Below are 72,089 nucleotides of genomic sequence, written 5' to 3' on the forward strand. Positions count from 1 at the left end.
TGCGGGGATTTGCAGTATTGCTAAAATCTTACATTGGAAAAATCGCCAGAGTCATATGTAGGAATGTTAACATTCACTTAATGAAAGCAACTATCAGGGGGGGTTTCCAGGTTTGCTATACTCTAGTTTGGATGAAGTGCGACAGTCATATATAGGAAGGCTTACATTCACTCAGAGAAAGCAATTATGGATGGGTGCATCGTAGGCATGCTAAACTCTAGTTTGGAAAAATTTTGAGAGCCATGTAGAGGAAAGCTTACAGTCACATAGAGAAAGCAACTACGGGGGTGGTGTGTAGGCTTTTTAAACTCTAGTTTGGAAGAAGTGCCATAGTCATATATAGAAACGCTTAAATTCATTCGGTGAAAGTAGCTGTTGGGGATTGTTTTCTAGGCTTACTCAACTGTAGTTTGGAAGCAGTATGAGAGTCATATACAGGAAGGTTTGCATTCACTCAGAGAAAGCAATTCTGGGGGTGCTTTGTAAGCATACGAAACTAGCTTGTAATGCTTGCAACAGTCATACATAGGAATGCTTAAATTCACTCAGAAAAAGCAACTATGGGAAGGGTGTTTGTAGGCATGCTAATCTCTAATTTGGAAGAAGTTCGAGAGTCACATATACGAAGGCTTATATTCACTCAGAGAAAGCAACTATGGGGGGTGTTATTTTGGCATGCTAAACTCTTGTTTGGAAGAAGTATGAGAGTCATATATAGGAACGCTTACATTCACACAGAGAAAGCAACTACAGGGTGATGTTAGGTAAGCATGCTAAACTCTAGATTGGGAGATGGACCAGATTCCTATTTAGAAAAAGTAACAGCCACTTAAAAAAAGGAACTGTCGGTGGGTGGTTTGTAGGCCTGAGAAACTCTACTTTGGAAGAAGTGTGAGAGTCATATATGGGAACACTTACATTCACTCAGAGAAAGCAACGACGGGGTGGTGGTTTGTAAGCACACTAAACTATAGTTTGGAAGAAGTACTAGTCATATATAGTAACGCTTACATTAACGCAGAGAAAGCAACTACGGAGTAGTGTTTGTATGCATGCTAAACTTTAGTTTGGAGAATTTCGAGAGTCATATCTAGGGAAGCCTATGGTGACAGAGAAAGCAACACTCGGGGGGTGGTTTGTAGGCCTGGTAACTCTATTTTCAATGAAGTGTAAGTGTCATATATGGGAACGCTTGTATTCACTCAGAGAATGTAACAATGGGGTGGTGGTTTGTAGGCATAATGAACAGTAGTTTGGAAGAAGTACGAGAGTCATATATATGAATGCTTACATTCACACAAAGAAAGCAACTACGGGGTGGTGTTAGGTAAACATGCTAAACTCCACTTTGGGAGAAGATTCAGAGTCCTATTTAGGAAAGGTAACAGCCACTTAGAAAAAACCAAGTGTCGGTGGGTGGTTTGTAGACCTGCAAAACTCTATGTTGGTTGAAGCATGAGTCATATATGGGATCGTGTCCATTCACTCACACAAAGCAACGATGGGATAGTGGTTTGTGTGCATAGTAAACTCTAGTTTGGAAGATGTACAAGTCATATACAGGAATGCTTACATTCACGCAGAGAAAGCAACTGTGGAGTGTTTTTTTTAAGTATGCTAATTGTTATTTTGGAAGAAGCTCAAGAGTAATATATAGGAAAGGTTACAGTCACTTAGAGAATGTAACTCTCAGCGGGTGGTTTGTAGGCCTGCTAAACTCTAGTTTGGAAGAAGTACAAAAGTCATATATGGGAACGCTTACATTCACTCAGAGAAAGCAATGATGGGGTGGTGATTTGTAGGCACATTAACCTGTAGTTTGGAAGAAGTACCAGAGTCATATATAGGAATGCTTACATTCACGCAGAGAAAGCAACTATGGGGTAGTAACCATAACCCTTAACTCTAACCCTAATGCTAACCGCAACGCTTAACCCTAACCCTAAAACTTAACCCTAACCGGTAACCCTAACCCTGACCGTTAACCCTCACCATAACCATTATCCCTAACCTAATCCTAACCTTTAACCCTAACCCTACCACTTAATCGTAACCCTAACCCTGACGCCTAAACTAACCTTAACACTCACCCTTCACCCTAAACCTAACCTTAACAGTTAACCCTAACACTAACCTTTAAACCTAACCCGAACCGTAACACTTAACCCTAATCCTAACCCTTAACTCTAACGTTAACCTTAACCCCTAACCCTAACCCTAACATTAACCACTAACCCTAAACCTAACCCTAACCCTAACCCGTAAACCTAACCCTAACCCCAAACCCTAACCCTTACCCTAACCCTAACCACTACCCTAAAACTAACCCTACCTCCTAACCCTAACCATAAACCTAGCCCAAAGTTCACACCTAGCTCTAACCCTAGCCTTAGCCCTAACCCTAGCCCTAGCCCTATCCCTAACCTTAGCCCAAAGCAGAAGCCTAACACTATCCCTAACACTGACCCTAAGCCTAAGAGCCCTAACCTCTAACCATAACCCCAAACCTTAACTCTATCACTAAAACTAACAGTAACCTCTAATCCTAACCCGAACGCTAATCCTAACCCTAATCCCTAACCCTAACCATAACCCTAACTCTAACCGCTAACCCTAACCCTAACACTAGTTCTAACACTAACCCTAAACCTAAACCTAACACTAACCCCTAACCCTAACACCTAATCCTAAACCTAACCTTAACATCAACCCTAAACCTAAAACCTAACCTATTGCTAACCCTAACCCTAATGCCTAACTATAACCCTAACCATAACCCTAAACCCTAACCCTACTCCTAACCCCTAACAGTAACCCTAACGCCTAACCCAAACCCTAACCCTAAACCTAGCCCAAACCCTAACCCTAAAACTAACCCAAACCCTAACAACCCTAACCCCTAATCATTAATCCTAACCATAACACGAACACTAACCCCTAACACTAACCCTAAACCTAACACCTATCCCTAACCCTTCTTCTAACCCTATCCCTAAACATAAACCTAACCTTTACCCTTAACCTTAACCGTAACCCATAACCCTAACCCTAACCCATAACCCTAACCCAAAACCTAACCCTAACATTAACCCCTAACCCTAAATTTAACCCTATGCGTTACCCCTAAATGTAAAACTAAACTCTCAACCCTAACACTAACCACAAACCCTAACCCTTAACACGTCATGTTAACACTATCCACAACCCCGAACCCCAAACCATTAATCCTAAAACTAACAGATAATGATAAGACTAACCGCTAAACCTTACCCTAACCCTTAACCCTAAACGCTACCCTAACCATTAACCCTAAACCTAACACTTAACACTAACACTAAGCCTAACCATAACTCTAAAGCAAACCCTAACTCCTAAACCTAACCCTAAACCTAACCCTATCCCTTACCATAACGCTAAACAGAACACTAACCCTATCCCTAACCCGGAACCCTAACCCTAACCCTAACCCCCTAAAACTAACCATACCCTTAATCCCTAACCCTAATCCTAACACAAGCCTTACACTAACCCTAAGGCTAACCCTAACCTAAATGTACCATAACCCAATACCCTAACACTAACCCTAAACCTAACCCCTAACCCTAATCCTAATTCTAATCCTAACACTAAATATAAACCTAATCCTAAACCCTAACGCTAAACCCTAAGTCTAACCCTAACACTAACCCTAGCCCTAACACTAAACCCTAAACCTAACCCTAACCCTAAAACTAACCCATAATCCTAACCGTAAACCTAACCCTAACCTCTAACCCTAACCCCTAATCCCTAACACTAACATAAGCCTATCCATAAGCCCTAACCATAACGCTTAACCCAACCCTAACCCCTAACCCTAACCCTAAACCTAACCCTGAATCCTAACCTTATTCCTAACCATAACACCTAACCGTAAAGCTAACCCCAGCCCTAACACTAACCCAGCTCTAACTCTAGTCCTGGACCTAACCCTAGTCCTAGCCATAGCCCTAACCCTAGCCCTAATCATAGCCCTAGCCCTAGCCCTGACCCTAACCTTACCCCTAACCGTAAACCTGACCTTGCCTTAGCCCTAGCCCTAGACCTAGTCATAACACTAGCCCTAACACTAACCCTAACACTATCCATAAACCTAACCATAACCCTAAATACCCTAAACTCTAACATTAAACCTAAACCTAACCCTAACCCTAACAGCCCTAAACCCTAACAATAAACCTAACCACAAACCCTAACCCTAACACTAACTGTTAACCATAACCTTAACGCTAACCCTAGTGCTAACCCTAACCCTAACCTTAACCCTAACTTCTAACACTAACCCTAACACTAACACCTAACCCTAACCATAATTCTGACCCTAACCCTAAACATAAACCTAACCTTAACCTCTAAACCAAACCCTAATCCCTAATCCTAAACCTCACCCTAAACCATAAACCTAAACCTAATCCCTAAACTTAACAATAACCTTAACCCCTAACCACTAACCCTAACCATAAACCCTGACACTAACACTAAACCCTAATCCTAACCCTAACCTTAAAGCTAAGAATAACCCTGACCCTAACTCTAACACCTAACGCCTATCCGTAACCCTAACACTAACTCTAACTCTAACCCTAACCCCTAACCATAACCCTAACCCTAAACCCTATCCCTAACCCTAATACTAACTCTAAGCCTAAACCTAAACCAAACCCTAACCCTTAACCCTAACCCTAAAATCTGTTCCTAACCCTAACCCAAACCCTAACCCTAACCACTAATCCTAACCCTAACACTAACTTTAGCCCCTAACCCTAACCCAAACCCTAAACCTAACCCTTAATCCTAATCTTAACCTTAAACCTAACCCTAACCACTAACCCTAACACTAACCCTTAAACCTAAACCTAACCGTATACCTTAACCTAAAACTAACACAAACCCCTAACCCTAACAGTAGCACCAAACCCTAACCCCTAACCTTAACACTAACCCTAGCTTCTAAACCCAAACCTCACATCCTAACCCTAACATTTGACCCTAAGACTAACTGTTAAACCTTAACCTAACTGTAACCCTAGCCCTAACACCTAACGGTAACCTTAATTCTAACCTTCAGCCTAAACCTAAACCTAACACTTTACCCTAACCCTAACTCTAACACCTAATCTTAACCCTAATCTTAACGCTCATGCTAACCATAAACCTTAACCGTAATCCTAACCCCTAACTGTAACCTTAACGCAAACTCTAAACCTAACTCTAACCTCTAACCATAACCCTAACCCTAATCACTATCCGTAACCGTAATCCTAACCCTAAGCCTAAACCTAAACCAAACCCTAACCTGTAACACTAACCCTAACACTAACTCTAGCCCCTAACCCTACCCCGAACCCTAACCCTAACCCTTAACCCTAATCTTAACCATAAATGTAACCCTAACCCATAATCCTAACACTAACCCCTAACTCTAAACCTAACCCTATCCCTTACCCCAAAACCTAATACTAAACACCTAATTCTAACAGTAACACCGAACCTTTACCTCTAACCTTAACACTAACCCTATACCCTGAAACCAAACCTCACTTATTAACCATAACAGTTAACCCTAAGACTAACCGTTAAACCTTACCCTAACCATAACTCTAGCCCTAATACCTAACCCTAACTTTAATTCTAACCTTCAGCCTAAACTTAAACCTAACCCTATTCTCTAACTCTAACCTTAACCCCTAATGCTAACCTTAACCCTAACGCTCACTTAACCAAAAACCCTAACACTAACCCTAACCCCTAACCCTAACCCTAACCCCTACCCTAAACCTAACCCCTAACCCTATACCTAAACCTAACCCCAAAGCCTAACACTTACCCTAAACCTAACACCTAACCCTAACCTTAATATTAACCCTAACTCTTAACCCTAACCCTAAACCTAGCCCTAAGTCTAACCCTAGCTCTATCACTAGCCCTAGCCCTAGACCTAGACCTAACCCTAGACCTAGCCCTGACCCTCAAATTAACTCTAGCCCTAGCCCTAGCCTTAGCCCTAGCCCGAACCCTAGCCCTAGCCCTAACACTAACACTAACCCTAACCCTAACCCTGACACTAACCCTAAAGCCCTACCCTCTAAACATAACCCCAAATCTTAACTCTATCAAGAAAACTAACCCTAATCACTAACCCTAACCTTAATGATAACCCGAGCCCTAACCCTAACCCCTAACGCTAACCATAACCCTAACTCTAACCGCTAACCCTAACACTAATTCTAACACTAACCCTAAACATAAACCTAACCCTAACCCCTAACCGTAACCCCTAATCCTAACCCTAACCCTAATGCTAACCCTAAACCTAAAACCTAACCGTATCACTAACCCTAACACTAACGCCTAATGCTAACACTAACCATAACCCTAAACCCTAACCCTAACCGTAACCCCTAACTGTAACCCTAAAGCCTAACCCAAACCATAACCCTAACTCTAACCACTAACCCTAACCCTAAACCTAACCCCAAACCCTAACCCTAAACCTAACCCAAACTGTAATAACTTTAACGCCTAACCCCTAATCCTAACCATAACACCAACACTAACCCCTAACCCTAACCCTAACCATAACACCTATCCTTAACCCTACTTCTAACCCTAACCCTAAACATAAACCCAACACTTCCCCTTAACCTTAACCCTAACCCATAACCCTAACCTAAACCCTAACCCTAACATTAACCCCTAACACTAAATATAACCCTATCTCTTAGCCTTAAACCTAAAACAAAAGCCCCAACCCTAACACTAACCAAAATCCCTAACCCTTTACCCCTAACCTTAACACTATCCCCAACCCCAGACCCAAAACTGCAAACCCTAACCCTATCCCTAACCTTAAACCTAACAAAGCACTTACACTAACCCTAACCCTAACCCTAACATAATGCACCATAACCCTAAACCATAATCCTAACGCAAACACTAAACCTAACCCCTAACCCTAATCTTAATTATAACCCTAAACCTAAACATAAACCTAACCCTAAATACAAAAGCTAACCCCTAATCGTACACCTAACACTAACCCTAGCCCTAAAATCTAAACCTAACCCTACACCCTAACACTAAACTAACCCTATCCATAACCCCTAACCCTAACCATTAACCTAACCCTAACCTCTAACCCTAACCCTAACACTAACCCCAAACCCTAGCCCTAACCCTAATGCTTAACCTTAAACCTAACCCCAGGCCTAACCCTAACCCTAGCTCTAATCCTAGACCAAGACCTAACCCTAGCCCTAGCCATAGCCCTAGCCCTAGCCCTAATCATAACCCTAGCCCTAGGCTTACCCTTAACACTCACCCTAACTGTATACCTAACCCTAGCGCTAGCCCTAGCCCTATCCCTAACCTTAGCACTAACCCTAACCCTAACACTATCCCTAACCCTAACCATATCCCTATCAACCATAACCGCTAACACTAAACCTAACCATAACCCTAACAATAACCCTAACCCTAACAGCTCTAACCCCTAACCCTAACCGTAAACCTAACCCCAAACACTAACCCTAACCCTAACCCTAACTGCTAACCCTAACCCTAACACTAACCCTAACCCTAACCCTAAACCCTAACTGTAACCCTAACACTACCCCAAACTTTAACCCCTAACCCATAACCTTACAGTATCCCTAACCCTGAACCCCAAACCGCTAACCCTAACCCTAACAGTTAACCCTAAGACTAAATGTTAAACCTTAAGCTAACCCTTAACCCTAAAAGCTACCCTAACCATTAATGCTAAACCTAACACTTAACTCTAACCCTAACCCTAAACCTAATCCTAACACCTAACCCCAACCCTAAACCTAACCCAATCCCTAACCATAACACTAACCCTAACCTTATCCCCTAACTAACCCTAACACTAACCCCCTAACAATAAACATACCCCTAATCCCTAACCCTAATGCTAACCCTAAACCTAACAAAACTCTTACACTAACCCTAACCCTAACCCTAACCTAAGCCTACCAAAACCCTAAACCCCAAGGCTAACACACACCTGAACACTAACCCCTAAACATAATCCTAATTCTAACGCTAACCCTGAACATAAACCTAACCCTAAACACTAACCCTAACCCCTAATCCTAACCCTAACACTAACCTTAGCATTAACACTAAACCCTAACGTAACCCTAACACTAACCCCTAACCCCAACCCTAAAACTAACCCTAAACTCTAACCCTAATCCTAATCCCTAACACTACCTAACCCTATCCATTAGCCCTAACCCTAACCCTTAACCTAACCCTAACCCCTTACCCTAAACATAACACTAAACCCAACACTAACCATAACCCTAATGCCTAACCCTAGCCCTAACCCCAGGCCTAACCCAAACCCTAGATCTAACCATAGACCTAGACGTAAAATTTGCCCTAGCCCTAGCTCTTATCATAGCCCTAGCCCTAGCCCTAACCCTAACCCTAAATATAACCCTAACACCTAACCCTAACCCTAAACCTAACCCAATCCCTAACCATAACACTAACCAAAACACTAACCTTACCCTAACCCCTCACCCTAACCATAACCCTAAACCCCTAACACTAAAACTACACCTAATTCTTAACCCTAACCCTAACACTAAACCTAGGACAACTCTTACACTAACCCTAACCCTAACCCTAACCCAAAACTAAACTTATCATAACCCCTAACACTAACCCTAACTCAAATTGTAACCTGAACCCCTAAAACTAATCATAATTCTAACCCTAACCATAAATATAAACCTAACACTAAACCCTACCACTAACCCCTATTCCTAACCCTAACACTAACCCTAGCCCTAATGTTAAATGATAACTTTAACACTACCACTAACCCCTAACCCTAACCTAACCTCTAACCATAACCTTAACACTAATCCCTAACACTAACCCTAACCCCAGTCCTAACCATAAACCTAGCCCTAACCCGAAACCTAGACCTAACTCTAGCCCTAGCCCTAATCATACCCCTAGACCTAGCCCTAACTCTAACCTTAACCCTAACCCTAAACCTAACCCTAGCCCTAGCCCTAGCCCTAGCCCTAACACTAACCCTAACACTATCCCTTACCTGAACCATAACCCTAACCCTAACAGCCATAACCCCTAACGCTAAAAGTAAACCTAACTCCAAACCCTAACAATAACTCTAACTCTAACCGCTAACCCTAACCTTAACGCAAACCCTAACCCTAACTTCTAACCCTAACCTTAACACTAACCACTAACCCTAACCCTAATTCTAACCCTAACCCTAAATGTAAAGCTAACCCTAACCCCTAATCCAAACCCTAAACCCTAATCTTAATCCTAACTCTAATGCTAACCCTAACGCTAACCCCTAACCTTAACCCTAACCCTAACCCCTAACCCCTAACACTAACACTAAAACAACCCCCTAAACCTAACCATATCCCTAATGCTAAGACTAACCCTAACACTAACTCTAACCACTAACCCCTAACCCCTAACCATAACCCTAACACTAACTCTAAGCTTAACCCTACCCCCTAACCATAACCCTAAACCTAACCATTATCCTTAAAACTAATTCTAACCTTAATCCTAAACATAAACAAAACCTTAGCCCTTAACCATAACTCAAACCCCTATTTCTACCCTAACTCTAACCCAAACCCTTATCCTTCACCCTAACACGAACTTTAGCTCCTAACCCTAACCAAAAACCTAACCCTAACCCTTAACCCTAATCTTAACCAAAAAACCTAACCGTAACACCTAAACCTAACACTAACCCCTAACCCTAACTTAACCCTATCCCTTATCACTGAACCTAACACTAAAGCCTAACAGAAACACCAAATCCTAACCCCTAGCCTTAGCACTAACCCTAACCCCTCACTCCAAACCTCACATCCTAACCTAACAGTTAACCCTAAAACTAACTGTTAAGCCTTACCCTAACACTGACCCTAGCCATAACACCTAACCCAAACCTTAATTCTAACCCTAAGCCTAAACCTAAACCCAACCCTATCCCTAAACCTAACCATAAACCCTAAACCTATCCCTTACCCTACCGCTCACCCTAACCCTAAACCCTTAACCTAACCCCTAACACTAAACCTAACCCCTAATGCTAACCCTAACCCTATCACAAAACCCTAACACTATCTTAACTCTAAAACCTAATCCTAACGGTAAACCTAACCATAACACCTAACCATGACCATAACCCTACCCCTAACTCTAACCCTAGCTATAACCCTACCCTTGCTGTAGCCCTAAACCTAGACATAACCCTAGCCCTAGCCCTAGCCCTAGACCTAACCGTAGCCCTAGCACTAGCCCTAACACTAACCTTAACCCTAAACCTAACCTTAGCCCTGGCCGTATTGCTTGCCCTAGCACTAACCCTAACACTAAACCTAACCCTAACCCATAACACTAACCCTAACCCTAACCCCAACCATAAACCATAAACCTAACCCTAACCCTAACCCTAACCCGAACCTCTAACACTAACCCTAACCATAACCCTACACCAGGCCCTAGCCCTAACCCTAAACCAACCCTAGCCCTAACGCTCACCCCTACACTACCCATAGCCCTAGCACAATTCCTAGCCCTAACACTAACCCTAAACCTAACCCTAGCCCTAAACCTAACCCTAACCCTAACACTAGCACTAACACTAACCCTAACCCTAAACCTAGCCTTAACCCTAGCCCTAGCCCAAACCCTAGGCCTAGCCCTAGCCTTAGATCTAACCCTAACCCTAGCCCTAGCCCTAGCCCTAGCCCGAAAATAACCCTAGCCCTAACCCTAGCCCAAGCCCTAGCCCTAGCTCTAGCCCTAACTCTAACTCTAACCCTACCTTTAACCCTAATCCTAACCCTAACATTTAAACCTATCCTTAACCCTTAACCGTAATCTTAACCATAAACCTAACCCTAACCCCTAACCCTAACACTAACCCCTGACCCTAAACCTAACACTAACTCTAACCCCTAAACCTAACACTTAACCCCTAACCCTAAAACTAACCAGAAACTCTAACCCCTAACCCCTAACACTAACCCTGTCCCCTATCACCAAACTCCTAACCCTAACCTTAAAAATTAACACTAAGACTAACTGTTAAACCTCATCCTAACCCTTAAACCTAACACTAACCCTAAACTTAACCCTAACCATTAATCCTAACTGTAAAATTAACCCTAAACCTTAACCCTGAACCCTACCCTAACCGTTAAACCTAACCCTAACACTTAACCCTAAATCTAACCCTAAACTTTAACCCTAATACTAACCCTTAACCCTAACCCTAACCCTTAACCCTAATCCTCACCCTTAACCCTAACCACAAACCCTAACCCTACCACTTAACCATAAACCTATCCCTAACCATTAAGCCTACCCCTAACACAAATACGTAACGGTAATACAAACACTTAACCCTACCCCTAACCTTACCTTTAACCCTAATCCTAAACTTTAACTGAACACCTAACCCTAACCGTAAACCTTACGCCTAACCCTAACAGTCAACATTCACACTAGCCATTAACATTCACCCTAAACCTAACACTTAACCCTACCCCTAACACTTAACCATAACCCTAACCTTACCCTTAACACTAATCCTAACCCTTACCCCTAACAATAACACTAACTCCTAGTCCTAACCCTAACACTGACACCTAGCCCTAAACCTAACCCTAAATGCTAACCCTAACCCTAACAGCTAAGCCCTAACTCTCACACTAACCTTAACCCCTAACCGCAAGCTCCTAATCCTAAACCCAACACTTAACCCTAAGACTAACCATTAACTCTCACAATAACCCTTAACCCTAAACCTAGTCCTAACTCTAACACTTTACCCTACCCCTAAACCAAACCCCTAACATCAATCCTAAACCTCACCCTTAACCCTAAACCTAACAGTAAATGGTAACACTAACATTTAAACCTAACGTTAACCGTACACCTTAAATCTAATCTTAACCCTTAATCCTAACCCTAACCACTAACACTAACACTAAACCCTAAACGTAATCCTAACCCTAACCCTATGACATAAACCTAACAGTTAACCCCTAACCCTAACAATAACCCAATCCCTCTTCCCCAACCCCTAACCCTAACCCTAACCGTTAACATTCACCCTTACACTTAAACCTAACCCTAACCCTAACACTTAAACCTAAGTCTTAAGCTTTAACCCTAACCCTAACCCTTAAGCCTAACCCTGACCCTTAACCCTAAACTTAACCTTAACCGTTAACCCTAATCCTAACCCTAACACTTAATGCTAAACCTAACCCTAACCATTAACGCTAACCCTAAACCTTAACCCTAACACTAACCCTAAAACTTAACCCTAATACTATCCCTTAACTCTAACCCTACTCTTTCACTCTAATCCAACCCTTAACACTAACAACTAACTCTAACCCCAACACTTAACCCTAACCCTAATCGTTAACACTCACCCTAAACCTTAACCCTAATAGTAAACCTATCACTGAACACTAATCCTTAACCCTAACCCTAACACCTACCGCCTAAAACTAACACTAACCCTAACCCTTAACCTCTAACTCTTAACCCTAACACTGACCCTAACCGCAAACCCCTAATCCTAACCATAACCATAATTATCACACTTCTTCCATTCTCAGGGTTAAGCACACCTGCAATCATCCCATGCCATGCATGAAGGGAGGCTCTACCGCTGTCTCCTGCATGAAGCCCACTGGCCCATACGCAGTGTATGATAGACGGGGTTCCCAGAGACAATCCCAGCCCCATAACCCACCACCCTAGTGCAGGCAGGACCCATGTCCTAAGATTGAACACTACCCCTAACCCATAACCCTACCCCTAAACATAACAACTAACCCTAAATCTATTGCTCACCGTAACACACAAACCTAACCCTAAATTTAATCCCGTAAATTTACCTTAATGCATGACTTACCCTGACAGCCCCTATCCCATAATTGTAACCCTAACTCCTACCCATAAACATAACACCTAACCCTAACCCTTACCCTAAAGCTTAGACCTAAACCTAAACCTAAACCTAACGCATAATCCTAACCATAACTCCTTACCTTAACACTAACCTGGAACCCTCATCTTAACCCTAACCCCTAACACTAACCATAACCCTTAGCTCTAACACTAACCTAACCTGAATTATTAACCCTAACCCTAAAGCTAAACCACAAACCCTAACCCTATCCCTTAACCCTAAACCTAACCCTAACCGTTAACCCTAACCCTATCACTAACCCTTAAACCTAATCCTAACCCTTAACCCTAACGCTAACCGTTAACCCTCACCCTAACACTTAACCCTGACCCTAACTCTAACACTAACCCTTAGCCATAATCCTAACCCCAACTTCTAACCCTAATCCTAACCCTTAACCCTAACACTAACATTAACCCCTAACCCTAAACCCAACCCTAACACCTAACACCTAACCCTCACACTAACCCAAACTCCTAACAACAAACACCGACCCCTAACCCTAACCCTAATTCTCACTCTTCTTCCATTCTCAGAGTTAAGCAAGCGTACACTGCAGCCATGCCATGTGTGAGATGAGGCTCCGCCTGAGTCCTGCGTGACAGGCAGGGGCACATGCCCATGGTACGATGGAGTGGGGTCCGTGGGTTTGTAGGCTTGCTAAACTCGTTTGGAGGTATTGCGATAGTCATATATAGGGTTGCTTATATTTACTTATAGGAAGCAACTATTGTGGTGTGTTTTGTAGGCTTGCCTTACTCTAGTTTGGATGAAGTGGGTGAGTCCTATGCCTAGGAACGTTAGCTTTGAGTTAGAAGGAGCATCTATGGGGGGTGTTTTTAGGCTTGCTAAACACTAGTTTGGAAGAAGTTCGAGAGTCATACATAGGAACGATTTCATTCATTCAGAGAAAGAAATTATAAGGAGTTTATTTGTAGGCTTGCTAAGCTCTACTTTGGAGGAAGTTGAGAGTCATATATAGGAATGCTTACATTCACAGAAAGTAACTATGTGGGGGTGGTTTCTAGGCTTCCTAAACTCTAGTTTGGAAAAAGGGGAAAGTCATGTATAGGAACGCTTACATTCACGTACAGGAAGGAACTATCTGCGGGGAAATGCAGTATTGCTAAAATCTTAGATTGGAAAAATCGCGGGAGTCATATATAGGAATGTTAACATTCACTTAATGAAAGCAACTATCAGGGGGTGGTTTCCAGGTATGCCATACTCTAGTTTGGAAGAAGTGCTACAGTCATATATAGGAAGGCTTACATTCACTGAGAGAAAGCAATTATGGATGGGTGCATTGTAGGCATGCTAAACTCTAGTTTGAAATATTTCGAGAATCTAAGGGCCCTAGTCATACATAGAAACTCTTAAATTCATTCAGAGAAAGCAGCTGTTTGGGATTGGTTTGTAGGCTTACTCAACTCTAGTGTGGAAGAACTGGGAGAGTCATACATAGGAAGGTTTCAATTCACTCAGAGAAAGCAACAATGGGGGTGATTTGTAAGCACGCAAAACTCTATCTTGTAAAGCGTGTGTCAGTCATACATAGGAATGCTTAAATTCACTCAGAAAAAGCAACTATGGGAGGGATGTTTGTAGGCATGCTAATCCCTACTTTGGTAGAATTTCGAGAGACATAGAGGAAAGCTTATATTCACTCACAGACAGTAACTATCAGGGGGGTGTAATTTTGGCATGCTAAAGTCTAGTTTGGAAGGAGTACGAGAGTCATATATAAGAACGCTTACATTATTCACGCAGAGAAAGCAACTACAGTGTGGTGTTAGGCAGGCATGCTAAAGTCTAGTTTGGGAGGTAACAGCAATGCAGAAAAAGCAAATGTCGGGGGGTGGTTTGTAGGCTTGCGAAACTCTGTTTTAAATGAAGTGTATGTGTCACATACGGGAAAGTTTACATTCACTCAGAGAACACAACGTTGGGGTAGTGGTTTGTAGGCATACTAAACTCTAGTTTGGAAAAAGTACGAGTCGTATATAGAAACGCCTACATTCACGCAGAGAAAGCAACTATTGGGTGGTGTTTTTACACATGTTAAACAATAGTTTGGAGGAATTTCGGGAGTCGTATCTAGGGAAGCTTACAGTGACAGAGAAACCAACTCTCGTGGTGGTTTGTAGGACTGCTAAACTCTATCTTCAATGAAGTGTAAGAGTTATATATGGGAAGGCTTACATTCACTCAGACAAAGCAATGATGGGGTGGTGGTGTGTAGGCATACTAAACTGTAGCTTGGAACAACAAGGAGAATCATATATAGGAACGCTTACTGTCAGGCAGAGAATTCAACTATGGGGTGGTGTTTTGTAGGCATGTTAAGGTGTAGTTTGGAAGAAGTTCGAGAGTCTTATATAGGAAAGATTACGGTCTCCTAGGAGAAAGCAACTCTCTGGAGGTGGTTGGTAGGCCTGTTAAACTCTAATTTGGATGAAGTGTGAGAGTCATACATGGGACCGCTTGTATTCAATCAGAGAAAGCACCGACGTGGTGGTGGTTTGTATGCATACAAAAGTCTAGTTTGGATGAATTGTGGCTGCCATACATGGGAAGGCTTATATAAAGTCACAGAAAGCAAATATGGGGTGGTGTTTCCTAGGCATGCAAATCTCTATTTTGAAAGAAATTCAAGAGTAATATATAGGAAAGCTTGAGTCACTTAGAGAAAGCAACTCTCGGGGGGTGCTTGGTAGGTCTTCTCAATTCTATCTTTGGAAGAAGTGTGAAAGTCATATATGGGAATGCTTACATTCACGCACAGAAAGCAACTGTGGGGTGGTGTTTTCTAGGTATTCTAAACTCTAGTTTGGATGAAGTGTGAGAGTCATACATGAGAAAGCTTGGTGTGCTGGTTTGAAGGCATACTGAATTGTTGTTTGGAGGAAGTATGAGAGTCATATATAGGAACACTTACTTTCACGCAAAGCAATTATGGGGTGGTGTATGGTAGGCATGCTAATTCCTAGTTTGAAAGAATTTCAAGAGTAATATAGAAGAAAGATTACAGTCACTTAGAGAAAGCAACTCTCAGGTGGTTCTTTGCAGGCCCGCTAAGCTCTATATTCAATGAAGTGTAGGAGTCATATATGACTAGGCTTATATTCACTCACAGAAAGTTGCTTTTTCTGCAGGAATGTGAGCATTCCTATATACGACTCATACTTCTTCCAAACTAGAGTTTAGGATGCCTACAAACCACCACTCCCATCGCTTTCTCCAAGAAAGTTCCTTTCTCTAACTCTGTAAAATTCCCTATATATGAGTCTCGAGTTTCTCCAAACGATAGTTTAGCATGTGTACAAACAATACCACATAGTTGCTTTCTCTGCATCAATGTAAGCATTCCTATACAGGACTCTCGTACTTCTTCCAAACTACAGTTCAGTATGCCTAAAACCACCACCCCATCATTGCTTTCTCTAAGTGAATGAAAGCCTTCCAATATATGACTCCCACTTCTACCAAAATAGAGTTTGCAGGCCTACAAACCTCCCGCCGAAACTTCCTTTTTCTAAGTCGCTGTTATCTTTCCTGAATACCACCACCCCATCATTGCTTTCTCTACGTGAATGTAAGCGTTCCCATATATGACTCTCACACTTAAACCAAAATTGAGTTTAGCAGGCCTGCATTCCACACCCCGAGTGTTGCTTTCTCTAAGTAACTCTAAGCTTTCTTATATGTGACTCTCATCCATACTGAAGTTTACATGCCTAGAAAACACCACCCCACTATTGCTTTCACTAGTGAATGTAAGCATTCCTATATATGACTCTCGTACTTCTTCCAAACTACAGTTTAGGGTGCCTACAAACCACCAACCCATCATTGCCTTCTCTGAGTTAATGTAAGCGTTCCCAGATATGATTCCCACACTTCCTGCAAAGTAGAGTTTAGCAGGCCTACAGACAACCCCCCGAGCATTGCTTTCTCTAAGAGACGGTAAGCTTTCCTATATATTACTCTTGAACTTCTTCCAAACTGGAGATTAGCATTCTTACAAAAAAGCCACCCCATAGATGCTTTCTGTGCGTGAATATAAGCGTTTGTTTCACTTCTACTTCTTCCCAACTACAGTTTAGTCTGCCTACCAACCACGACTCCAACGTTGCTTCCCATATACGACATATACTATTCATTGAAAATAGAGTTTAGCAGGCCTGCAAACCGGCTGCCGACATTTGCTTTTTCTAAGTGGCTGTTAACTTTCCTAGGTAGGACTCTGGAACTTCTCCCAAACTAGAGTTTAGCTTGCCTACTTAAACACCACACCGTAGTTGCTTTCTCTGCGTTCCTATATATGATTCTCCTTGTTGTTCCAAGCTACAGTTTAGTATGCCTACACACCACCACCCCATCATTGCTTTGTCTGAGTGAATGTAAGCCTTCCCATATATAACTCTTACACTTCATTGAAGATAGAGTTTAGCAGTCCTACAAACCACCACGAGAGTTGGTTTCTCTGTCACTGTAAGCTTCCCTAGATACGACTCCCGAAATTCCTCCAAACTATTGTTTAACATGTGTAAAAACACCACCCAATAGTTGCTTTCTCTGCGTGAATGTAGGCGTTTCTATATACGACTCGTACTTTTTCCAAACTAGAGTTTAGTATGCCTACAAACCACTACCCCAACGTTGTGTTCTCTGAGTGAATGTAAACTTTCCCGTATGTGACACATACACTTCATTTAAAACAGAGTTTCGCAAGCCTACAAACCACCCCCCGACATTTGCTTTTTCTGCATTGCTGTTACCTCCCAAACTAGACTTTAGCATGCCTGCCACCCCCCGACAGTTGCTTTTCTCTAAGTGACTGTAAGCTTCTCTATATATTAGTCTTGAACTTCTTCCAAACTAGAGATTAGCATTCTTACAAAAAAGCCACCTCATAGATGCTTTCTCTGCACGAATGTAAGCATTTCTATGTATCACTCTCGTACTTTTACCCAACTACAATTTAGTCTGCCTACAAACCACGACTCCAACATTGTTTTCTCTGAGTGAATATAAGAGTTCCCATCTATGACACATACACTTCATTGAAAATACAGTTCAGCAGGCCTACAAACCACCTGCCCACACGGGCTTTTTCTGAGTGGCCTTTTCCTTTCCTACATAGGACACTGGAATTTCTCCGAAAGTTGAATTTAGCCTACAAACCATGATCGGAGTGTTGCTTTCTTTTAGTGACCATGAGCTTTCCTATATATTACTATGAAACTTCTTCCAAACTAGAGATTATCATGCTTCCAAAACACCACCCCATAGTTCCTTTCTCTGCATGAATGTAAGCCTTCCTATATATGATTTGAACGTCTTCCAAACTAGAGTTTAGTATGCCTACAAACCAGCACCCCATCGTTGATTGCTCTGAGTGAATGTAAGCATTTCCATATATGACTCTCACACTTCATCGTAATTAGAATTTAGCTAGCCTACAAACCACCTCCACAGAGTTGCTTTCTTCACGTGACTGTAATCTTTCCTATATGAGATTCTCGAATTCTTCCAAACTACACTTTAGCATGGCTACAAAACATCACCCCTTAGTCGAATTCTTTGTGTGACTGTAAGAGTTCCTATATATGATTCTCCTACTTTTTCCAAAATACAGGTCAATATGCCTAAAAACCACCACTCCAACATTACTTTATCTGAGAGAATGTAAGCGTTCCCATATATGACTCTTACATTTCATTGAAAATAGTGTTTAGCAGGCCTAGAAACCACTCTCCGAGGATATCTTTCTCCAAGTCACTGTAAGCATCCCTAGCTATGACTCTCGAAATTTCTCAAAAGTATAGTTTAGCATGCGTACAAACACTGCCACAAAGTTGCTTTCTCTACGTGAATGTAAGCATTCCAATATATGAGTTTCACACTTAAACCAAAATAGAGTTCAGTAGGCCTGCATCCAAATCCGAGAGTTGCTTTCTCTAAGTAACTCTAAGCTTTCTTACATATGACTCTCACACTTCATCCAAACTGGAGTTTAGAATCTCTAGAAAACACCACCGCACAGCTGCTTTCTCTGCGTGAATGTAAGTGTTCCTATATATGACTCTCGTGCTTCCGAACTACAGTTTAGTGTGCCTACCAACAACCATTCCATAATTGTTTTCTCTAAGTGAATGTAATCGTTCCCATGTATGACTCTCGCACTTCTTGCAAGTAGATTTTAGTAGGCCTACAAATCACACGCCGAGAGCTGCTTTCTCTAAGCGACTGTAATCTTTCCTATATAAGACTCTCGAACTTCTTCCATACTACACTTTAGGATGCCTGCAACACACCACCACATAGTTGAATTCTCTGCCTGAATGTGTTCCTGTAAATGACTCGTACCTCTTCCAAACCAGAGTTTAGTATGCCTACAAACCACCACTCCATCTTTGCTTTCTCTGAGTGAATGTAAGCGTTTCCATATATGGCTCCCAGTTCAACCAAAGTAGAGTTTTGCAGGCCTACAAACGACCTGCCGACACTTCCTTTTCCTAAGTGGCTGTTACCTTTTCTAAACAACACCACACTCTATTGCTTTCTCTAAGTGAATGTAAGCGTTCCCATACATGGGTCTCACACAAACCAAAATAGAGTTTAGCAGGCCTGCATTCCACACCCGGAGAGTTGCTTTCTCTAAGTAACTCTAAGCTTTCTCAAATATGACTCTCATCCATACTGGAGTTTAGATGCCTAGAAACACCACCCCACTGTTGCTTTCTCTGCATGAACATAAGCGTTCCTATATATGACTCTCGTAATAATTCCCAACTATAGTTTAGTGGGCCTGCCAACCACCACCCCATCATTGCTTTCTCTAAGTTAATGTAAGCGTTCCCATATATGATTCTTGCACTTCTTGTAAAGTAGAGTTTAGCAGGCCTACAAACCATCCCCCTAGAGTTGCTTTCTCTAAGTGACTCTAATCATTCCTATATAAGACTCTGGAACTTATTGCAAACTACACTTTAGCATGCTTCAAAAACACCACACCTTAGTTGACTTCTCTGCCTGAATATAAGCTTTCCTATATATTACTCATACGTCTTCCAAACTAGAGTTTTTATGCTTACAAACCACCACCCCATCGTTGCTTTCTCTGAGTGAATGTAAGCGTTCCCCTATATGACTCCCACTTCGCGCAAAATAGAGTTTTGCAGGCCTACAAACCATCTGCCAACACTTACTTTTTCTACGTGGCTGTTACTTTTCCTAAAAAACCACCAGCCCATAGTTTCATTCTCTAAGTGAATGTAAGCGTTCCCATATACGACTCTCACACTTCATTCAAAGTAGTTTAGCAGGCCTACAAACCACCTCCAGAAAGTTGCTTTCTCGTTGTGACTGTAATCCTTCCTATATGAGACTCTCGAATTCTTCCAAACTACTCTTTAGAATGCTTTCAAAACACCTCCCCTTAGTTGAATTCTATCCGTGACTGTAAGCATTTCTATGTATGATTCTTCTCCGTTTTCCAAACTACAGTTCAGTAGGTGTATAAACCACCACTCCAACTTACTTTATCTGAGTGAATGTAAGCGTTCCCATCTATAACTCTTACATGTCACTGAAAATAGTGTTTAGCAGGCCTAGAAAACACTCTCCGAGGGGTTCTTTCTCTAAGTCACTGTAAGCATCCTTAGATATGACTCTCTAAATTTCTCAAAACAATAGTTTAGTATGCGTAAAAACACTACCACATTGTTGCTTTCTCTGCCTGAATGTCAGCGTTCCCATATATCATTCTCGTACTTCCAAACTGCAGTTCAGTATGCCTACAAAAAACAACCTCATCATTGCTTTCTCTAAGTGAATGTAAGCGTTCCCATAAATGAGTCTCACACTTAACCCAAATTGAGTTTAGCAGGCCTGCATACCAAACATGAGTGTTGCTTTCTCTAAGTAACTGTAAGCTTTCTTATATATGACTCTCTTTCTTATATATGACTTCATCCAAACTAGAGTTTAGAATGCCTCGAAAACACTATCCCACAGATGCTTTCTTTGCGTGAATGTGAGCATTCCTATATATGGCTCCCGCAGTTCCGAACTACAGTTTGGTGTGCCTAAAAACCACCACCCGATCATTGCTTTCTCTGACTGAATGTAAGCGTTCCCACATATGACTCTAGGTCTTCTTGCAAAGCAGAGTTTAACAGGCCTACAAACGACCCCCCGGAGAGTTGCTTTCTCTAAGTGACTTTAAGCTTTCCTCTGTATTACTCTTGGACTTTTCCAGACTAGAGATTAGCATTCTTACAAAAAAAAACACCGAACAGATGCTTTCTCTGCGTGAATGCAAGCGTTTCCATGTATCACTCTCGTACTTCTTAACAGCTATTATTTAGTCTGCCTACAAACTGCGACCCCTAGCTTGCTTTCTTTGAACATAAGCGTTCCCATGTATGACACACTTCATTGAAAATAGAGTTTAGCAGGGCTGCAAACAACCCGTCCACATTTTCTTTTTCTAAGTGGATGTTACTTTTCCTACACAGGACTCTGGAACTTCTTCCAAACTAGAATTTACCATGCTTACCTAACGCCACCTCAAAGTTGCTTCCCCTACGAAAATTTAAGCATTCCTGTATATGCTCTCGTACTTTTTCCAAACTACTGTTCATTATGTCTACAAACCACCACCACAATGTTGCTTTCTCTTAATGAATATAAAGGTTCCCATATATGACACTTACACATCATTGAAAGTAGAGTGTCTTAGGCTTATAAACCACCCCCCGGGAGTTGTTTTCCCTAAGTGACCGTGAGCGTTCCTATACATTACTATGGAACTTCTTCCAAACTAGAGATTAGCAGGCTTGCAAAACACCACCCCATAGTTGCTTTCTCTGCGTGAATGTAAGCCTTCCCATATATGACTCGTACGTCTTCCAAACTACAGTTCAGTATGCCTACAAAACACGACCCCATCATTGCTTTCTCTGAATGATAGTAAACGTTCCCATATATGACTCTCGCACTTCTAAAGCAGAATTTGCTTTCTCTAAGTGACTGTGAGCTTTCCTATATATTACTGTTGATCCTCTTTCAAACTAGACATTAGCATGCTTGCGAAACACCCATAGTTGCTTTCTCTCTGTGACTGTAATTGTTCTTATATATGACTCCTACGCCTTATAAACTAGTTTTGTATGCCTACAAACCAACAACTGATCGTTGCTTTGTCTAAGTGAATGTAAGCGTTCCCATATATGACTCTCACACTTAACCCAAATTAGAGTTTAGCAGGCCTACCAACCACCTCCAGAGAGTTGCTTTCTCTACATAACTGTAATCTTTCCTATATGAGACTCTCGAATTCTTTCAAACTACACTTTAGCATGCCTACAAAACACCACCCCATAGTCGAATTCTCTGTGTGACTGTAAGGGTTCCTATATATGATTCTCCTACTTTTCCAAAACTACAGTTCAGTATGCCTAAAAAACCATCACTCCAACGTTGCTTAATCTGAGTGAATGTAACCGTTCCCATATATGAACTACACTTTAGTATGCCTACAAAACACCACCCCATAGTTGAATTCTTTGCGTGAATGTAAGCATTCCTATATATGATTTTCCTACTCATTCTAAACTACCGTTCAGTATGCCTAAAAACCATCACTCTGACGTTACATTATCTGAGTGAATGTTAGCGTTCCCATATATGACTCTCACACTTCACCCAAATTAGCGTTTAGCAGGCCTGCAAACCACCTCCATAGAGTTGCTTTCTCTACATGACTGTAATCTTTCCTATAGGAGACTCTCGAATTCTTCCAAACTACACTTTAGCATGCCTACAAAACACCACCCCATAGTTGAATTCTCTGCGTGACTGTAAGCGTTCCTATATATGATTCTCCTTTTTCTAAACTATAGTTCGTTATGCCTAAAAGCCACCACTCCGACGTTGCTTTATCTGAGTGAATGTAAGCGTTCCCATATATGACTCCTACATTTCATTGAAAATAGAGTTTAGCAGGCCTAGAAACCACTTTCTGAGAGTTTCTCCAAGTCACTGCAAACATCCCTAGATATGACTTGATATTTCTCAAAACTATAGTTTAGCATGCGTACAAACACTACCACATAGCTGCTTTCCCTGAATGTAAGCGTTCCCATATATGACTCTTGTACTTCTTCCAAACTACAGTTCAGGATGACTACAAAACACCACCTCATCATTGCTTTCTCTAAGTGAATGTAAGCGTTCCCGTATATGAGTCTCACACTGAAACCAAAATAGAGTTTAGTAGGCCTGCATTCCAAATCCGAGAGTTGTTTTCTCTAAGTAACTCTAAGCTTTCTTACAAATGACTCTCACACTTCATCCAAACTGGAGTTTAAATTACCTAGAAAACACCACCCCACAGTTGTTTTCTCTGTATCAATGTAAGCGTTCCTATATATAACTCTCGTAATTCTTCCGAACCACAGTTTAGTGTGCCTACAAACAACCCCACCCAATATACTCTCTTAGCGAATGTAAACGTTCCCATATATGACTCGCACTTCTGGCAAAGTAGAGTTTAGAAGGCCTACAAACCACCCCCTGAGAGTTGCTTTTTCTAAGTGACTGTAAGCTTTCCTATATATTACTTTGAACTTCTTCCAAACTAGAGATTAACATGCTTACATAGCCTCACCGCATACTTCCTTTATTTGCATGAATGTAAGAGTTCCTACATATGACACTGGTAATTCTTCCAAACTGCAATTCACTATGCCCACAAAACACCACCCTATCATTGTTTTCTCTAAGTGAATGTAAGCTTTCCCATATATGAGTCTCACACTTAAACCATAGAGTTTAGCAGGCCTTCATTCCACTCCCCGAAAGTTGTTTTCTCTAAGCAACTTTGAGCTTTCTTATATATGCCTCTCACACTTCATCCAAACTAGACATTAGAATGTCTAGGAAACACCACCCAAAGTTGCTTTCTCTGCGTGAATGTATTGCGTTCCTATATATGACTCTCCTACTTCTTCCGAACTACAGTTAGTGTGCTTACACACCACTACCCTATCATTGCTTTCTCTGAGTGAATGTAAACGTTCCCATATATGACTCTCGCACTTCTTTCAAAGTAGAATTTAGCAGGCCTACAAACCACTCCCCGAGAGTTGCTTTCTCTAAGTGATTGTGAGCTTTCCTGTATATTACAGTGGCAGTTCTTCCCAAAGAGAGATTAGCATGCTTCCAAAACACCACCGCATAGTTGCTTTCTCCGCACGAATGTAATCGTTCTTATACAGGACTCGTACGTCTTCCAAACTAGAGTTTAGTATGCCTACAAACCGACACCCCATCGTCGCTTTCTCTGAGTGAACATAAGCGTTCCCATATATGACTCTCACACTGCACACAAATTAGAGTATAGCAGGCCTACAGAGAGTTGCTTTCTCTACATGACTTTAATCTTTCCTATATTAGACTCTCGAATTCTTCCAGACTACATTTTAGCATGCCTACAAAACACTACCCCATAGTTGAATTCTCTGCATGACTGTAAGATTTCCTATATATGATTCTCCTACTTTTTCCAAACTGAACTCTAGTTCTGTATGCCTAAAAACCACCACTCCAATGTTGCTTTACCTGAGTGAATATAAGCGTTCCCATATATGAACTACACTTTAGCATGCCTACAAAACACTACACCATAGTTGAATTCTCAGCGTGACAGTAAGCGTTCTATATATGATTCTCCTACTTTTTCCAAACTACAGTTCGGTATGCCCCAAAACCAGCACTCCGACGTTACTTTATCTGAGTGAATGTAAGCGCTCGCATGTATGACTCTTACATTTCATTGAAAATAGAGTTTAGCAGGCCTAGAAACCACTCTCCGAGAGTTTCTTTCTCTAAGTCACTGTAAGCATACCTAGATATGACTTCGGAAATATCTCAAAACTATAGTTTAGCATGCGTAGAAACACTACCACATAGCTGCTTTCCCTGAATGTAAGCGTTCCCATATATGACTCTTGTACTTCTTCCAAACTACAGTTCAGTATGCCTACACACCCCCACCCCATCTTTGCTTTCTCTAAGTGAATGTAAGCGTTCCCATATATGAGTCTCACACTTAAACCAAAATAGAGTTTAGCATGCCTGCATTCCACACCCTGAGAGTTGCTTTCTCTAAGTAACTCTAAGCTTTCTTATATATGACTCTCACACTTCACCCAAACTGGAGTTTGGAATACCTAGAAAACACCACCCCACAGTTGCTTTCTCTGTGTGAATGTAAGAGTTTCTATATATGACTCTCGTAATTCTTCCGAACTACAGTTTAGTGTGCCTACAAACAACTCCCCCTTCCCCCGTTGCTCTCTGAGAGTGAAAGTACACTTTCCCAATTATGACTCTCGCACTTCTGGCAAAGTAGAGTTTAGCAGGCCTACAAACCACCGCCCGAGAGTTACTTTTTCTAAGTGATTGTAAGCTTTCCTATATATTACTTTGAACTTCTTCCTAACTAGAGATTAACATGCTTACAAAGCACCACCGCATACTTGCTTTCTCTGCGTGAACGTAAGACTTCCTATATATGACTCATACGTCTTTGCAACGAAAGTTTAATATGTCTACAAATCACCACCCCATAGTTGCTTTCTCTGAGTGAATGTAAGCATTCCCATATATTACTCTCGCACTTCTTCCAAGTTTAGCAGGCCCACAAACCACCCCCAGAGAGTTGCTTTCTCTAAGTGACTGTAAACTTTCCTATATATTACTCTTGAACTTCTTCCAAACTAGACACTAGCATGCTCACAAAACACTACTCCATAGTTACTTTTTCTGCATGAATGTAAGTGTTCCTGTATATGACTCGTACGTGTTCCAAACTAGAATTTAGTATCCCTACAAACCACCACCGCATCGTTGCTTTCTCTGAGTTAATGTAAGCGTTCCACTATGTGACTTCCACTTCAACCAAAATAGAGTTTTAGAAGCCTGCAAACTACCCGCTGACTCTTCCTTTTTCTAAGTGGCTGTTACCTTTCGTAAATACCACCACCGCATCATTTCTTTCTCGAAGGTAATGTAATCGTTCCCATATATGGGTCTCAGACAAACCAAAATAGAGTTTAGCAGGCCTGCATTCCACACCCCGAGAGTTGCTTTCTCTAAGTAACTCTAAGCTTTCTTATTCACCCTTCATCCAAACTAGAGTTTAGAATGCCTAGAGAACTCCACCCCCCACCCCAGTTGCTTTCCCTGCCTGAATGTAAGCATTCCTATATATGACCTGTACGTTTTGAAACGAGAGTTTAGTATGCCTACAAACCACCACCGCATCATTGCTTTCTCTGAGTAAATGTAAGCGTTCCCATGTATGACTCTCCAACTTCTCCCAAAGTAGAGTTTAGCAGGCCTAGAAACCACCCCGGAAAGTTGCTTTCTCTAAGTGAGTCTAAGCTTTCCTATATATTACTCTTGAATTTCTTCCAAACTAGAGATTAGCATTCTTACAAAGAAACCACCCCATAGATGCTTTCTCTGCGTGAATGCAAGCGTTTCTATGTATCACTCTCCTACTTAACAACGATTTAGTATGCCTAAACCACGACCCCAACTTTGCCTTCTCTTAGTGAATATAAGCGTTCCCATATATGACACATACACTTCATTGAAAATATAGATTAGCAAGCCTACGAACCACCCGTCGACACTTGCTTTTTCTAAGTGGCTGTTACCTTTTCTACATAGGACTCTGGAACTTCTCCCAAACTATAGTTTAACATGCGTACCTAAGACCACCCTGTAGTCGCTTTCTCTGCGTGAATGTAAGTGTTCCTATATATGACTCTCATTCTTTCAAACTAGACTTTAGCATGCCAAAATAACGCCCCAAATAGTTGCTTTCTCTGAGTGAATATAAGCCTTTGTGTAAGTGACTCCCGATCGTCTTCCAAAGTAGAGATTAACATGCCTACAAATACCATTCTCGTACTTGCTTTTTCTGAGTGAATTTAAGCATTCCTGTGCATGACTGTCGCATGCATTACAAGGTAGAGTTTGGCATGTTTATAAAGCACCCTCACAGTAGCTTTCTCTGAGTGAATGTAAACCTTCCTATATATGACTCTCGCTCTTCCAAACTAGATTTGAGTAAGCCTACAAACCAATCCCTGACAGCTTCTTTTTCTGAATGAATTTAAGCCTCCCTATATATGACGATTGCCCTTCTTCCAAACTAGAGTTTAGCAAGCCTACACACCACCCCTGGTAGTTGTTTTCTCTACGTGACTGTAAGCTTTCCTCTACGTGGCTCTCAAAATTTTTCCAAACTAGAGTTTAGCATGTCTATAATGCACTCACCCATAATTGCTTTCTCTGAGTGAATGTAAGCCTTCCTATATAGGACTGTCGCACTTCTTCCAAACTAGAGTATAGGAAACCTGGAAACCACCCCCTGATAGTTGCTTTCATTAAGTGAATGTTAACATTCCTATATATGACTCCCGCGATTTTTCCAATCTAAGATTTTAGCAATACTGCAAATCCCCGCAAATAGTTCCTTCTTCTAAGTGAATGTAAGCGTTCCTACACATGACTTTCTCCTTTTTCCAAACTAGAGTTTAGGAAGCCTAGAAACCACCCCCCATATATGCTTTCTGTGAATGTAAGCATTGCTTTATATGACTCTCGACTTCCTCCAAAGTAGAGCTTAGCAAGCCTACAAACAAACTCCTCATAATTGCTTTCTCTGAATGAATGAAATTGTTCCTATATATGACTCGAACTTCTTCCAAACTATAGTTTAGCAAGCCAGAAAGCACCCCCCCATAGATACTCCCTCTAAATGCTAACGTTCCTATGCATAGGACTCACCCACTTCATCCAAACTAGAGTAAGGCAAGCCTACAAAGCACACCCCAATAGTTGCTTTCTATAAGTAAATGTAAGAGACCCTATATATGACTTTCACAATTCTTCAAAACTGGAGTTTAGCAAGGCTACAAACCAACGGACCCCACTCCATCGTACCATGGGCATGTGCCCCTCCCTGTAACGCAGGACTCAGGCGGAGCCTCATCTCACATGTGGCCTGGATGCAGTGTAGCCTTGCTTAACTCTGAGAATGGAAGAAGAGTAAGAATTAGGGTTAGGGTTAGGGGTCTGGGTTTAGGGTTAGGGGTTAGGGTTAGTGTGAGGGTTAGGGGTTAGGTTTAGGGTAGGGTTTAGCGTTAGGGGTTAGTGTTAGGGTTAGGACTAGGGGTTATTGTTAGGGTTAGGGTTAAGTGTTAGGATCAGGATTAAATTTAGGGTTAGTGTTATGGTAAGGGTTACGGTTAAGATTAAGGGTTGGGGTTAGGGTCAGGGTTAAGTGTTAGGGTGAGAGTTAATGGTTAGTGTTAGGGTTAAGGGTTAGGCTTAGGGTTAGGGGTTAGGGTTAAGGGATAGGATTAAGGTTAAGGGTTAGTGATAGGGTTAGGGTTAACGGTTAAGGTTAAGTTTAGGGTTGTGTTAGAATTAGGCTTAAGGGTTAGGGTTAACGGTTAGTCTTAGGTTTAAGTGTTAGGGTTAGGGTTCGCGTTAAGGGTAAGGATGATTTAGGGTTAGGGTTAGGGGTTTGGTATTAGGGGTTAGGGTTCTTGTTAGGGTAAGGGGTTAGTGGTTAAGGTTTGGGGTTAGTGTCAGGGTAAGGGTTTAAGTGTTAAATTTAGGGCATAGTGTTAGAGTTAGGATTAGGTTTAGTGTTTATTGTTTGTGTTAGGGTTTAGGGTTAGGGTTAAGGGTTAAGGTTAGATTTGAGGGTTAGAGTTAACATTAGGTTTAAAGGTTAGTGTTAGGGTTAAAGTTTACAGGGTTAGGGTTAAAGTTTAGGGTTAAGGGTGAGGTTTATGGTTAAGGTTAGGAGTTTGGTTTAGCGGTAGGGTCAAATGTTAGGGTTAGGACTAGGGTTAGGGTTAAGGGTGAGGGTTAGGGTTAAGGGTTAGGGTTAGGGTTTAGGGTAAGGGATAATTTTTCGGGTTAGTGTTAGGGTGAGGGTTAAGGGTTATTTGTAGGTTTAGGTGTTTGAGTTGGGTTTAGGGATCATGGTTAGGATTGGGGTTAGGGGTTAGGGTTAGGGTTAAGTGTTAGGATGAGGTTTAACGGTTAGTCTTAGGGTTGTGTTAAGGTTAGGGTTAGGGGTTGCGGTTATGTTTAGGACTAGGGGTTAGTGTTAGAGTTAGGACTAGGAGTTAGGTTAGGGTTTGGGAAAGGGTTAGGATTAGGGTTAAGGGTTACAGTTACGGTTACAGTTAAATGTTAGGGTTAGGTTTAAGTGTTATGGTTAGAGTGAGTGTTAAGGGATACGGTGAGTGTTGATGGTTCGAGATAGGGGTAAGGTTTACGGTAGGGTTAGGTGTTAAGATTTAGGATTATGGTTAAGGGTAAGGTTAGGGTTAAGGTTGAGGGTTAGTATTATGGTTAAGTGTTTTTGTTAGGGTTAAGCTAACGGTTAAGGATAGGTTTATGGTTAGGTGTTAGGGTTTGGGTTTGTGGTTAGGGTTAAGGGTGAGGATTAAGGGTTAAGGGTTAGGGTTAGGTTTAAGGGTTAGATTTAGTGTTAAGGTTAAGGGTTGGTATTAGGGTTAAGGGGTAGGGTTAGGGTTAGGGTTAAGGGTTAGGGTTAAGTTTAACTGTAAGGGTAGGGTTTAGGGTTAAGGGTTAGGGTTAAGGTTACAGTTAAGGTTAAGGGTTAGGGTTAAGTTTAGGGTTAAGTGTTAGGTGAGGTTTAATGGTTAGTCTTAGGGTTAATTGTTAGGGTTAGGGTTACGGGTTTGGTGATAGGGATAGTTTTATTGTTAAGGGTAGGGGTTAGAGGTTAGAGTTTTGGGTTAGTTTTAGTGTTAGGGGTTAAGTGTTTGATTTAGCAGTTAGGGTTAGGGTAAGGTTTATGGATAGGGGTTAGTGTTAGGGTTATAAGTTAGGATTAGGGTAAAGGGTTACGATTATGGTTAATGGTTATGGTTAGGGTTAGGTTTAAATGTTAGGGTTAGGGTTAGAGTTAGGGTTAGGGCTAGGGCTAGGGCTAGGGTTAGGGTTAAGGCTAGGGCTAGGGCTAGGGCTAGGGTTTGGGTTGGGGCTAGGACTAGGTTTAGGGTTAGCGTTAGGGTTAGGGTTTATGGGTTAGGGTTAGGTTTTAGGGTTAAGGTTAGCATTAGAGATATGGTTAGGATTAAGACTTAGGGTTATGGTTAGGGGATAGGGTTAGGTTTAGGTTTAGGGTTAGTGTTAGAATTAGAGTTGGGTTTAGGGGTTAGATTTAGGATTAGTGTTAGGGTTAAGGGTTAGGGTTAGGGGTTAGGGCTGCTAGTGTTAGAGTTATCGTTAGGATTAGGGTTAGGTTTAGTGTTAGCGGTTAGGGTTGTTAGGATTAGGGATAGTGTTAGGGTTAGGGCTAAGATTAGGGGTAGGGCTAGGGCTAGGGCTAGGTTTAGGGCTAGAGTTAGTGTTTGGGTTGGGTTTAGGTTTAAGGTTAGTGCAAGGGCTAGGTTTATTGCTAGGGCTAGGGTTAGGGTTAGGTTTAGGTTTAGGCTTAGGGATAAGGTTAGGGTTAGGGCTAGGACTAGGGCTATGGATAGGCCTAGATTTAGAGTTAGGGATGCAGTTAAGGTTATGGCTAGGTTTAGGGTTAGGTCTAGGGTTAGGTTTAAGTTTAAATTTAGGGCTCGGGCTAGGTCTACAGCTACAGGTAGGGTTAGGATGAGGGTTAGGGCTAGGGTTAGTGTTAAGTTTAGGACAAGGGCCAGGGTAAGAGTTATAGCTAGGTTTAGAGGTTAGGGTTAGGGTAAGGGTGAGGGGTTAGGTGTTCCCATTAGGTTTAACGTTAGGGGGTAGGGATATGATTAGGATTAGTGTTAGGCGTTAGGTTTAGGATTAAGGTCACAGTTATGGGTTAGCATTCGTGTTAGGGTTAGGATTAGGGGTTAGGACTCGGGTTAGGCATTCGCATTAGGTTAGATTTAGTCTAACGGTTAGAATTAGTGTTAGCATTCGGTGTTACGGTTAGGGTTAATGTTACGGGTAAGGATTAAGGTTAGCATTAGGGTTAGGGTAAGGAGTTAGGTTTCAGATTAGTTTTAGAATTTGGAGTTAGGGTTAGGTTTAGGGTTTAGGGTTAGGGTTAGATGTTAGGGTTAGGGTTAGAGTTAGGTTTAGCTGTTACAGTTAGGGTTACGGTTTATGGTTAGGGTTAGCGTTAGGGTTAGGGTTAGGATTAGGGGTTAGGGTTAGGTTTAGATTTAGGATTAGGATTAGAATTAGGGTTAGGTTTAGTGGTTAGGTTTAGAGTCAGGGTTAGGGTAAGGTTTAACGGTTAGACTTAGGGTTCACTGTTTTCTTAGGGTTAGAGCTTTGGGGCTAAGGCATAGGATTTGTGTTAAGTTTAAGGGTTTGTGGTTCATGTTTGGGGTTAGTGTAATGGATAGGGGTTTAGTGTTAGGTTTAGGGATAAGGGATAGGATTAAGTTTAGGGTTAGCGGTTACTGTTAGGGTTAGAGGTTAGGGTTAGTATTACTGTTAAGATTAGGGTTAAGGGTTAGGGTTAGGGTTTTGGTAAGGGTTAGGGGCTAGTGTTAGGGTTATGCTTAGGGGTTGACGTTAGAATAAGGGTTAGGGTTAGGGGTTATGGTTAGGATTAGTGTTAGTGTTGGGGGTTAGGTTTAGGGTTAGATGTTAGCGTTAGGTTTAGGGCTACGGTTAGTGTTAAGGTTAGGTTTAGGGTTAGGGGTAATGGCTAGGTGTGTGTTTAGGTTTAGGGTTAGAATTAGGGTTAGGGTTACCAGTTAGGTTTAGGGTTAGTGTTAGGGGTTATAATTAGGGTTAGTGTTAGGGTTACAGGTTAGGGCTTTTATGGTTAGGGTAATGGTTACAGTTAGTGTTAGGTTTAGTATTAGGGGTTAGGGTTGTTAGGGTTAAGGTTAGGTTTAGGGATAATGGTAGGGTTAGGGCTATGGCTAGGATTAGGGCTAGGGCTATGGATAGAGCAAGGGCTAGGGTTAGGGTTTGGGTTTGGGCTAGGGCTAGGGTAGTGTGGGGTTTAGGGTTAGGTCTAGGATTATGGTTAGGGTTTAGGGCTAGGGTTAGGGCTAATTTTTAGGATTAGGGGCGGCAGTCAGTGTTTTGGTTAGGGGTTAGAGGTAGAGAGAGGGTTAGGGTTAAGGGTTATTGTTACGGTTAGGGTTAGGGCGTTATGGGTTATGGGTTAGGCTTAAGGGTTAGGTTTAGCGTTACAGTTAGTTTTAGTGCTAGGGTTAAGGTTAAGAGTTAGGGTTAGCATTAGGGCTAGGGTTTAGGCTTAGGGTTAGGAATAGGGTTAGGGATTAGGGTCAGGGTTACTTTCACGGTTAGGGTTAGGGTTAAGGGATAGGGTTAGGTTTAGGTTTGGGGTTAGGGTTAGAATTAAGGTTTGGGTTAGTGGTTAGGCCTAGGGTTAGATTCAGGGTAAGGTTTATTGGTGAGTCTTAGGGTTCACTGTTAGGATTACAATTTGAGGTTTGGGATTAGGGGCTAGTGTTAGTGTTAAGGTTAGGGGTTAGAGTTAAGGGCTTAGGTTTAGTGTTAGGGTTAGGGGTTTAGTGTTAGGTTTCGGGGTAAGGGATAGTGTTAGGTTTGGGGTTAGGTATTGTTAGTGTTCGGGTTAGGGGTTCCAGTTAGGTTTATGGTTAAGATTATGGTTAAGGGTTAGGTTTAGTGCTCGGGTTAGGGTTAGGGGCTAGTGTTAGGTTTAGGGTTTAGTCTTAGGGTTAGGATTAGGGTTATGGTTAGGTTTAACGTTAGGGTTATGGTTAATATTAGGTTTTAGTGTTAAGATTAGTGGTTAGCGTTAGGTTTAGGTTTAGGGTTAGTGTAAAAATTAGGGTTAGGTTAGGTGTTAGTGTTAGGGTTATGCTTAGGGTTAGAGGTAAGGTTTAGGGTTAGCGTTAGGGTTAGGGTTAGCAGTTAAGGTTAGCGTTAGTTTTAGGGTTTGGGTTTAGGGTTAGGGTTAGTGTTATGGTTAGGGTTAGTTTTTAGGATTTAGGTGAGGGTTAGCGGTGAGGTTTAGGGTTATTATTAGGGTTAGGGTTTGGGTTAGGATTACAGCTTGGTGTTAGGTTTAGGGTTAGGTTTTGGTTTAGGGGTTAGGGTTAGTGTTAGGGGGTTAGGTTTAGGGTTAATGGTTACTTTTAGGGTTAGCTTTATGGTTAGGGTTTAGGGTTTGGGTTAGTTTTAGGGTTAGGGTTTAGGGTTAGGTTTTGGGTTGTGGTTGGGGTTAGTGTTAGGGTTAGGCTTAGGCTTAGGCTTAGGGTTTGTCTTAGGGTTAGTGTAAGAGGTTAGGGGTTTTGGGTGAGGGTTAGGGTTATTGTAAGAGGTTAGGGTTGTTAAGGTTAGGTTTAGGGTTAGGAATAGTGTTAGGGTTGGGCTAGGGCTGGGGTTAGGGCTAGGTTTAGGTTTATGGTTAGGGTGAGTGTCAGGGCTTGGACTAGTTCTATGGTTAGGTCTAGGCCTAGGGCTAGGGCTAGGGTGAGGTCTAGGACTAGTGCTAAGGCTAGGTTAGAGCTAGGGTTAGAGTTAGGGCTTGGGTTAGGGTTAGGGTTAGGGTTTAGGATTAGGGTTCATGTTAGGGGATAGGGTTAGTGTAGGGTTAGGGGACACTTTTAGGGTAAGTGTTATGTTTTGGTGTTAGGGTTAGGGTTAAGTTTAGCGTTATGGCTTAGGGTTAGGGTTAAGGGTTTGGGTTACGGTTAGGTTTAGTGGTTAGGGTTAGCATTAGGTTTTATTTTGGGTTACTGTTATGCTTAGATTTAGGATTAGGAGTTAGGGTTAGGGTTAAGGTTTAGTTATAGGTTTAGGTTTAGGGTTAGGGTTAGTGGTTAGGTTTAGGGTTAGGGTTAGGGTAAGGTTTAATGGTTAGTCTTAGGTTTAACTGTTCGGGTTAGAGTTATAGGTTTGCAGTGAGGGAATAGGGTTTGTGTTGAGTTTAGCGGTTTGGGGTTAGTGTTTGGGGATAGTGTTAGGTTTAGGGGTTTAGGATTAGGTTTAGGGTTAGGGTTTAGTGTTAGGGATATGGGTTAGTGTTAGTGTTATGGTTAAGGTTAGGGTTAAGGGTTAGGTTTAGGGTTCCAGTTAGGGTTTGGCATTATGGTTAGTGTTAGGGTTAGGATTAGGAGTTAGGGTTAGGGTTAGGGGCTAGGGTTAGGGTTAGGGGTTAGTGTTAGGTTTAGGTTTATGGTTAGGGGTTAGGGCTTAGGGTTGTTAGGATTTGGGTGTGGGTTAGGGTTAGTGTTTGGGGTTTAGTTTTAGTGTTATGGTTAGGGTTAGCATTAGTGTTAGGGGTTAGGTTTAGAGCTAGTTTTTGGGTTAGGGCTGCAGTTAGGGTTAAGGTTTGGCGTTAGGTTTAGCATTAGGGTTAGGGATTATGGTTAGAGTTAGTGTTAGGGTTAGGGTTAGGCTTAGGGGTTAGTGTTAGGGTAAGGGTTAGTGTGAGTGGTTAGAGTTAGGTTTTGTGTTAGTGTTAGGGGTTAGGGTTACGGTTTAGAGTTAGGGTAAGGGTTGCAGTTAGGGGTTATGGTTAGGGTTAGGGTTAGTGTTAGGGGTTAGGTTTAGAGGTTAGGGTTAGTGTTAGGGTTAGGGGTTAGGACTAGGTTTATGTTTAGGGTTAAGGTTAGAATTAAAATTAGGATTTGGGGTTAGGGGTTAGGATTAGGGTTAGGAGTTAGGGTTAAGGTTGGGGCAGGGGTTAGGGATTTTAGGGTTAGGATTAGGGGTTAGTGTTCGAGTTAGTGTTAGGGTTAGTGTCATTGTTGGTATTAGGGGTTAGGGTTTTTAGGGTGAGGGTTAGGTTTAGGGATAATATTAGGCTTAGGGCTAGGGCTAGAGTTAGGGCTAAGGTTAGGGTTAGGGTTGGGGCTAGGGCTAGGGTTAGTGTGATGGTGAGAGTCAGGTCTAGTGTTAGGGTTAGGGGTTAGGGTTAGCGTTAGTTATTAGGATTATGGCAAGGTTTAGGGATAAGGGTTAGCGTTAAGGTTAGGTTTAAGGGTTAGTGTTAGGGATAGGGGTTAGGGTTAGTGTTACAATTAGGTTTAGGGTTAGGGTTAGGGTTTAGAGTTACAGTTAGGGTGCAGATTAGGGTTAGGCTTAGGGGTTAGGGTTAGCATTACGGTTAGGTTTAGGGTTAGTGTTTAGAGTTAGGGTTATGGTGAAGGTTAAGGTTTAGTGTTAGGGTTAGGGATTAGGGTTATGGTTAGGGTTTAGGGTTACGGTAATGGTTAGTGTTTAGGATTAGTATTAGGCATTAGGGTTAGGGTTATTGTTAGGTTTCAGGTTGTGTTAGGGTTAGGGTTAGTGTTAGGGTTAGTGGTGAGTGTTAGGGTTAGTGTTAGGGGGTTAGGTTTAGAGCTAATGGTTACTTTTAGGATAAGGGTTACGGTTAGTGTTTAGGGTTAGGTTTATTTTAATTTTATATTTAAGGTTTAGTGTTAGGGTTAGAGTTAAGGTTAGAGTTAGTGTTAAGGTTTAGGGTTAGGGTTACGGTTCAGTTAGTGTTGGGGATAGGCTTAGTCTTCTGCTTAGGATTAGGTTTAGGTTTAGCGTTGGGTTTAGGAATTAAAGTTAGTGTTTGGGTTAGGGTTTAGGGTTATGATAGGGTTAGTTTATGGTTAGGGTTAGTGTTATGGTTATGGTTAGTGTTAGGTTTAGGGTTAGGGTTAGGATTAGGGATTAGGGTTAGGGTTAGGGTTAGTGTGTTAAGCTTAGGGTTAGGGTTGGAGTTGGGGTTAGGGTTAGTGTTCTTGTTATGGTTATGGTTAGGGATAGGGTTAGGTTTAGGGTTAGTGTTAGGTGTTAGGTTTCGGTTTAGTGTTAGTATTAGGGTTGGTGTTAAGTGTTAGGTTTAGGGTTAATGGTCAGGGTAGTGTTTAGGGTTTAGCGTTATGGTAATGTTTAATGGTTACTCTTAGGGTTAACTGTTAGGCTTAGAGTTAACAGTTTGGGTTTCGGGGTTAGGGATAGTGTTAAGGTTTGTGGTTAGGGGTTAGGGTTTGGGATTAGTGTTAGGGTTCGGGATTTAGTTTTAGGTTTAAGGGTAAGGGATTGGATTAGATTTAGGGTTAGGTGTTAGGGTTAGGGTTGTGGTTAGGGTTATGGGTTAGGGTTAAGGTTAAGGGTAAGGGTTCGGTTTAGGTTTAGGGTTAGGATTAGAAGTAGGGTTAGGGTTGGGTGTTAGGTTTAGAGTTAAGGTTAGGGGTTAGTGTTCGGGTTAGGATTAGGTTTAGGGGTTAGGGGTTAAGGTTTAGGGTTGTTAGGTTTCGGGTTAGGGTTAGTGTTTGGGTTTGGGGTTAGGTTTAGGTTCACGTTTAGTGTTAGGTTTAGAGTTAGAGGTTAGGATTAGCGTTAGGGTTAGGGTTAGGTGTTAGGGTTGTTAGGTTTCAGGTTAGGGTTAGTGTTAGGGTTTGGGGTTTGGTTTAGTTTCACGGTTAGTGTTAGGTTTAGAGTTAGAGGTTAGGATTAGTGTTAGGGTTAGGGTTAGGTGTTAGGGTTAGTGTTAGGGTTATGGGTTACAGTTAGGGTTAGTGTTAGGGTTAGGTGTTAGGGTTAGGTGTTAGGGTTCAAGTTAGCGATACAGTTAGGATTTAGGTTTAGGCTTAGTGTTAGGTTTAGTGTTAGGATTAGGGGTTATGTTTAGGGTTAGGGTTTAGGGTTAGGTTTAGATTTAGGGTTAGTGTTAGAATTATGGTTTGGGATAGGGGTTAGGGTTAGGTTTATGTTTAGGGTTAGGAATTAGGTTTAGGTTTTGTGTTAGTGTTAGGGTTAGGCTTATTGGTTAGGGTTAGGTTTAGCATTAGTGTTAGGGTTTTCAGTTAGGGTTAAGGGTTACAGCTGTTAGGGTTAGGGTTATGTTTATGTTTAGTGTTAGGGTTAGTGTATGGGCTTAGTGTTGTTAGTGTTAGGATCAGGGTTAGGGATAGTGTTAGTGTTAGGGTAGGACTAGTGTTAGTCATAGGGCAATGGCTAGGGCTAGAGCTAGGGCTAGTGTTAGGTTTAGTGTTAAGGTTAGTGCCAGGGCTAGCGCTAGGTTTAGGGCCAGAGCTAGGGCTAGGGTTAGGTTTAGGGTTAGGGTTAGTTTCAGGGCTAGGGCTAGGGCTATGATTAGGGCTAGGGCTGGGGCTAGGGCTAGGGTCACCTCTTGGGCTAAGGCTAGGGCTAGGGCTAGCATTAGAAATATTGGTAAAGTTAGGACTTGGTTTAAGTTTAGGGTTATGGGTTAGTGTTAGGATTACAGTTAGGGGATAGTGTTAGGGTTAGGGTTAGGGGACACAGTTAGCATAAGGGTTAGGTTTTGGGGTTAATGTTAGGGTTAGGTTTAAGGGATAGGTTTAGGGTTAGGGGTTAGGGTTATGGTCAGGGTTAGAGGTTATGGTTAGGGTTAGGGTTTATGGTTAGGGTTAGCGTTATGTTTAGGGTTAGGATTAGGGTTTAGAGTTAGGATTAGGGGTTAGGGTTAGGTTTAAGTTTAGGGTTAGGGTTCGAATTAGGGTTAGGGTTAGTGGTTAGGTTTAGAGTTGGGGTTAGAGTAAAGTTTAACATTTAGTCTTAAGGTTAACTGTTAGGGTTAGGGTTAGAATTTGGGGTTAGTTGATAGGGTTTGTGTTAAGGTTAGAGATTTGGGGTTAGTGTTTGGGGTTAGTATTCAGGTTATGAGTTTAGTGTTTGGTTTAAGGGTAAAGGATAGAGTCAGTTTTAGGGTTAGGGGTAGTGTTAGGGTTATTTGTTAGTGTTACGGTTATGGTTAAGATTAGCGTTAAGTGTTAGGTTTAGGGTTCCAGTAAGGGTTTGAGGTTATGGTTAGTGTTAGTGTTAGGGTTTGGGGTTAGGTTAGGGTTATGGTTAGGGTTAAAATTAGTGTTAGGAGTTAGGGTTAGGGTTAGTGTTAGGGGCTAGGGTGAGGGTTAGGGTGAGTGTTTAATGTTAGGGTTCGGTTTAGGGTATGGGTTAGGGGTTATGGTTGTTAGGGTTGGGGTTCGGGTTTGTTTTTGGGTTAGTGTTTGGGGTTATGTTTAGTGTTATGGTTAGGGTTAGGTTTAGGGTTAGTGTTAGGGGTTAGTGTTAGTGTTAGGGGTAAGGTTTAGGGTAAGGGTTAGGGTTAGGGATTATGATTAGAGTTAGGGATAATGTTATGGTTAGGGGTTAGGGCTAGGTTTATGTTTAGGGTTAAGGTTAGAATTACTATTAGTATTAGTATTAGTATTAGTATTAGGGTTAGGGGTTAGGGTTAGGGTTAGGGGTTAGGGTTAGGGTTAGCATTAGGATTAGGGGTACAGTTATGTTTAGGGGTTAGAGCTTTTAGGGTTAGGGTAATGGTTATGGTTAGTGTCATTGTTTGTATTAGGGGTTAGGGTTGTTAGGCTTAGGGTTAGGTTTAGGACTAATGTTAGAGTTAGGGCTAGGGCTAGGTTTAGGGGGAGGGTTAGGGTTAGGGTTTGGGCTAGGACTAGGGTTAGTGTGAGGGTTAGTGTTAGGTCTAGGGTTAGGGTTAGGAGTTAGGGCTAGGGTTAGGGTTAGGTGTTAGGGTTAGGGTTAGTGGTTAGGGTTACAGTAAGGATTAGGGATAGTGGTTAGGGATAGGATTAGGCTTAGGGGTTAGGGTTAGCATTAGGGTTAGGGTTAGGAGTTAGTGTTAGTGTTAGATTTAGGGTTAGGGTTTAGGGGTTAGTGTTAGGGTTAGGGTTAGCCGTTAAGGGTTAGGGATAGGCTTAGGGTTCGGCTTAGGCTTAGGGGTTACAGTTAGCGTTATGGTTTTGTTTAGGGTTAGGGTGAGGGTTAGGTGTTTAGGTTTAGGGTTAGGGTTACAGATTAGGGTTATGGTTAGGGTTTAGGGTTAGGGTTAGGGTTTAGGATTAGGGTTCGGGATAGGGATTAGGGTTAATCTTATGGTTAGGGTTATGGTTGTGTTAGGGTTAGGGTTAGAGGTGTGGGTTAGGGTTAGTGTTAGGGGGTAGGTTTAGAGGTAAGGGTTACTTTAAAGTTAGGCTTACTGTTAGTGTTTAAAGTTAGGGTTAGTTTAGGTTTCAGTTTATGGTTTAGTGTTAAGGTTAGTATTATGGTTAGGGTTATTGTTAGGGTTTAGTATTTGTGTTACAGTTAGTGTTAGTGTTACATTTAGGCTTAGGCTGACTCTTAGGGTTAGAGTTAGGGTTAGGATTATGGTTGGTGTTAGGGTTTAGGGTTAGGCTTACAGTTAGGGTTAAGGTTTAAGTTTATGATAGGTAGGGTTAGTGTTAATGTTGTGTTAGGTTTAGGATTAGGAGTAGGGATTAGGCTTAGGGTTAGTGTTAGTGGGTTAAGGTTAGGGTTCGGGTTGTAGTTAGGGTTAGGATTAGTGTTCTTGTTAGGGTTATGTTTAGGGATAGGGTTTGTTTTAGGGTTATTGTTAGGTGTTAGGGTTTGGTTTAGTTTTAGGCTTAGGGTTAGTGTTAAGTGTTAGGTCTAGGTGTAATGGTCACGGTAGCATTTAGGGTTTAGCATTAGGCTAATGTTTAATGGTTAGTCTTAGGGTTAACTGTTAGGGTTAGGGTTAGCAGTTTGGGCTTCTGGGTTAGGGATAATGTTAAGTTGAGGGGTTAGGGGTTATGGTTTGGGGTTACTGTTAGGGTTAGCTGTTTAGTTTTAGGTTTAGTGGTAAGGGATTGGATTAAGTTTAGGGTTAGGGATTAGTGTTAGGGTTAGTGTTATGGTTAGCACTATGGGTTAGGGTTAAATTTAAGGGTAAGGGTTAGGTTTAGGTTTAGGGTTAGGATTAGAAGTAGGGTTAGGTTTAGGGGTAAGGGATAGGGTTAGGTTTAGGGTTAGGGGTTAGTGTTAGCATTAGGGGTTAGTGTTAAGTTTATGGTTAAGATTATGTTTAAGGGTTAGGTTTAGAGTTCGGGTTAGAGTTAGGGGCTAGTGTTATGGTTAGGGTTAAGGTTAGGGTTAGGGTTAGTGTTAGGTTTATGGGTAAGGGTTAGCGTTAGTGTTAGCATAAGTTGGTTAGGTTTAGAGTTAAGGGTTACTTTTAGGGTTAGGTCTATGGTAGAGTTTAGGATGTGGGTTAGTGTTAGGTTTAGGGTTAGATTTAGAGGTTAGGGTTAGGTTTATGGTTTGAGTAAGGGCTAGGTTTACTCATAGGGTTAGAATTAGGGATTAGGTTTAGGGGTTAGGACTAGTTTTATGTATAGGGTTAGCATCAGTATTAGGATAAGGGTTAGGTGTTAGCGTTAGGGTTAGGGTTAGCATTAGGTTCAGGGTTAGTGGTTAGGGCTTTTAGGGTTAAGGTAATGCTTACCGTTAATGTTAGGGTTACTATTAGGGATTAGGGTTGTTAGGGTTGGGGTTAGATTTTTTGTTAATGTTAGTGTTAGGGCAGGGCTAGGTTTAGGGCTAGGGCTAGAACTAGGGCAAGGGTTATGGTTAGGTCTAGGGCTAGGTCTAAGGCTATTGTCAGGTGTAGGTCTAGGGCTAGGGTTAGAGCTACGGTTACAGTTAGGGCTAGGGTTAGGGTTAGGTTTAGGGATTATGGTTAGAGTTAGGGTTAGGTGTTACAGTTAGGGTAACCTTTAGGGTTTGTGGTTAGAATTATGGTTAGGCATTAGGGATAGGGGTAAGTGTTAGCGTTAGGGTTAGAGTTAGGGTTAGGGGTTAGGGTTAGGGTTTATGGTTAGGGTTAGCGTTAGGGTTAGGGTTAGGATTAGAGGTAAGTTGTAGGGTTAGGGGATAGGGCTAGGTTTAGGTTTAGGGTTAGGGTTAGAATTAGAGTTAGGGTGAGGGGTTAGGGTTAGTGTTAGTGTTAGGGTAAGGTTTAACAGTTATTCTTATGCTTAACTGTTAGCGTTAGGGTTTGAGGTTTGGTTTTAGGGTTTAGGGTTTGTGTTTGTGTTAAGGTTAGGGATTAGGGTTAGGGTTTGGGGTTAGTGTTAGGGTTAGGGGTTTAGTGTTAGGTTTAGGGGTAAGTGACAGGGTTAGGCTTACGGTTATAGGTTAGTGTGAAGATTGGGGTTAGGGTTAGGGTTTTGGTTAATATTAGTTTTAAGGTTTAGTGTTAGGGGTTAGTGTTTGGATGAGAGTGAGGGTTAGGGGTTAGGGTCAGGGTTAAGGATAGTCATAGAGTTAGGGTTAAGGGTTAGGGTTAGGTTTAGGTTTAAGCTTAGGGTTAGAATTAGGGTTAGGGATAGGGGTTAGGGTTATGGTTATGGTTAGGGGTTTTGGTTAGTGTTAGAGTTAGCGTTAGGTTTAGGGTTGGGGCTTAGGGTTAGGGTTAGGGTTCTAGACAGGGTTTGGGGTAATGGTTATTGTTACGGTTAGCATTTGGGGTTAGGTTTAGGGTTACAGTTAGGGTTAGGGTTAGGGTTAGGGTTAGGGTTAGGTGTTAGGGTAAGGATTATATTTCGGGGTTTTGTTAGGGTTAGGGTTAGGGGTTAATGTTGTTAGGGTTCAGGTTTGGGTTAGGGTTAGGGTTGGGGTTAGGGTTATTGGTCAGTGCTGTTAGGTTTATGATTATGGTTAGGGTTAGTGTTAGGATTAGTATTAGCTGTAAGTGTTGTTAGGTTTAGGGTTAGGGTTAGGGATAGTGTTAGGGTTAGGGCTAGGGCTAGGTTTAGAGCTAGGGTTAGAGTTAGGGCTAGAGATAGTGTTAGGGTTAGGAGTTAGGCTTAGGGTTAGCTTTAGCATTAGGGGTTACAGTTAGTGTAAGTGTGAGGGTTTTGGGTTAGGGTTAGAGTTAAGGTTATGGGTTAGGTTTAAGGTTAGGGGTTATGGTTAGTGTTAGGGTTAGGTTAGGGGATAGGGTTAGGTTTAGGTTTAGGGTTAGGGTTAGAATTAGGGTTAGGTTTCAGGTAAGGTTTAATGGTTAGTTTTAGGGTTAACTGTTAGGGTTACAATTTGAGGTTTGAGGTTAGGGATTAGGGTTAGTGTTAAGGTTAGGGGTTAGGGTCTGGGGTTTGTGTTAGGGTTACGGTTTTCACCTTAAATTTAGGGGTAAGGGATAGGATTAGGTTTAGTGTTAAGGGTTAGTATTAGGGTTAGGTGTTAGGGTTAGGTTTATGGTTAAGATTAGGGTTTAGTTTTACGGTTATTGTTTGGGATAGGGTTAGGGGCTAGTGTTAGGTTTAGGGTTAGGGTTAGTGTAAGGGGTTAGGGTTGTTAGGTTTAGAGTTAGGGTTAGGGATAGTGTTAGGGCTAGGGTTAGGTGTAGAGTTAAGGTTAGTGTCAGGGCTAGTCCTAGGGCTCTGGTTAGGTCTAGGGATAGGACTAGGGCTTGTTTTAGGGCTAGGGCTCAGGCTAGGGCTAGGGTTACAGTTAGGGCTATGCTTAGGGTTAGGGTTAGGGGTTAGGGTTAGTGTTAGGTGTTAAGCTTAGGGTAAACGTTAGGGTTTGTGGTTATAATTAGGGTTAGGTGTTAGGGTTAGCAGTAAGGGTTAGCATTAGGGTTAGGGTTAGGGGTTAGGCTTAGTGTTTATGATTAGGATTAGGGTTAGGGTTAGGATTAGGGGTTAGGATTAGGGTTAGGAGATAGGGTTAGGTTTAGGTTTAGGGTTAGGGTTAGAATTAGGTTTAGGGTTAGGGGTTCGGGTTAGTGTTAGTGTTAGGGTAAGGTTTAATGGTTATTCTTAGGGTTAACTGTTAGGGTTAGCGATTGAGGTTTTGTGTTAGGATTAGTGGTTTAGTGTTAAGTTTAGGGGTGACAGGTTTAGGTTTATGGTTAAGGGTTTGTGTGAAGGTTACGTGTTATGGTTAGGGTTTTGGTTAAGATTAGGCTTAAGGGTTAGGGTTAGTTTTTGGGTTAGGGTTAGGGGCTAGTGTTAGGATGAGGCTAGTGTTAGGATAGTGTTAGGGGTTAGGGTTAGGGTTAGGGTTAGTCATAGGTGTTAGGTTTAGCATTAATTGTTACGATTAGGTTTAGTTTTAGGCTTAGAGTTAGAATTAGGGTTAGGGATACGGGTTAGGCTTAGGATTAGGGTTAGGGGTTTTGGTTAGGGTTAGAGTTAGCATTACGTTTAGGGTTAGGGTTTAGGGCTAGGGTTCGGGATATGGTTTGGGGTAATGGTTAGTGTTAGGGTTAGCCTTTGGGGTTGGTTTTAAGGTTATGGTTATGGTTAGGATTAGGGTTAGGTTTAGGGGTTAGGGTTAGGGTTATGTTTAGGGGTTATTGTTAGTGTTAGGGTTAGGGGTTAGAGTTGTTAGGGTTTGGGTTTGGTTAGGGTTTGCGTTAGGGTTAGGGTTAGGTGTTAGTGCTTGGTTTACGGTTAGGGTTTGAGGTTAGGGTTAGGGTTAGTGTTGTCAGGGTTAGGGTTATGTTTAGGCTTAGTGTTAGGTTTAGTGTTAGTGGTTAGTGTTGTTAGGGTTATGGTTATGGTTAGGAATAGTATTAGGATTAGGGTTAGGTGAGGCTTAGGGATAGAGCTAGGGCTAGGGCTAGGTCTAGGGGTAGGTCTAGTGTTAGGGTTAGGGTTAGGGGTAGGGTTAAGGCTAGGCATAGGGCTATGTTTAGGGGTAGGGCTAGGCCTAGGACTAGGGTTAGGTCTAGGGTTAGGGCTAGGGCTAGGGCTAGGTTTAGAGCTAGGGTTATGGATAGGGCTTTGGGTAGGTTTAGGTTTAGGCATTAGGGTTAGTTAGAGTTAGGGTTAGGGTTAAGGGTTAAGGCTGTTAGGTTTATGGTTATTATTAGGGTTATTGTTAGGATTAGTATTAGCTGTTAGGGTTTTTAGGGTTAGGGTTAGGGATAGTTTTAGGGTTAGGGCTAGGACTAGAGTTACGTCTATGGCAAGGGCTAGGGCAAGGACTAGCGCTAGGGCTAGTGTTCGGTCTGGGATTAGGGTTTCTGCTAGGGCTAGGTTTAGGGTGAGGGTTAGCATTAGGTCTAGGGTTAGGGTTAGGGTTAGGGATTAGGGTTACGGTAACGGTTAGTGTTAGGGGTTAGGTTTATGGTTTGGGTTAGAGCTTATGTTTAGACTTAGGGGTTAGGGTTAATGTTAGGGTTGGGGTTAGGATGTAATGTTAGGGTTAAGGTCAGGGTTCAGGGTTCCGGTTAGGGGTTAGGGTTAAGGTTAAGGTTAGGTCCAGGCATTTGAATAAGGGGTTAGGTTTTAGGGTTAGGGTTTGGAATAAGGTTAAGTGTTTGGATTAGTGTTAGAGTGTAGTGTTAGGGTTAAGGATTAGGGGTTAGTGTTAGAGTTAGTGGTTAGGGTTAGCGTTAGGGGTTCGGGTTAAGTTTAGTTTTTAGAGTTAATGTTGGGCATTAGGTTCAGGAGTTAGATTTAGTGTTAATGGCTAGTGTTAGTGTCAGGGCTTAGATTTAGCAGTTAATTTAAGGGCACAGGACCTGTATAATATATGGTGAGAGGGGTGCGGACAGGGTCACCGTGACACCACACCATCGTACACTGGGACTTGGGCCCCGACTGTCATGTAGCACTCAGGCGGGGCCTCATCTCACACATGGAATGGCTGGGTTGTAGGCATGCTTAACTCTGAGAATGGAATAAGTGTGAGAAGTAAGGTTAGGGTTAGGGTTTAGGGCTTACAGTTAGCGTTAGTGTTAGGGTTTAGTGTTACGTTTAGGTTAGGGGGAGGGTTAGGGTTTAGGGTTTGGGTAAGGATTAGGGTAAGGTGTTAGTTTTAGCATTAGGTTTTAGGCTTAGCATTAGTGTTATGGTTAGTTGTTATTTTTAGGGTTACAGTGAGGGATTAGGATTTCGGATTCAGGTTGAGATATGGGACTTATATGATCTATCATGAGTGGGGAACTGGGAAGATCGCCAGGGCCCCACTCCATTGTACACAAGGCATGGGTTCCAGCCTTTCATGTAGGACACAGTGGAAGAGCCTCATCTCAGGCATGCCATGGGTGGATTTTAGGCTTCCTTAAATTTTTGAATTGAAGAAGTCTGAGAATTACATTTGGGGTTAGGGAAAGGGGTTGAGAATAAGATTAGGGTTAGGTGTTAGGGACTAGAATTAGGTTTAGGGGTTACATTTAGAAGTTAGAATTAGAGTTAGAATTACTGTTACGATTAGGGATTAGGACTATGTTTAGTGGTTAGGTTAAGTTTAGGGTGAGGGGTTATAATTAGGGTTAGGGATTAAGGTTACTGTTAGGAGCTAGGCTCATGGGTTACAGTTAGTGCTAGCGGTTCGGTTTAGTGTTAGGGTTAGGGATTAGGTTTACTGATTAGTGTTAGTGCAAGGGCCCTGTCTAATCTATGGGGCACTGGGGATGTGGAGCTTGGCTGCATCCCAACTCCTTTCTACCCTGGGCCTTAGGCTCTGACTGTCACACAGGTCTCAGGCAGAGCCTCATCTCACACATGGCATGGCTAGATTGTAGGCTTGCTTAGCTCCTAGAATGGAAGAAGTGTGAGAATTAGATTTAGGGTTAGGATTAGGGTTAGTGTTTAGCTTTAGGTTTAGGGTAAAGGGTTAGGGTTAAGAATATCATTAGGGTAAGGGGCTAGCGTTAGTGTTAGGGCTAGGGTTAAGGGTTAGGTTTTAGGGTTAGGGTTGCTGTTTGGTTTGGGTGAGGGCTAGGTTCATTGTAAGGGGTAGGTTTAGGGTTACGGTTGTAGTTTGTGTTAGGGTGAGCATTAGCATTTTAGGGTGTCAGTGGTTAGGTATTACGCTTTTGGTTATGGGTTCATGTTAGAGTTAGGGCTTCAGGGTTGGGATTAGGGTTAGCGTTAGGGATGAGGGTTAGTTTGACAGGTTATGGTTAAGCTTAAGGTTAGGTTTAGGGGTTAAGTTTGGCCTTAGGGTTAGAGTTAGTGATTAGGGTTAAAAAATGGGCCCTAACTACTCTATGCGGGGTTGGGACTGGGAGCATGGTCGAGAACCAACTCCTCTGTACACAGGTCATGGGACCCTGGCTCTCATGTGGAATACAGGGGCAGAGCGTCATCTCACGCATGGCATGTGTTCGTTGTAGGCTTGCTTATTTCTGCGAATGGAAGAAGTGTGAGAATTACATTTAGGGCTAAGGTAACGGGTTAGGATCATGGTTAGGGATAGGTTCTGTGGTTAGGGTTAAGGTTAATGTTTAGAGTTAGTGTTGGGGGTTAGGGTCAGGGGTTATGTTTAGGCTTAGGGGTTAGTGTTAGTGTTAGGGCTTAGATTTAGTGGTTAGTTAAAGGGCACAAGACCTGTTTATCTATAGTGAGAGGGGGTCCGGCAAGGACGCTGCGACACCACTCCATTGTACACTGGGCCTAAGGCCCTGACTGTCATGCAGCACTCAGGCGGATCCTCATCTCATGCATGGCATGGCTGGATTGCAGGCTTGTCTAACTCTGAGAATGGAAGAAGTGTGAGAATTAGAAGTGTGAGAATTGAGGGTTAGGGTTAGGGTTTGGGTTAGGGGTTGGGTTAGGGCTAGGGTTTAGGGTTTCAATTAGGGTTAGGGTCAGGGGTTAGGGGTAGGATTAGGTGTTAGTGTTAGCATTAGGGTTAGGAGTTATGTTTAGGTTCAGGGTCAGGGTTTAGGTTTACGAATTCCGGTTAGGACATGGGCCCTAGCTGATCTATCAGTGGTGGGGAGCTAGGAAGATCACCAGGGCCCCACTCCATTGTAGCCAGGGCATGGGCCCCTGCCTTTCATGCAGGACACAGGGGCACAGCCTCATCTCACGCATGGTATGGGTGGATTGTAGGCTTCCTTATCTTTTCAAACTGAAGAAATCTGAGAATTGGATTTGGGGTTAGAGTAAGGGGTTAGGATTAAATTAGGGTTAGGTGTTCAGGACTAGGATTAGGATTAGGGGTTATGGTTAGAGGTTAGAATTAGTGTTAGGGTTACAGTTACGGTTAGGGATTAGGATTATGTTTTGTAGTTAGGTTTACATTTAGGGTGAGGAGTTATGGTTAGATTTAGGGATTAGAGTTACTGTTTGGAGTTAGGTTCATGGGTTTCGGTTAGGGCTAGGAGTTCAGGTTAGTGTTACCTTAGGTTTACTGATTAGTGTCAGGGCACAGGCCCTGTCTAATCTATGGGGCACTGAGTGTGTGGAGCGTGGTTACATCCCCACTCCATCGTACCCTGGGCCTTGGGCTCTGACTGTCTCGCAGGACTTAAGCAGAGCCTCATCTTATGCATGGCATGGCTAGATTGTAGGCTTGCTTGACTACTAGTATGAAAGAAGTGTGAGAATTAGATTTAGGGTTAGGATTAGGGTTAGAGGTTAGGATTAGTTTTAGGGTTAGTGTAAAGGGTTAGGGTTAGGAATATGGTTAGGGTTTGGGGCTAAAGTTAGTGTTAGGGCTAGGGTTTAGGGTTAGGGCTTAGGGTTAGGGTTGGTGTTTGATTAGGGTTAGGGCTAGGTTCATTGTAAGAGATAGGGTTAGGATAGGGCTGTGGTTAGGGTTATGGTCAGGGTTAGCTTTTCAGGGTTAGTGTTAGTGGTTAGGTATTACGGTTTTGTTTACGGGTTTGTGTTAGGGTTATGGGTTAGTGATTGGGGTTATGGTTAGTGTTAGGGATCAGGGTTAGATTGAGAGGTTAGTGTTAAGCTTAGTGTTAGGTTTAGGGAGTAGGTTTAGCAATAGGTTTAGGGGTAGGGGTTAGAGTTAGCGATTAGGGTTAAGGCATGGGCCCTATCTGCTCTATGTGGCATTGGTACTAGGAGCATTGCTGGGACCCCGCTCCATCGTACCCAGTTCATGGGACCCTGGCTCTCATGTGGGACACAAGGGCGGAGCGTCATGTCACACATGGCATTGGTTGGTTGTAGGCTTTCTTATTTCTGTGAATGAAAGAAGTGTGAGAATTACATTTAGGTTTAAGGTAATCTGTTAGGATTATGGTTAGGGATAGGGTCCGTGGTTAGGGTTAATGTTAGGATTTAGAGTCAGTGTTGGGGGTTAGAGTCAGGGGGTAGGTTTAGGGTTATGTGTTAGGGTTAGTGTTAGTGCTTAGATTTAGCAGTTAGTTTAAGGGCAGAGGACCTGTGTAATCTATGGTGAGAGGGGTGTGGAAAGGGTCACCGAGACAGCACACAATCGTACCCTGGTCTTGGGCCCTGACCTTCACGCAGACCTCAGGTGAAGTCTAATTTCACGCATGGCATGGCTGGATTGTAGGCTTGCTTAACTCTGAGAATGGAAGAAGTGTGAGAATTAGGGTTAGGGTTAGGGTTAGGGCTTAGGGGTTGGGGTTAGTGTTACGGTTAGGGTTAGGTGTTAGGTTTAGTGGGTAGGGTTAGGGTTAGGTTTAGGCTTAGTGGTTAGTGTTAGCGTTAGGGTTAGGGGTTGGGGTTTACGTTGAAGTTAACGGTTAGGATTAGGGTTAAGTGTTAAGGTTAGGGTTAGGTTTAAGGTTAGTGTTAGAGTTAACTGTTATGGGTAGGTTTATGGTGAAGGGTGAGGGTTAGGGTTAGGGTTAAGTGGTAGGGTTAGGGTTAAAGTTTGGGATTAGGGTTAGGGTTAAGTGTTGTGGTGAGGGTTAATGGTCAGGGTTAGGGATACTGGTTAGGGTTAGGTTTTAGGGTTAGGGTCAAGGGTTCTGGTTAGCATTAGGGTTAGAGTTAAGGGTTATGGTTAGGGTTAGGGGGTTAGAGTTAGGTTTAGGGTTCATGGTTAAAGTTAAGGTTAGGTGTTAGGGTTAGGTTTAGAGGTAGTGATAGGTCTAGGTGTGAAGGTAAGGGTTAGGTTTAGGGTTAAGTGTTTGGGTTAGGTTTAAGGGTTAGGGTTAGGATTAGGGTTAAGTGTGAGGGTTACGGTTAGGGTTTAGTGTTTAGAGTTAGGGTTAAGGGTTAAGGCTTAGAGTTAGGGTTAGGGTTTAGGGTTAGCATTAGGGGTTAAAGTTAGGGTTAGGTTTAGGGTTTTTTTTAGGATTATGGTTAGGGTTAGCAGTTTCTGGTTAGGTTTAGAATTTAGGAGTTACGGTTATGTCCAGGGTGTAGGGTTAGAGTTATGGGAAAGGGGTTGTTGTTATCGTAAGTTTTATGCATTAACGTTAGGTTAATGGGTTAGGGTTAGGGTTATGGTTCGGTTTATGTTTTAAGGTGAGCAATAGGGTTAGGGTTAGGTGTTACGTTTAGAGTTAGGGTTATGAGCTAGGGGTAGTGTTTATGCTTAGGGCACGGGCCCTGTCTACACTAGGTTGGTGGGTTAGTGGGCTGGGATTGTCGCCAGGAACCCTTTCTATCGTATGCTGAGTATGGGCCCATAGGTTTCATGCAGTACACAGTGGCAGGGCCTCCTGTCATTCATGGCATGGGAGGATTGTAGGCTTGCTTAACTCTCAGAATGGAAGAACTGTGAGAATTGGGGTTATCATTTGGGTTAGGGGTTTGGGGTTAGGGAATAGGGTTAGTGTTAGTGTTAGTGGTTAGGGGTTAAGGGTTAAGGTTAGTGTTAGGGTTAGGGGGATAGGTGTTAGAGTTAGGGTTAATGGTTACGGTTAGTTTTAGGATTAAGTGATAGGGTTAGGGTTAGGGGTTAGGGTTAGGGTTAGTGTTAAGTGTTCAGGTTAGGGTTAGTGTTAGAGTTAAGATTTATGGTTAGAGTTAGGGATTAGGGTTAGGATCAGGGTTCAGTGTTAGTGTTAGGGTAAGGGGTTAGGGTTAGGGTTAGGGGTTAGGGTTAGGTTTAGGGTTATGTCTACGCTTTATGGTAAGGGTTAGGGTTTAGGTGTTACGCTTATGGCTCAGAGGTAGGGTTAGAATTATGGGATGGGGTTCTTGTCAGTGTAAGTGTTATGCATTAACGTTCATTTAAGGGGTTACAGTTATGGTTATGGCTAGGTTTACATGTTACAGTGTGCAACAGATTTATGGTTAGGTGTTATATTTAGGTTTAGGGATATGGGTTAGGGGTAGTGTTTATGCTTAGGACATGGGCTCTGTCTGCACTAAGGGGGCACGTTAGGAGGCTGTAATTGTCGCCGTGAACCCACTCTATCCTACGCTGGGTATGGACCCCTGAGATTCATGGAGGACACAGTGGCAGAGCCTTCTTTCACGGATGGCATGGGGGGATTGTAGGCTTTCTTAACTCAGAGAAAGAAAAAAGGCTGAGAATTAGATTTAGGGTTAGGATTATGGTTGGGGTTAAGGATTAAGGTTGGTGTTATGGTGAGTGCTTAGTGTTAGGGGTTACGGTTATGACTAGGGTTAAGTTTTGGGTTGATGGTTACGATTAAGGGTACGGGGTAGGGTTAGGGTTAGGGTTAGTGGTTAGGTTTAGGGTCAGTGATAGGTCTAGGCATTAGGGTAAGGGTTAGGGTTAGGGTTAAGGGTTACGGATAGGGTTATGTGGAAAGCTTAGTGTTAAGGGCTAGGGTTAGGCTTAGGTTTTAGGATTATGGTTTAGGGTTAGCTTTAGGGTTGTTTGTAGGGTTAAGGTTAGGGTTAGTGGTTTAGGTTCAAGGTTAGGGTTTAGGTGTTACGGTTATGGCTAAGAGGTAGGGTTAGGGTTATGGGATAGGGGTTGTTGTTAGGGTAAGGGTCATGCATTAAGGTTAGGTTAAGGGGTAGGTTTAGGGTTATGGTTAGGTTTATGTGTTAAGGTGTGCAATAGGGTTAGGGTTAGGTGTTAAGTTTAGGGTTAGGGTTATGGGTTAAATGTAGTGTCTATGCGTAGGGCACGGGCCCTGTCTGCACTAGGGGCATGGATTAAGGTGCTGGGATTGTCGCCAGGATCCCACTCTATCGTATGTTTGGTATGGGCTCTTGGGTTTCATGTAGGACACAGTGGCAGAGAATCCTTTCACGCATGGCATGGGAGGATTGGAGGCTTTCTTAACTCTAAGAATGGAAGAAGTCTGAGAATTAGATTTAGGGTTAGGATTATGGTTAGGCTTAGGGATTAATGATAGTGTTAGTGTGAGAGTGTAGGTTTAGGGGTTAGGGTGGTTGTTTGGTTAAGGTTAGGGCTAGAGATGTTATAAGTGGTAGGGTTAGGCTTAGGGTTATCATTAAGGTTAGTGTTAGGGTTGGTGTTTTGCAGTTAGTGTTATGGTTTAGGTACTACCATTATGGTTATGGGTTAGGGTTCGAGTTAGGGGTTAGAGGCCGGGTTCAGTGTTAGGGTTAAGGTTAGTAACAGGGTAAGGGTTAGGAGTTATTGTTAGGGTTAGGGGTAAAGGTTAGGCCTATGGATTAGGGTTAACCCATCGGTCCTATCTGCTCTATGTGGGGTCGGGATCAGGGAGCATCACCGAGACCCCACTCCATTGTACCCAGGGCATGGGACCTTGCCTCTCACCTGGGATACTGGGGCACAGCCTCATCTCATGCATGGCTCGAGTTGGTTGTAGTCTTGCTTATCTCTGCGAATGGAAGTAGTGTGAGAATTACATTTAGGATCAATGGTAAGTGGTTAGGAATATGGTTTGGATTAGGGACTAGGAGTACATTTAGGGGTTAGTGTTAGGCTCAGGGGTTAGGGTTAAGGTTAGGGTTTAGAGTTAGTGTTGGGGTTTAGGGTCCCGGGTTATGTTTAGGGTTAGGTGTTAAGGTTAATGTTAAGGCTTAGATTTAGTGGTTAGTTTAAGGGCACAGGACCTGTCTATCTATGGTGAGAGGGGGGCAGGCAGGGTCACTGCAACACCACTCCATCGTACCCTGGACCTAAAGCCCTGACTATCATGCAGCCCTCAGGTGGAGCTTCATCTCATGCATGGCATGGCTGGATTGTAGGTTTGCTTAACTTTGAGAATGGAAGAAGTGTGAGAATTAGATTTAGGATTAGGTTTAAGGTTAGTGTTAAGTGTAGGGTTAGGGTTAGGGTTAGGGTTTAGGGTTTCGGTAGGGTTAGGGTCAAGGTTTAGGGTTAGCATTAGGTGTTAGGGTTAGTGGATTCAGGTTAGGACATGAGCCCTATCTGATCTATCAGGGGTGGGGAAATGGGAAGATTGCGAGGGCCCCACTCCATCGTATCCAGGGCATGGACCACTGAGTTTCATGTAAGACACAGGGGCATAGCCTCCTCTCACACATGACATGGGTGGATTGTAGGCTTCCTTAACTTTGCAAACTGAAGAAGTCTGAGAATTACATTTGGGGTTAGGGCAAGGGGTTAGGATTAAGGTTAGCATTAGATGTTACGGACTAGAATTAGATTTAGGGGTTACGGTTAGAGGTTACAATTAGGGATAGGGTTACTGTTAAGGCTACGGATTAGGACTATGTTTAGTAGTTAGGTTTAGGTTTATGGTGAAGTGTTATTGTTAGGGTTAGGGATTAGGGTTACTTTTATGAGTTGGCCTCCTGGGTTTACGGTTTGGGCTAGAGATTCAGGTTAGTGTTAGCTTAGGTTTAATGATTTGGTTAATGATTAAGGTTAGGATTTAGGGTTAGGTTTAAGGTATTTTGCAGAGTTAAGGTTCAAGTTACCAGTTTAGGGTTAGGGTTAGGCTTTAGGTGTTATGGTTATGGCTAGGAAGTAGGGTTAAAATTATGGGATAGGGATTTTTGTTAGGGTAAGGGTTATGGATTACAGTTAAGGTGTTAGAATTGGGGTTATGGTTAGGTTTACGTGTTAAGGTGAGAAATAGGGTTAGGGTTAGGTGTTATGTTTAGAGTTAGGGTTATGGGTTAAGGGTAGTGTTTATGCTTACAGCACAGGCCCTGTCTACAGTAGGTTGTTGGGGTAGGGGGCTGGGATTATCGCCAGGAAGCCCTTCTATCATATGCTGAGTATGGGCCCGTGGGTTTCATGCAGGATACAGTGGCAGAGCCTCCTTTCACGCATGGCATGGGAGGACTGTAGGCTTGCTTAACTCTGAGAATGGAGGAAGTGTGAGAATTAGATTTAGGGTTAGGGTTAAAGTTAGGGTTAAGGTTAGGGTTAGGGTTAGGGTTTAAGGTTTGGGTTAGGGTTAGGGTCAGGGGTTATGGTTAGCAATAGTTGTTAGGGTTAGCATTAGGGTTAGTGTTAGGTGTTATAGTTAGGGTTAGAGTCAGCGGCTAGGATTACGGATTTGGGTTAGGACATGGGCCCTATCTGATCTATCAGGGATGGGGAAAAGGGAAGATACCTGGGGCCCCACTCCATCATATCCAGGGCATGGGCCCCTGCCTTTCATGTAGGACACAGGGGCAGAGCCTCCTCTCATGCATGGCATGGGTGGATTGTAGGCTTCCCTAACTTTTCAAACTGAAGAAGTCTGAGAATTACATTTGGGGTTAGGGTAAGTGGTTAGGATGAAGGTTAGCTTTAGGTGTTAGGGACTGGGATTATGTTTAGAGGTTATGATTAGAGGTTAGAATTAGGGTTACATTTAGTGTTATCATTAGAGATTCGGATTATGTTTAGTAGTTAGGTTTATGTTTAGGGTGAGGGGTTATGTTTAGGTTTCGGGATTAGGGTTACTGTTAGGAGTTCAGTTCCTGGGTTGTTGTTAGGGATAGCTGTTCGGGTTAGTATTAGCTTAGGTTTAATTATTAGTGTCAAGGCACATGCCCTGTCTAATGTATGGGACACTAAGGGTGTGGAGAGTGGTTGCGTCCCCACTCCATCATACCGTGGGCCCTGGCTCTGACTGTCACGCAGGACTCAGACAGAGCCTCATTTCACACATGGCATGGCTAGATTGTAGGCTTGCTTAACTCCTAGAATGGAAGAAGTGTGAGAATTATATTTTGGGTTAGGATTAGGGTTATGGTTTAGTTTTAGGTTTAGGGTAAAGTGTTAGGGTTAAGAATATCATTAGGGTTAGGGGCTAACCTTTAGTGGTAGAGCTAGGTTTTATGGTTAGGGTCATTGTTTAATTAGGGTTATGGCCAGGTTCATTGTAAGGGGTAGGGTTAGGGTTAACGTTGTGGTTAGGGTAAGGGTTAGGGATAGGGTTTGGGGGTTAGTGTTAGTGGTTAAGTATTATGGTTTTGGTTATGGGTTCATGTTAAAGTTAGGGGTTGTGGTTAGGGTTAGGGTTAGAAATGAGGGTTAGTTTGAGAGGTTAGGATTAAGCTTACAGTTAAGTTTACTTGGTAGGTTTAACAGTAGGGTTAGAGTTAGGGGTTAGAGTTAGGCATAAAGGTTAAGGCATGGGCCCTATCTGCTCTATACAGGGTCGGGACTGGGAGCATAGCCGAGTTCCCATTCTGATGTACCCAGGTCATGGGACCCTGGCTCTCAAGTGGGACACAAGGGTGGAGCGTCATCTGACACATGGCATGGGTTGGTTGTAGGCTTGCTTATTTCTGCGAATGGAAGAAGTGTGAGAATTACATTTAGGGTTCGGATAATGGGTTAGGATTTTCGTTAGGGATAGGGTCTGTGGTTAGTGTTAATGTTAGGGTTCAGAGTTAGTGTTGGTGGTTAGGGTCAGGGGTTCGGTTTAGGTTTAGGGGTTAGGGATAGTGTTATGACTTACATTTAGTGGTTAGTTTAAGGGCACAGGAGCACTCTAATCTATGGTGAGAGGGGTGTGGAGAGAGTCGCCATGATAGCACACCATTGTACCCTTGTCTTGGGCCCAGACCTCAGGGCTGGTGGATCCTCATCTCATGCATGGCATGACTGGATTTTAAGGTTGCTTAACTCTGAGATTGGAAGAAGTGTGAGAATTAGGGTTAGGGTTAAGGTTAGGTGTTGGGGTTGGGCTTGAGGTTGGGATTGGGGTTAGGCTTCGGGTTAGGGGTTATGGTTAGTGTTAGGGGTTAGAGTTAGCGTTAGGAGTTAGTGTTAGTGTTAGGGTTAGGGTTCACTGTTAGGGGTAGGGGTTAGGGTCAGTGGTAGGGTTAAGGTTAGGGTTATGGTTTAGGGTTAGTGTTAGGGTCGTTGTTAGGGTTAGGGTTGTTAGGGTTAGGGATATGGTTAGGGTTTTTCACAGTGTTAGGCTTAGGGTGAGAGTTTTTGAGTTAGTGTTAGGGTTTAGGTGTTACGGTTATAAATAGGGGTTACTGTTAGTGTTAAGGGGTAGGGTTTTTGATTAGAGTTATGGTTATTTTTAGGATTAGGTTTAGGATTTGGTGTTAGCATTAGGGTTAGGATTAGGTGGTATGGGTAGGATTAGAGTGATGGGTGAGAGCTAGGGTTTAGGGTTAGGGAATGGACGCTATCTGCTCTAAGGGGGGTCAGGAACTGGAAGCATTTCCAGGACCCAACTCCATCTTATGGAGGGCAGGAGTCCCTGCCTTTCACGTGGGACACAAGGGTGCAGCTTCTTCGCACGCTTGGCATGGGTGTATTGTAGGCTTGCTTAACTCTGATAATTGAAGAAGTATGAGATTTAGATTTAGGGTTAGGGTTAGGGTTAGGGGTTAGTATTTGGGTTAGGAATAGAGTTAGCGGTTAGGGTTAGTGTTAGGAATTAGGATTAGTTTTAGGAGTTAGGGTTAGAGTGAGCAATTACTGTTAAGATTAGTGCTTAAGTTTAGTGTTAGGGATTAGGGTCAGCGGTTTGGTGAGGATTAGGTTTAGGGTTTTGCTTAGGGTTAACAGTTAGGTTTAGGCTTGGGCCCTGTCTATGAGGGCTCGGGGACAGAGGGCGTCACAGGGACCCCACTCCATCGTACCCTGTGCATGAGGCCCTGACTGTCACACAGGACATGGGTGGAGCTTCTTGTCACAAATAGCATGGCTGGATGTAGTCTTGCTTAACTCTGAGAGTGGAAGAAGTATGAGAGGTTCTGTCAAACACAATTAAGAAAGAGTCATTTCATAGAAAGAGGATAACTCTTAGCCAGAGAGAAGTCAAAACAGGAGTGCTTACATTCAATAAGAGAAAGCCACTATAAAAGGGTGGATTGTAGGATTGACCTAATGCCTAACACTAACTGTAACCCCTAATTTGAACCGTAACCCCAATCCCAACCTACACCTGAACCCCAATCCTTAGTCCAAAACCCTAATCTTAACCCCAACCCTAAACCTAACCCCAACCACAACCCTAACTTTAACCCTAACCCTTAACCTTAACCCCAAACCCAACCATAATGTTAAACTTAACCCTAACCCCTAACACTAATCCTAGCCATAACCCTACCTCCTAGCCATAAACCTAACACCTAAATCCTAACCCTAATCCTAAACCACTAACCCTAACCATAACCCTACAAACAACCCTAACCCTAACCCCTAACCCTAACACTAACCCTTAACCCTAAACCTAACCCCTACCTAACCCTCATCCTAACACTAACCCTAACACGAAACCCTAACCCTAACACTAGCCCAAAACCCTACCCCTAACCCTAACCATAACCATAACAATAACCCCTAAACTGAGCCTAACCGTAACCATAACCTTAAATGTAAACTTAGCCCTAGCCCTAGCCGTAACCCTATCCCTAACACTAACCCTCCACTATCCCTAACAATAACCCTAACACTATGCCTAACCCTAACCATACTCTAACCACCCTAAACCCTAACCCTAACATTAAAATTAACCCTAACCATAACCCTAACCCTAAAGCCCTAACACCTAACCCTAATACTAACCCTAACCCCAAACCCTAACACTAAGCCTAACCCTAAAACTAACGAGAACGACTAACCCTAACCCTAAACACTAACACTAACCCTACCACTAATCCCTAACCCTTACTCTAATTCTACCTTAACCCTAAATGTAAACCTAACCCTAACCCCTAATTGAAACCCTAAACCCTAATCCTAAACCTAATGCTAAACCTAACACTAAACCCTAATCTTAACCCTAACCAGAATCCCTAACCCTAATGCGTAACCCTAACCCTAACCCTAACCCCTAACCGTAACCCTAACCATAACACTAACCCTACTGTCGAAACCAAACTGTAACCCTAATGATCAGACTAACAATAACTCTAATGCCTAATCCCAAACCATCACCTTAAGGCTAACTCTAACCCAAACCCTAACCCCTAACCATAACCCTAACCCCTATCCCTAACACTAATTCTATCCCTAAGCCTAAACCTAACCCTAATCCTTAACCCTAACCATAACCCCTATCTCTAACCCTAACCCTAACACTAACCCTTAACCCTAACCCTAACCCTAACACTAGCTGCTACCCCTAACCTGAACCCTAACCCTAACCCTTAACCGTAATCTTAACCATAAACCTTACCCTCACCCCTAACCCTAACACTAACCCCTAACCTTAAACCTTATCCTGTCCCTTACCCTTAAACCTAACACTAAATCCCTAACGCTAACACTGACACCAAATCCTAACCCCTAACCCCTAACCTTAACAATAATCCTAACTCCTAAACCCAAACCTCAAATTCTAACCATAACAGTTAACACTAAGACTAAACATTAAACCTTACACTAAATTTAACCCTAGCCCTAAACCCTAACCCTAACATTAATTCTAACCCTAACCCTAAACCTAAACCTAACCCTATCCCCTAACCCAAACCCCTAATCCTAACCATAACCCTAAGCCCGAACCCTAAACCTAACCCCTAACCCTAACACTAACCCTCACCCCAAACCTTAACACTTCCCCTAATCCTAACCTCTAACCCTAACCCTAACCTTAACCCTAACTCTAACACTAGCCCTAAATCTAACCCTAGCTCTGAATCTAGCCATAGCCCTAGTGCTAGCCCTAGACCTAACCATAGCCCTAGCCCTAGCCCTGACAGTAAACCTAACCCTAAACCTCACCCTAGCCCTAGCCCTAGCCCTATCCTAAACCCTAGCCCTAACCCTAACCCTAACACTATCCCTAACACTGACCCTAAACCTAAAAACCCTAAGCCTTTACATTAACCCTAACACTAACCATAACTATAACTCTAACCCTAACAGACATAATCCCTAACCCTAACCCAAAACCATAACACTAACAACAACCTTAACCCTAACACCTAACCCTAACACTAATGTTAACCCTAACCCTAACACTAACCCTAACCCCTAAGCCTAACAATAACCCAAACCCTACCCACTAACCCAAACCATAATTATAAAACTAACCGTAAATGTAAACAACCCTGACCCCTAACTGTAACCAAAACTGCTAATCCTAACCCTAACACTAACGCTAACCCTAAACGTAAGACCAAAACCTATCACTAACCCTAACCCTAACCCTAACTCTAACCCCTAAACCTAACACTAACCCTAACCCCTAACAGTAATTCCAACCCCTAACCCTAACCCTAACCAATAACCCTAACCCTAGCCCCTAACCCTAACTCTAACACCTAACCCTAACCCTAAACCTAAACCTAACTCCAAAAGCTAACCCTAACCATAAAACCAACCCTAAAAATGCTAATCCCTAATCTCTAACCCTAACCCTAACCCGAACACTAACCCCTAACCCTAACCCTAACTCTAACACCTATCCCTAACCCTACTTCTAACCCTAACCCTAACATAAAACTAACCCTTACCCTTAACCTTAACCCTTACACATAATCCTAACCCTAACCCTAACCCTAATACCTAAACCTAAACATAACCCTATCCCTTAACCCTAAACCTAAAACTAAACCCCTAACCCTAACACTAACACCAAACAGTAACCCCAAACATCTAATCCTAACACAATTCCTAATCCCGAACCACAAACCGCTAACCCTAACCCTAACAGTTAACCCTAAGACTAACCGTTAAATCTTACCCTAGACATTAACCCTAAATGCTACCCTAACGATCAACCCTAAACCTAACTTGAACACTAATCCTAACCCTAACTCTAACACTAAACCTAACCCTAACACCTAAACTTAACCCTAAACCTAAACTTATCCCTAACCATAACACTAACCAGAACACAACCCTAACCCCAACACTAACCCTAAACTAAAACTACCATAACCTGAAATCTTAAACCTAACCCTAACCCCTAATCCTAACCCTAACATTAACCCTAGCCCTATCCCTAAACCCAAATTTTAACCCTAACGCTAACCCCTAACCCTGACCCTAACTGTAACCTCTAACCCTAAAACTAATCCCTAACACTAACCCTAAAACTATCCATAACTTCTAAGCCTAACCCTTACCCTAACCCTAATGCCTGACACTAACCCTAACACTAACCCCTAAATTTAATCCTAACCCTAACCCTAACGTCTAACCCTAACCCTAACCCTACTTCTAACCCTACACATAGACTTAATCTTAGCCCTAGCAGTAGCCCTAGCCCTAGCCCTAATCAGAGCCTGGGACTTAGCCCTAACGCTAACCCTAACCCTAAACCTAACCCTAGTTCAAGCCCTAGCCCTAGCCCTAGCACTAACCCTAGGACGAACACTATCCCTAACCCTAACCATAACCCTAACAACCCTAACTGCTAAAACTACGCCTAACCCTAACAGCTTTAACCCCTAACCCTAACACTAACCTAACCCCAAACCCTAACCCTAAAACTAACCCTAACCCTAACTCCTAATCCTAACCCTAATGCTAACACTAACCCCTAACCCTAACCCTAATTTTAACTGTAACCCTAAACATAAACCTAACCCTAACCCCTAATACAAACACTAATCCCTAATCCTAATCCTAACCCTAAAGCTAAACCTAACCCTAAAACCTAACAGTAACCCTAACCCTAATCACTAACTTTAACCCTAACACTAACCCTAACCCCTAACGCTAACACTAACCCTAAGAATAACACTAACCTCTAAACCTAACCCTAACCCTAATGCTAAGACTAACCCTAACACTAACTCTAACCCCTAACCATAACTGAATGCTAACTCTAACCCTAACCCTAACTGCTAACCATAACTCTAAGACTAACCACTATACTTAACCCTAACTCTAAACCTAAGCCTAAACCTAAACCAAACCTTAACCCTTAACACTAACCCTAACCCAATTCCTAACACTAACCATAACCCTAACCACTAACCCTAACCCTAACACTAACTTTAGCCCCTAAGCGGAATCTGAACCCTAACCCTAACCCTTAACCCTAATTTTACAAAAACCTAACCCTAACCCCTAACCCTAACATTAACACCTAACCGAAAGCTAACCCTATCCCTTACCCCTAAACCTAACACTAAACCCCTAACCCTAACAGTAACACCAAACACTAACCCCTAACCTTAACACTAATCCTATCCCCTAAACCCAAATCTCACATCCTAATGCTAACAGTTAACCCTAAGACTAACTGGTAAACCTTACCCTAACTGTAACTCTATCCCTAAAACCCAACCCTAACCTTAATTCTAAACTTCAGCCTAAACCTAAACCTAACACTATCCTCTACCACTAATCCTAAACCCTATTCCTAACCCTAACCCTAACGCTCACCCTAACCATAAACCCTAACCCTAACACTAACCCCTAACCCTAAAACTAACCTGTAACACTAACCCTAATCCTAACCTCAAACCCTAACCCTTACCCTAACACTAACCCCTTACCCTAACTCTAACTACTAACCCTAACACTAAACCAAGCCCTAAGTTCAACCCTAGCTGTAACCCTAACTCTAGCCCTAGCCTTAGATGTAGACCTAACCCTAGCCCTAGTCCTAGCCCTAGCCCTGACACTAACCCTAACCCTAAACCTAAACCTAGCCCTAGTCCTAGCTGTAGCCCTATCCCTAACACTAGCCCTAGCCCTAACCCTTAAATGTAACCTTAACCCTAACACTAAACCCTAATCCTAACTCTAACCCTAACCCCTAACATTAACCCTAACCCTATCCATAACCCCTAACGCTAACCCTTACCATAATCCTAACCCCTAACACTAACCCTAACACTAACCCCTAACCCTAACCCTAAATCCTAACCCAAGCCCTAACCGCTAATCCTAACCCTAACCCTAACGCTAAATCTAAACCTAAAATCTAACCATATCGCTAACCCTGACCCTAACGCATAACCCTAACACTAACAATAAACCCCAACACTAACCCTAACTCTAACCCCTAACCGTAACTCTAATGCCTAACCAAAACCTGAACACTAACCACCATAACTCCTAACCCTAACACTAACCTGAACACTGGCCCCTAACCCTAACCCTAAACCTAACACCTAACCCTAACCCTAAACCTAACACCTAACCCTAACCCTACTTCTAACCCTAACCCTAAAGATAAACCTCACCCTTACCCTTAACCTTAACCCTAAGCCATAGCCCTAAGCCTAAACCTAACCATAATACTAACACCTAACACTAAACCTAACTGTATCCCTTACCACTAAACCTAAAACTAAACCCCTAACCCTAACACTAACCCCAAACCCTAACCCCTAACCCCTAACCTTAACACTATCCCTAACCCAGAATCCCAAACCACTAACCCTAACCCTAATAGTTAACCCTAAGACTAATCATTAATCCTTACCCTAACGCTTAACCCTAAACTCTACACTAACAATTAACCCTAAACCTAACACTTAACACTAAACATAACCCTAACTCTAACCCTATACCTAATCATAACCTTAACCGCTAACCCTAAACCTAACACTAACGCTGACTGTAACCCTAATGCCTAAACCTATCCCTAACCCTAACCCCTAAACCTAACCCCAACCCTAACCCTAACCCGAACACTAACCCTTAACCCTAACCCTAAACCTAACACCTATTCCTAACCTTACTTCTAACCCTAACCCTAAACATAAACCTAACACTTACCCTTAAGCTCTACCCTAACCCAAACCCTAACCCTAACATTAACCCCTAACCCTAAATCTAACCCTATCCCTTACCCCTAAACCTAATACTATACCCCTAATCTTAACACTAACCACAATCCCTAACCCCAAACCAGGTTAGGGTTTTTGTTAGGGTTAGGTGTTAGAGGTTAGGCTTTGGGGTTAGTGTTAGGTTTACGGGTTATGTGTTAGGTTTATGGGTTAGGGTTAGGGTAGGGTTCAGGTTTAGGGGTTAGTGCTCAGGTTAGGTGTTAGGGTTATGGTTAAGGGTTAATATTCTGGATAAGGGTTAGGGTTGGGGTTAGGTTTAAAGTTTAGTGTTAGGGTTAAAGTTTACGGTTAGGTTTAGGGTTAAGGGTGAGTTTTAGGGTTAAGGTTAGAGGTTACGTTTAGGTTTAGGGTTAATTGTTAGGGTTAGGATTAGGGTTAGGATTAAAGCTTATGGTGAAGATTAACGGTTAGGACTAGGGTTAAGGGTTAGGTTTGGGGTTTAGGGTTAGTGTTAAGGTATTGGGTTAGCATTAGGTTTGGCATTAAGAGTTATTTTTAGGGTTAGATATTAGGATTAGGTTTAGGATTCATGGTTAGGGTTAGGGTTAGGGGTTAGGGTTAAGGTTCAGGGTCAGGGATAGGTATAATGGTTTGGGTTATGATTAGGGTTACAGGTTAGAGTGAGGTTTAATGGTTAGTCTTAGGGTTAAGTGTTAAGGTTAGGAGTTAGGGTTAGTGTGAGAGTTAGGGTTTAGGTGTTAGGGTTAGGGTTATGGCTTAGGGTTCGGTTTAGTGTTCTTGGTTAGTGTTAGGGTTAGAACTAGGGGTTAATGTTAGGGTTAGGTGTTAGAGTTAAGATTAGGGTTAAGAGTTAGTGTTAAGATTATGGTTAAGTGTTAGGGTTAGGGTTAAGGTTTAGGGTTAGCGTCAGGGGTTAAGCGTTAGTGTTAGTTTTAGGGATTAGGGTTCAGGGTTAGAATTTGGGTTAAGGGTTAAGGTTAGGATTAGGATTAAGGGTTAGTATTAGGGTTAAGGATTTGTGTTAGGGTTAGGGTTAAAGGTTAGGGTTAGGGTTATAGGCTATGGTTAGCTTTAGGTATAAGGGTTAGGGTTAGGGTTTGTGGTTAAGTTTTAGGGTTAGCTTTAAGGATTCAGATTATGCTTAGTGTTAGAGTTAAGTGCTATGGTTATGCTTAGTGGTTAAGGTTAAGATCAGGGTTCACATTTAGTGTTAGGGTAAGAGGTTAAGGTTAGGGTTAGGATTTAGGGTTAGGGTTAAGGTTAGGTCTAGGCTTTAGGGTAAAATTTAGGCTTTAGTTGTTACGGTTATAACTTGGAGTTAGGGTTAGAATCATGGGATAGGCATTGTTGTCAATGTAATTGTTATGCATTACGGTTAGGTTAAGGGGTTAAAGTTAGGGTTATTGTTAGGTTTACGTGTTAAGGTGACCAATAGGGTTAGATTAGGTGTTATATTTAGGGTTAGGGTATGGGTTAGGGGTAGTGATTATGCTTAGGGTTTGGCTCTGACTGCACAGCGGGTGGTTAGGGTGCTGGGATTGTCGCCGGGAACCCACTCTATCATACCCTGGGTATGAGTCCCTGGGTTTCCTGCAGGACACAGTGACAGAGCCTCCTTTCATGCATGGCATGTGAGGATTGTAGGCTTTCTTAACTCTGAGAAAGCAAGAAGTCTGAGAATTAGATTTAGGGTTAGAATTATGGTCAGGATTAGGGATTAACGTTAGTGTTAGGGTGAGGGCTTAGGGTTAGTGGTTAGGGTTACGGTTAGGGTGGTTGTTTGGTTAGGGTTAGGGCTAGAGATGTTGTAAGTGATAGTGTTAGGCTTACAGCTGTCATTAGGGTTAGGGTTATGGTTAGTGTTTTACCGTTAGTGTTATGGTTTAGGTACTACTGTTAAGCTTATGAGTTACAGTTAGATTTAGGGGTTAGAGGTTGGGTTTAATGTTAGTGTTAGGGATAGGGTTAGCAATAGGGTTAGACTTAGGTGTTAAGGTTAGGGTTAGGGGTAGCAGTTAATATTAGGGATTAGGGTTAATGCATGGGCCCTATCTGCTCTATGCCGGGTCGGGAACAGTAAGCATCACCGGGACCACACTGCATTGTACCCAGGGCATGGGACCCTGCCTCTCACTTGGGATACTGGGGCAGAGCCTAATCTCACGCATGGGTTGGGTTGGTTGTAGGATTCCTTATCTCTGCGAATGTAAGTGTGAGAATTACATTTAGGATAAGGATAAGGGGTTAGGATTACCATTACGGTTAGGGATTAGGACTAGGTAGGGGTTAATGTTAGAGTTAGAGGTTAGGGTTAAGGTTAGGGTTTAGAGTTAGGGTTGGGGTTTATGGTCCAGGGTTAGCTTTAGGGTTAGATGTTAGGGTTAGTGTTAGGGCTTAGATTAAGAGGTTAGTTTAAGGGCACAGGACCTGTCTATCTACAGTGAGAAGGGGGTGGGCAGGGTCCCTGCGACACCACTCCATCGTACTCTGGGCCTAGGGCCCTGACTGTCATGCAGCACTCAGGCAGAGCCTCATCTCACGCATGGCATGGCTGGATTGTAGGCTTGCTTAATTCTGAGAATGGAAGAAGTGTGAGAAACAGGGTTACGGTTAGGGTTAGGGGTTAGGAGTTAAGGGTTAGGGTTAGTATGAGGGTTAGGGGTTAGGTTTAGGGTTAGCGGTTAGTGTTTGAGTTAGGACTAGGGGTTAGCGTTATGGTTAGGTGTAAGGGTTAGGATTAGGGTTAAGAGTTAGGGTTAGAGTTATGGTTAAGTGTTAGCATTAAGGTTTAGGGTTAGGGTCAAGGTTAATGGTTAGGGTCAGTGTTAACGGTTAGGTTTGGGGTAAGCTTTAGGGTTAAGGGTTAGGATTAGGATTAAGGGTTAAGGTTAGGGTTAAGGGATAGTATTAGTGTTAAGGGTTTGTGTTAGTGTTAGGTTTGAGGGTTAAGTTTAGGGTTAATGGTTAGGGTTAGGTTTAGGGTTAAGGGTTAGGATTAGGGTTTGTGGTTTAGTTTTAGGGTTAGGTTTAAGGGTTCAGGTTAGGGTTAGTTTTAGAGTTAAAGATTATGGTTAGGCTTAGTGGTTAGGGTTAGGATCAGGGTTCAGGGTTAGTGTAAGAGGTTAGGGTTAGGATTAGGGGTTAGGGTTAGGTTTACATTTAGGTCTAGACCTTAGGGTAAGGTTTAGAGTTTAGGTGTTACGTTTATGGGTAGGAGTTAGTGTTAGAGTTATGGGATAGGGGTAGATTTCAGAGTAAGTCTTATGCATTAAGTTTAGTTTACGGGATTAATGTTAGGGTTAGGGTTACGTTTATGTGTTATGGTGAGCTTTAGGGTTAGGTGTTATGTTTAGGAGTAGGGTTATGGGTTAGGGGTAGTGTTTATACTTAGGGCATGAGCACTAGCTGAACTAGGGTGGTGAGTTGGGGGGCCTGGATTGTCATCAGGAACGTACTCTATCATACACTGGATACGGGCCCATGGGTTTTATGCAGGACACAGTGACAGAGCCTCCATTCACGCATGACATGGGAGGATTGTAGGCTTGCTTAACTCTGAGAATGGAAGAAGTCTGAGAATTAGATTTAGGGTTAGGATTATGGTTAGGCTTAGGGATTAACGTTAGTGTTAGGGTGAGGGCTTAGTGTTAGGGGTTAGTGTTAGTGTTAGGGTTAGGGTGGTTGTTTGGTTAGGGTTAGGGCTAGAGACGTAAGTGGTAGTGTTAGGCTTAGGGTTGTCATTAGGGTTAGGGTTATGGTTAGTTTTTTACAGTTAGTGTTATGGTTTAGTACTATGGTTATGGTTACAAGTTAGGGTTAGAGTAAGAGATTACAGGTTTGGTTTAGTGTTAGGGTTAGGATTAGTGTTAGCAGTAGGATTAGGTTTAGATATTATGGTTAGGGTTAGGGAAGCGGTTAGGCTTAGGGATTAGGGTTAACACATGTGCCCTATCTGCTCTATGCTGGGTTGGGATCAGGGAGCATCACCGGAACTGAACTCCATTGTACCCAGGGCATGGGACCCTGACTGACTTGGGATACTGGGGTGGATCTCATCTCACGCATGGCTTGGGTTGGTTGTAGGCTAGCTTATCTCTGCAAATGGAAGAAGTATGAGAATTACATTTAGGATAAGCGGAAGGGATTAAGAATATGGTTAGGGTTAGTGATTAGGAGTAGGTTTAGGTGTTAGGGTTAGGGTTAGAGGTTAGTGTTAAGGTAGGGTTTAGAGTTAGTGTTGGGGGTTAGGCACAAGGGTTAGGTTTAGGGTTAATGTTAGGGCTTAGATTTAGCAGTTAGTTTAAGGGCACAGGACCTGTCTATCTATGGTGAGAGGGGGGCGGGCAGGGTCGCTGTGACACCACTCCATCGTACACTGGACCTAAGACTGTGACTGTCATGCAGGACTCAGTCGGATCCTAGTCTCATGCATGGCATGGCTAGATTGAAGGCTTGTCTAACTCTGAGAATGGAAGAAGTGTGAGAATTAGATTTAGGATTAGGGTTAAGGTTAGGCTTAGGGTTAGGGTTAGGGCTTCGGGTTTGGGTTAGGGTCAGGGGTTAGGGGGTAGCGTTAGGTGTTAGTGTTAGCATTAGGGTTATGGTTAGGTGCTATGTTTAGGGTTAGGGTCAGGGTTTAGCGTTATGGATTCAGGTTAGGACATGGGCCCTATCTGATCTATCAGTGGTGGGGAACTGGGAAGATCGCCTGGGCCCCACTCCATTGTATACAGGGCATGGGCCCCAGCCTTTCATGTAGGACACATGGGTAGAGCCTCATCTCACTCATGGCATGGGTGGATTGTAGGCTTCCTTATCTTTTCAAATTGAAGAAGTTTGAGAGTTACATTTGGGGTTAGGGTAAGGGGTAAAGATTAAGGTTAGGGTTAGGTGTTCAGGACTAGGATTAGATTTAGGGGTTACGGTTAGAGGTTAGAATTAGGGTTACAGTTACAGTTACAGTCAAGGATTAGAATTATGTTTAGTAGTTAGGTTTAGGTTTAGGTTTAGGGTGAGGGGTCATGGTTAGGGTTAGGGATTAGGGTTACTGTTAGGATTTAGGTTCATGGGTTACTATTAGGGCTAGGGATTCGTGCTAGTGTTAGCTTAGGTTTAATGATAAGTGTCAGTGCACAGGCCATGTCTACTCCATGGGCACTAGGGGTGTGGAGTGTGGGTGCGTCCCCCTTCCATCATACCATGGGTCTTGTGCTCTGATTGTCATGCAGGACTCAGGCAGAGCCTCATCTCATGCATGGCATGGATAGATTGTAGGCTTGCTTAACTTCTAGAATGGGAGAAGTGTGAGAATTATATTTTGGGTTAGGATTAGGGTTAGGGTTTAAGTTTAGGTTTAGGGTAAAGGGTTAGGGTTAGGAATATCATTAGGGTTAGGGGCTAACGTTAGTGTTAGTGCTAGGGTTTAGGGTTGGGGTTAGGGTGAGGGTCGTTTTTTGGTTAGGGTTAGGGCTAGGTTCATTATAAGGGGTAGTGTTAGGTTTAGGGATGTGGTTAGGGTAAGAGTTAGGGATAGCGTTTTAGGGTTAGTGTTAGCTTTTATGTATTATAGTTTTGGTTACGGGTTTGTGGCAGTGTTAGGCGTTAAGGGTTGGGGTTAGGGTTAGGGATGAGGGTTAGTTTGAGAGGTTAGGGTTAAGCTGAGGGTTAGGTTTAGTTTATAGGTTTACCATTAGGCTTAGGGTTAGGGGTTAGAGTGACGAATTAGGATGAAGGCATGGGCCCTATATGCTCTATGTGGGGTCGGGACTGGGAGCATCGCCGGGACCACACTTGGTTGTGCCCAGTTCATGGGACCTTGGCTCTCATGTGGGATACAGGGGTGGAGTATCATCTCACACATTGCATGTGTTGGTAGTAGGCTTGTTTACTTCTACGAATGGAAGAAGTGTGAGAATTACATTTAGGGTTAGGGTAACTGGTTAGGATTATGGTTAGGGATAGGGTCTGTGGTTAGGGTTAAGGTTAGGGTTTAGAGTTAGTGTAGGGTGTTAGGGTCAGGGGTTAAGTTCAGGGTTAGGGGTTAAGGTTAGTGTTAGGGCTCAGATTTAGTGGTTAGTTTAAGGGCACAGGACCTGTCTAATCTATGGTGAGAGGGGTACGGAGAGGATCTCCATGACACCACCCCATTTTACTCCTGCATTAGGCCCAGAACTACATGCAAGACTCAGGCGGAGCCTCATCTCATGCATAGTATGGCTGGATTTTAGACTTGCTTAATTCTTAGAATGGAAGAAGTGTGAGAATTAGGGTTAGGGTTAGGTTTAGGGGATTAGGGTTAGTGGTTGGGTTAGGGGTTAGGGATTAATGGTTAGGGTTAATGTTAGGGTTAGGATTAGAGTTAGGGTGACGATTAGGGTTGGGTTTAGGTTTAGGGGTATGGGTTAGTGTTAGGCCTAGGGGTTAGGGTTAGGGTTACGGTTGTTTGTAGGGTTGTGGTTAGGGTTAATGGTTTAGGGTTAGGGTTTAAGTGTTACGGTTATGGCTAGGAGGTAGGGTTACAGTTAGGATTAGTGTCAGGGGTTATGGTTAAGTTTAGCGCTAGGGTGGGGTTTGGGGTTAGTGTTAGGGTTTAGGGTTAAAGTTAGAGTTGTGGTTGGGGTTAGGGTTGGGGTTGGGGTTACAGTTAAGGTTAGGGGTTGGAGTCCGGGTGTAGGTTGGGATTGGAGTTAGGGTTCAAATTAGGGGTTAGGGTTAGTTTTAGGCATTAGGACAATCCTACAATCCACCTCTTTATAGTGGCTTTCTCTCCGTGAAGGGAAGGGTTCTTGTTCATGACTCCTCTCAGGCTAAGAGTTACCCTCTTCCCTTGAAATGACTCTTTCTTCATTGTGTTTGACAGAACCTCTCACACTTCTTCCACTCTCAGAGTTAAGCAAGACTACAATCCAGCCATGCTATTTGTGAGATGAAGCTCTGCCCATGTCCTGCGTGACAGTCAGGGCCTCATAGCTAGGGTACGCTGGAGTGGGATCCCTGTGAAGCTCTCCGCCCCTGAGACCTCATAGAGTAGACAGGGCTCGAGCCTAAACATAAACTTTAAACCTAAGCACTAACCCTAAACATAATCCTCACCAAACCGCTGACTCTAACCCCTAACACTAAACCTAAGCACTAATCTTAATGGTAATTGCTCACCCTAACCCTAACTCCTAAAACTAATCCTAATTCCTAACCCTAACTCTAATCCCTAACTCTATTCCTAACCCAAATCCTAACCCCTAACCTTAACCCTAAATCTAAATCTCATACTTCTTCCATTATCAGAGTTAAGCAAGCCTATAATACCCTCATGCCAAGCGTGAAATGAAGCTGCGCCCTTGTGTTCCACATGAAAGGCAGGGACCCTTGCCCTCCGTATAATGGAGTCGGGTACCAGAAATGCTCCCAGTTCCTGACCCCCCCCATAGAGCAGATAGCGTCCATTCCCTAACCCTAAACCCTAGCTCTTACCCATCACTCTAATCCTACCCATACCACGTAATCCTAACCCTAATGCTAACACCAAACCCTAAACCTAACCCTAAAAGTAACCCTAACCCTAAGCCCAAACCCTACCCCTTAACACTAACACTAACCCGTATTTATAACCATAACACCTAAACTCTAACACTAACTCAAAAACTCTCACCCTAACACTAGCGCTATCAAAACCACTAACCTTATCCTTAACCCTAACAACAGCCCTATCCCTAACAATGACCCTAACAGTAACACTAAACCATAACCCTAACCTTACCCTATCCCTACCCCTAAACTCTACCCCTAACAGTTAACCTTAACCTTAACCCTAACCCCTAACCCGAACCCTAACAACAATCCTAACCTCAACCCCAACCTCAACCCCTAACCTTAACCCTAACCCTAATTCTCACACTTCTTCCATTCTCAGAGTTAAGCAACCTTAAAATCCAGCCATGCCATGCATGAGATGAGGCTCCACCTGAGCGTTGATAGTAGGTCTCGGCCGAAGGCAAGGGTACAATCGTGTGGTGTCACGGCGACCCTCTCCACACTCCTCTCACCATAGATTAGACTGGTCCTGTGCCCTTAAAGTAACCACTAAATCCAAGCCATAAAACTAACCCTATCTCCTAAACCTAAACCTAACCACTGACCGTAAACCCCAACAGTAACTCTGAACCCTAACCTTAACACTAATCACAGACCCTATCCCTAACCATAATCCTAACCCATTATCCGAACCCTAAATGTAATTCTCATACTTCTTCCATTTGCAGAAATAAGCAAGCCTACAACCAACCCATGCCATGTGTCAGATGATGCTCCGCCCCTGTGTTCCACATGAGAGCCAGGGTCCCATGACCTGGGTACAATGGAGTGGGGACTCGGCTATGCTCCCAGTCTCGAACCCGAATAGAGCAGATAGGGCCCATGCCTTAAAGCTAATCCCTAATTCTAACCCATAACCCAAGCCTAATGCTAAACCAACCCCCTAAACCTAACCATAAGCTTAACCCTAACGTCTCAAACTAACCCTCATCCCTAACCCTAACCCTAACCACAACCCCTAACTCTAACATGAACCCATAACCAAAACCATGATATCTAACCACTAACACTAACCCCAACGCTATCCCTAACCCTAACCACAACCCTAACCCTAACCCAATCCCGTACAATGAACCTAGCCCTAACTTTAGTCAAACAATGATCCTAACCCTAAACCCTAGCCCTAACACTAGCGTTAGCCCCTAACCCTGATATTCCTAACCATAACCTTTCACCCTAACCCTAATCCTAACCCTAAATCTAATTCTCACACTTCTTTCATTCTAGGAGTTAAGCAAGCCTACAATCTAGCCATGCCATGCGTGAGATGAGGCCCTGTCTGAGTCCTGCGTGACAGTCAGAGCCAAGGCCCAGGGTATGATGGAATGGGGACGCAACCACACTCCACACCCCCAGTGCCCCACAGATTAGACAGGGCTGTGCCCTGACACTAATAATTAAACTTAACCTAATACTAATCCGAACACCTAGCCCTAATAGTAACCCAGGAACCTAACTCCTAACAGTAACACTAATCTCGAAACCTAAACATAACCCTCACCCTAAACATAAACCTAACTACTAAACATAATCCGAATCTCTAACCATAACAGTAATCTATCCCTAATTCTAACCTCTATCCATAACCCCTAAGCCTAATCCTAGTCCCTAACACCCAGTGCTAACCTTAATCCTAACCCCTTACCCTAATGCCAAATGTAATTCTCAGACTTCTTCAGTTTGCAAAGTTAAGGAAGCCTACAATCCACCCATGCCATGCGTGAGATGAGGCTCTGCCCCTGTGTCCTACATGAAAGGCAGGGGCCCATGCCCTGAGTACAATGGAGAGGGGACCCGGCTATCTTCCCTTTTCCCCACCGCTGATAGATCATATAGGGCCCATGTCCTAACCCAAATCTGTAACCCTAACCACTGACTCTAACCCTAAACATAACACCTAACCTTAACCCTAATGCTAACCCTAACACATAATGCTAACCCTAACCCCTGACCCTAACCCTAACCCAAACCTTAAACCCTAACCTTAACCCTACCCTTAACCTTAACCCTAAATCTAATTCTCACACTTCTTCCATTCTCAGAGTTAAACAAGACTACAATCCTCCCATGCCATGCGTGAAAGTAGGCTCTGCCACTGTGTCCTGCATGAAACCCATGGTCCCATTCTCAGCATATGATAGAGAGGATTCCTGGCGACAATCCCAGCCCCCTAACCCACCCTTCTACTGCAGACTGGGCCCATGCCATAAGCATCAACACTACCCCTAACCCATAACCCTAACCCTAATAATAAAACCGAACCCTAACCCTACTGCTCACCTTAACACGTAAACCTAACCGTTACCCTAATCCTACCCCTTAACCTCCATCCATAACCCTTACCCTAAGAAAAATACCTATCCCATATCTTTAACCTTACCTTCTAGTCATAACCATAACACCTAAAGCCTAACCTTAACCCTAAACCAGTAACCTGAACTTTATCCCAATGAAAAACCCTAAACCTAACCCTAACCCCTAACCCTAATCATTAAGCTAATCATTCAACCTAAGCTAACACTAACCTGAACCCCTAGCCCAAACCGTAACCCAGGAATGTAACTCCTAACAGTAACCCCTAATCCTGAAACCTAAACATAACCACTCACCCTAAACCTAAACCTAACTACTAAACATAGTCCTAATCCTTAACCCTAACAGTAACCCTAACCCTAATTGTAATCTCTAACCATAACCCCTAAACCTATCTTAGTCCCTAACACCCAATGCTAACCTTAATCCTAACCCCTTGCCCTAACCCCAAATGTAATTCTCAGACTTCTTCAGTTTGAAAAGTTAAGGAAGCCTGCAATCCACCCATGCCATGCATGAGACGAGGCTCTGCCCTGTGTCCTACATGAAAC

Source organism: Lemur catta, chromosome 24 (assembly GCF_020740605.2).
Source record: "Lemur catta isolate mLemCat1 chromosome 24, mLemCat1.pri, whole genome shotgun sequence".
Lineage (NCBI taxonomy): Eukaryota > Metazoa > Chordata > Mammalia > Primates > Lemuridae > Lemur > Lemur catta.